We start from the raw sequence: 62250 nt of genomic DNA, 5'->3' as shown, positions 1-62250 counted from the left end.
ACAATCCCCTGCCCTGGGGAGCTGCTGTCCATCAAGTGAAAAAATACAATTTACTCCGACTGCACTCCATTTACTTCTCACTGTCTGCCTTTCCTTCATAGGCTGCTTCACAGCATACATCTCCTCGCCCATGTGGCTGGTTAGGACAGTTTTTTGAGCTCTTATCAACAGACTGAAAATGTTTCTCAGTGCAGCTACAAAGTTTGCAAGAACATATTAACAGACAGCTCTTTTAACACATATTACTTATTTATTTAACCATTGTTCCCCACTTGTCTGGTAGGAACTAGATATTTTCATTTGCTGGCACATATCAGTTGGCTTGATTTTGTTCATAAATGTGATTTGACCTCTGCTTCTTTGTATCATCCTAACAAAGAAGTCATGTGAAATGACATTTTCCAGTGGATACACAACTATCCTTTCAATTTTTGCTTTTTGTTTAGAACTCATAATCCCTGTGACAGCCGTATATGCATCCATGCATATATTTTGAGATATGGCTTGGGCAGCTGACTACAAATCATGTCACTTCAGAAATTAGCTACATAGGCTTCGCCCTTTGCTGTTCAGTAATGACACCAGCTACTTCTGGAATAGTCTTTGAGGAACTGAAGGCTGCAGTGGCTGTATCTAGAATCCATAGAAAATTGACTCTAAGACATGATTTAAGGAGAAGAGTGTTCTTAGAAGAAATTTCATAGAAGTTTTTGAAGATTAAAAAGAATCTTCATTTAAAATTTAAAAACTAGTCAAGAACTTCAGTATGAGCCATAATGTGGCTAAATGCTAGATGCTGCCATGTCTAACTTAAGGCTTGCAGAACTAGAGATCTAAGCTTCCTTTCCTCACAGAAACAAAGGAGGCTGAGGTCTGCAGGTAAACGTGCAGACAGCTCACTGGGAAGTACCTGTCACGCTGTCGTTATTGCCACCTGCTGTCTGTGTTTCCCTCTCCCAGCAAGTCCCAGATAAAGATGCAAAGAGTCTTAGCAGCTCTTGAAGAAGCTGTTAAGGCTGTTAAGAAGCTGCACAAGTTGCAGCCCAGTATATTGAGGAAAAACAAAATGAGTGTTGGCTTATAACAATTTTGTAAATTGTGGTGGTTTTCTGTAGTCTGACCAGTAACATCCAAGATGATGCTGGACAAGCTAAGGATAAGAATCACAGTGGCTGAGAAGTCAGCACCAAATATTAGGCTTCTCAGGATGGAGATCAGAAAAGCTTCATGCTGACAAGTGAGTGGGGAACCAACCCCACTGACAGCATGGAGCATAAAGTCTTCGACTCAAATCCCTTTGATAAATGGCTGAGTTAGGGCTTGGGGAAAGAGCTGGACTGAGTCCATGCGAGGATCTTCTTCTCTCAAAAAATTAAGCAAAGCTCCATTTGCTTTTAAAGTTCAACTGCTTTAAGTTGTGTCTTTCACTGAATGAAGATGGGTCAAAAAGCAGACCCAAATGTGGGAGAAGGCACCGGCCAGTTTGAATCCCACCTTACCAAAACATAACAGAAACCATAGTTAAAAGCACATTATGGGTCCTTCCTCTCCCTGGACCAGTTAGCCTTGATTTTTTTTGTGCACAGGAGAACAGAGTAAATGGGAGAGAGAGAACTTCTGTCCCTATATCCTATTGCCTGCAGCGGTTAGGGGACAGCCCACAGATTATATTTTTTTTTAATGGATGTTGCTGTAGTTTAAGAGTGTAACTATCTCCGTATTTTTTGAGATCCTGGACCCTGACATTGTATATTATCTGCCACTAATTGCAAAAAAGGACTCTAAATAAACTTAAATGAAACAATTCTATGGTTAGGCCAGGGATTCAAAAAATATGTCTTCTGGGCTGAGAGAAAAAAATGCTGAGGAAGCTTACAGGTCATTTAGGGAAAGATCTCAGCAATTTTGGAGTTTAGTGCTTCAGCCCTGGATACATCCTCCTTAGCAACAGAAAAATACTGGTCAACAGAAGCTGTTTATTGCTGCCCACCTCTGCACAGTGGATTTGTGTTAGCATTCCCCTGATTGCTGCAGACAAAATCCTCTAGATTAGTCTAAATGATGATCTAAACTAACCTGACCAATTTTTTCAGAGGGGGATTCTCCATTGGCAAAAGGAGGAGTGGAGCAGCCAGCACTGATAAAATAGAGACAGCAATGTGTCCCATCAGCACAACTAGATTTAGGGGAAGACATGTCTCCGTGATTTTACTACAGTCACTTTAATAAAAATGTGAAAATAACTGATCAATAACTGTGGGTGTAAGAGCATTTCCCATTATCTAGAAAACTGGATTATTTTATGAGTAAGATCAACAATTCAGTAAAATAATGACTTAATTATAGTAACTTGCCTAAAAGGTTTAATGTGAAGAGTAGAAATATTTATGAATAAATGAGGTCTTATGGAAAAGAAAAAAAATCTGCCATGACGCTGAAACCCATCAGATTGTTCCGAGACATGGTGGAAGCCTCAGCTGAAATGGCAGATTCCAATGACACAAGATATTTGCTGCGCAAGAAATTAGCAATCCTCTAGTGGCAGAGTGTCAGATGAAGGGATCTGATTTGTTGAGTCTTCTCTGTCTGATCTCACCTGTTCCATTGTAGTCTTTTGAGTAGACTGTCCTGAGAGTAAGCTGCACACCCAAATCAGAAATAAAGACCCTACTAAGATGGTAATAATTTGGTATCTTTTCAAACTAAGGACATGATGAATTTTCTTTCCTTCTCGTTGTCTTCGTATTAAAACTAGCTTGACATGGACAAGGCATAGCAGGGGTAAATTTCGGATAAAATAGTAAAAGTAGGTTTTCACTTTGAAAGACATGATTTGTGAGATGATTATACGTCTGACAAGATGTATGGCCTTGTTTTTACCCCAGTGACTAGAAGGCTTCTTGCTTAATTTTATTTGCAAACAGCTGCAAGACTCAGCATGTGAAGAGAGGAATGCCACGGATGAATATTCTGGGCTGGCTGCCCAAAACTTGTTATGATCATTATACATCTCTCACACGGTATCTGACAGTTTTCTCATCTTCATACGTGATTCTTTGTGTAAAACGAGAGCTGAAAGGGCTATCTATAATTATACAACTCCAAGGTAAATAATAAAAAGTCAACAACAAAATTAGAAACTGATAGAAACATGAAATTACTTCTGGTTTCCTAATGCACTGAGTAGTGCTATAATAATCAAGCTAGCAAAATTCTGAAAATAAATCCAGTGGTCAGCAATTCTTAAAATATGAAGCCAAGAGAAAACATGAAACTTGTGCAGTCTCACTTCAGAAGTTATCTGAAGTCTGGTCTCTCCACATGGAGTACATTACCTCATTAACATTGCTAAACACATTCCACTTGGGCATATTATTTGCAAAGAAAAAAATTTTTTAGATTTTGTGTTCTTTGCAATAACTTGCATAGTGTTTTTAAATGCTCCATTTTTAAGGCTTCTTCGTTGATTACATTGTTGATATTTATGCTACTTCTTTCAGTGTTTCTGCTGCTGCCTGCACAGTGAAGGCTGCAATGGAAATCTGCCTCTTTACTTCTTCCCAGGCTTCATGTTGTTCAGCTTTGTTTTTAATGTCAAACATGGCATCATAGATCCCTGGGAATGATTCTCCTGCATACTTGTTATGGCTGCTTGGAGCAAAGATAACATGTCTGTAGGGAAGTTGAAGAGAAAAAAATAAAAATATTCTGCATTAGGAAAATAAAACATATCATTTTTCTGAATAAAACTAATTTGTTTCTATATCATGTTAAATTCCTGACACTGAAGATTTAAATAAATAAGATTATTGCAGCAGTAGTACCTATAATCTATGAAGCGAGAAAATAACATAAACTAAGCTATTCCATGTGAATTCCAGAACTTTACAGGAAAAGACTTGAGATAAAGCTGACTAAGGTACTTTCATTTCCCTCATTTTAGATGAAATGAAAAGATAAAAAAAAGCCAGCTTCTTTTCTCACAGATATACACAATCTCCAACAGATACAGGCCTGCTCTGCGGTAGGAAAGTTGAAAAGTCTCTTGTTAAAGCATCAATACATTTTTAATCAGAAGCTACGAGGGATATAAGGACTGTAGATCTTGAGTTCTCTTTCTACAGTTATTTTTTAGTGGAACTTCTTAGTGGAAAGAGTACTGTTCTGAATTATGCAGACTGGTAGAAGGACCAAAAAGCTAGACTTGGCTTGGCTATTCTACCTCTCAAACAAGATTTACTTCTTGAACTGGATGAGAGAACTACTGAATTCACTTCACTGCTGTTGACGTCCTGTCCTCTACACTGTATTTGCTGGCATGACTGTTCTGCTATAATCAATCAAATTGTAGATATTTCAATTATATCGTATTTCACTTTCAAAACATAATAACTTCCTAAAGATCCTTTACACTGAAACGACTTGAACTGAGTCCAGGAACAAACTTTTTTAGATCTGTTTAGAAGCCCACAGAAATCTATGGAAGTGGGTTTACTGATCTAAATAGGTTTCCAACAAGACTTTTCCTCATTCTGCATAGTGTATCTCCCTGAAGTTTTCCCTAATGTTGTCTTCCCTTTTCAATCTTATTTTTCCTGTTTAATCTACTTTTATCATGTTGAATAAAATCATTACAATTCCATTTAGAAACCTGGAGGAATTCTCATAGGGTACTCAAGGCAGAAAGTGAAAAATAAGCCTTTCTTACCTATAGAATGGCCTGCCAGGTAATCCCAGAGGATCGATGAAAGCCCTTTCTAGAAACATGAGCTGATCGTTTAGTGATCTGACAGCAAGTAGGCTAAAAAGAAAACAGAGGAATATGTTAGCTACAAAGTGTTTGGCCCACTGTCACCCCATGCCCCAGAGTACACACCTCAGGATTTCTGATGGACAGTGGATTCAAGATGTTTAACTTAAACTATAGGCCACAAGACAGCCCAAGTCAGATAACTTGCACAGCATTATTATGCTGAACTGTACTGTGAGGCAGTCTGGCTTATAAGGTGAAAGTCTCTTAAAGCTGTTTTTAAAGGCCAAGGAATAGTGTTAAAGAAGTCAGAGACTTTCAGTCATTTTGTCTCGTGTTGCATCTTATTCCTTTACCTTGTTTTCATTAGGTCACTCAGGCAGACCATTCTCTTCTTTTGTACTACTGTCTCCTAAAGACCCTATTTTCCACAAAGCCAACCAGCTGCAAATTACTTCAATAAAATCATCTGGTTTTATGTAAAACCACAACATCTGAGAAACAGGAACCCTGTGATGTTAGAATCATCTTTTGAATCATCCAAGAATTGTGTTTTTCTGATGGCAGACTGTAAATTCCCTAGAGCAGAGACCATCTGTGTCTGTGTGCTTTGAATAGCTCTGAGCATACTACTGATGCTTAACAAATAAAAGAACTGTGAAGAAGATTATACTGAATATATGTGGGTTTGGTAGTTTACATCCAAAGTAACTTATTGTAACACTTCGAAAGCACTCACCAAGAAAAAATGGTAAAATTTGTATCACTGCAAGCCTAGAGTAACCCTACTACCCTCAATGAAACTATTTCAAGTTTACATGAGTGTAAATGGAAACTGACACTGGTTCATTGAATTAAAGCATAGATTTAGGTCATTCATCAATGAAACCATTTTTGAAAATGTCACATACGTGTCATATGTCATGTGTTCTATTTTACAGAAGAAATTGTTGTTCACTCATTTATCTTGAAAGTTGCTGCCATTAAAAAGATGGCTTTTATTCTCACTTAGTCTTCCATAAGGGTAAGCATATGGCTAAATTAGATTCTTCACAAGAGATGTAACATACACATATGTATATATAAAAGGAAATTTAATTTCTCGTTCTGGCCTCAGCCTGCAAAGAATAAATTAAGAATTAAGTAAAGTGCAAATAGACCTTTTGGCATAGGTGGTGCAAAGAATTTTGGGAAATCTCACCAAAAAACTTGCCACAACTACGATCATAGTACATAGATTTTTTTTTCTTTTTTTCATTAAGTGGTACCAGTATCTTGAAAACTAGAGTACTGGCAAACAAAGATGACAAGTCTTTGTTCTGTAATGATAATTCTGTGACAAAATCCTAGGATGTGTCTCTATTTGGAGGTAGTTACACACCCGAGCTGGCTCTGCTCATGCTAACCCACATTCTAGTCACATCCACTATCAGCTGGCACTGCTCCTCAACTAAAACCTGTCAAGAACTGACACTAATTACCTTGGGCACTTTCTGAAGCTCACAAGTCTAGATTCCCAAGTTCTGCAGTGTCTCTGATGTCCACTAATTCAACATTTCTAGACTTTGTTTCCTAGAGTAACCAGAACCTTGAAGACAAGAACCTGTAAGACTTATAATGAAACAAATGACTAACAGGCATTTGTCACCAAGGTTATTCAGGGGATTAAATGCAAGTGGAGACTATGCCCTCTGAGCCCAGAGGCATACTTGACTAAAAGAGAAAAAAGAGTTAAACTTACTTATTGATATCTGTTTGTTGAAGTCTCTCGTGAAAGCTAGCAGCAATTTCTGTAAAATTCTTCACAGCTGAAAAGAGAGCATCTGGAGGGAGCAGGAAGGAAGCATTTAACTTCAAATTCTGAAGAATTCATTTAACAAAGCAAATTCTTCAAATTAAAGCTTTATCTTTCACTATGATCATGATCTGTCAATTCTCTCTGAACAAAAATCAGATGACTCCATATTCCTACATTAAAAACTATGTAATTCTGTGTGAAAACTTGTCTCAAAGACAAGAGAAATCAGGGGGGTGTGGGGTGTGTGAATATCGCTTACTGTTTGCTACTCAAAGAATGTACAGAAATACCAAAAACTAGAGCACGTATTGCCAGAACAAGACTCTTTGGGTAAGTTGGGTTTTTTTTAAATCCCCAAACCTTATGTTTTATTCGTATGTCCCTCTACACATGCAGAGTTTTGAAAAACACAGGGAGTATGTGTATATTTGTGTGTGCGTGCTCACACATACCCAATGTTGGTCATTAACAGAATCATAGAATGATATGGGGCTGGAAGGGACCTCTGGAGATCATCTAGTCCAAACTCCTGCCAAAGCAGGTCCATCCAGACCAGGTTGCACAGGAACATATCCAGGCGGGTTTTGAATGTCTCCAGAGAAGGAGACTCCACCACCTCTTTGGGCAGCCTATTCCATTGCTCTGCCACCCTCAAAGTAAAGAAGTTCCTCCCCATGTTTAGATAGAACAGCAGCCAAATCCTAAACTGAATATTATATAATGTTGCCAATAAAATAAAGGCTTCTCAGGCAGAGGGCATACTGTGAATCCCTATACCATGAAATAATATTTCACATGCCAGGACAAGATCCCTATTGTGGCACAGGGATGAACCACTCCTGCCTCACCAAGCCCCGAGACAAACCTCTCATGATGCTTGCACTTGCCACCGTGTGCTCACAAACTGAAACAAGAGAAGTTTAGACTGGAGATAAGGAGAATACTTCTCATCCTGAGGACAGACAAGCACTGTCGTCCAGAGAGCTTCTGTAGTCTCTGTCTTTGGATGTTTTCAACACCAGACGGGACAAAGCTGTGAGCAACCTGGTCTGACCTCAGAGCTGACACTGCTTTGGGCAAGTTGTCCTAGAGACCTCCTGAGATTCCTTCTAACTTGTATTATCCTATGATCAGCGTTTGACAGAGAATTATACACCACCATTAGCTGCAAAGCAATGCGATTTTTTTTCAGGGACCAAGACAAAGATATTTTGTTGCCAAGATCAATGGACCATGTACAGGTCAAAGAACAAGTGACTTTAAGTGTTAGCTCTACTTGGCAATGGCACAGTCTCTATACAGACGAACTAGTGACAAAATACTCAAATTTCAAATTATTAGAGGGTGTGGCTCTTGTTTTATTTACTGTGAATACAGCACAAGGTAAATACCAGCGCAAGACTAAGACATACATTAACATAAAGCACTGCTAGCATTAACAGAGGAAGAGTGTGGTGAAAGACTGTACGTACCAAAGGATACATTGTATGTGGCCAGTTCCTCTTCATGATTCCTTGACAAATTATAGATGATGTGAGCATAGTTGCTCACAGCTGCTGCATAATCTCTACAGTCAAAAGGAAGCACAACGGAGTTGGCCAATTCAAAGACCAGCCCTCCCCGTACCTGAGCTACTGTCAGATGATTCTTGAAAGTGGGATCATAAAACCTCTCCACAATTTCATAGGTTTCATAGACACTGTGGTAAACTGGATAGCTGCTATATTTTTCTACATTCTGAAACAAACAAACCCAAATAAAACCATTATTCAGCTGGGGATACTTCAGATTTGCTTGAACACCTTTGCTCTGGGATTCAAGGCACTGTAAAGTTGAGTGTTCAGGTCACACTAATCCTACGTAGCCACTACAGACAGCGAAATGAGAAGAAATGCTCAGTGGTGACTTTCTTAGACATCAACCTATAAGGAGACAAACAGTCATTTGGAGATGCCTCTCTCTGCTGACCAGGATTTCAACAGTCATTTCTGTTTGATTCTTTGGATATGCCTTTTCAGAGGAAAAGACCACATTGAATAGATTGCTCTTTGAACATTTCTCAGTTACTCTTATCACACAGTATGCTCCAGAGTCAAACCCATACTTTCCATAAAACATGAACCATTTTGAGTTCAAAGCTTCATAAGGTAATAGAAATCATTCAAAAGTTATCATAAGCCTTCATCAACCATAGGTAATTTTAAGAACATCCATTTACCCTGTGCAAAGTTCCTTTTCTCTGGCTGACACCAAGTTGACCATTCCTATTTATTAAATACTTGTTTTCTAGTAGCACGCAGAATTCTAGTAACAAACTGGGACCCTAACACACTAAACTGAACTATTCCAGGAAGCTGGCACTCTAAATGGCCCATTTACAGGGGATATTAGTCAGGCAGTTACAGGGGGATACAAAATTACAAAGACACAGACTTACCCAATTTTTACTGTATCGTGCTCTTCCTGAAGCAATGCCAAGACGTTGAAAAAAGACTTCAAAGTCATTGCCAGAACCCAGTTTATTTATTCTTTTAACAAGAAAGAGGAAAGTGCCTTGAGTGACAATACTTGAAGTATAATTTTAGCTTGCTTCCAAGTACTGTGGTAATTATTTATTCTGCAGTTGCAGTCACTAGTCTTTGCCTGGTATGCTCTTTCCATCAATATACCATGAATTATCTGTGACCCCTACGTTACATGCACCACATCAATTTAACTCTCAGAGGACCGGATTCATCATTCTCAAAGAGGGCAGAGAAATCAAACTCTCAAGAACAGAATTTAACTCACTGTCTTTAATCATTGAGAAGACCCAACGACCTTCCTCTTACTGAACTTCCACTATCTGAAGCTCTCAACTCAGAGGAAACACAACAGTACTAGCTTGGCTCCGTAGAACAGAATCAGTCTTTGAGCTTCTATAGAGAAACCCTAGTAATTTTGAAGGACAGTGTTGTAAAAACCTGTCTGATGTGTTCCCCAGTCACCCAAACTCAGAGGCTTTCCAGGAAACTGGAAGTGAGTGAGAGGGAACGCTGCCATGTGCTTGCCGCTGGCTTGTGCATACAACCCTTATTTGTCTAAATCTCTATAAACTACATAAACACTTTTCATATATAAAGCTTCCTGTTCATTCTACAAAGGCAGGTTCACAAAACTATAGTATGCTAGTGTATCAGCTGCAATCAATAAAACTCTGAAATTTATACCAGCTGAGAATCACATCATAACTTTTAGGAGCTCAGTTTTTCAAGTAGATATTTCTTTAAAACCCACACTTTACAGTTTATAGTAACTTTTGGTATATTGTTTATTTTCTTTTGTCACTGACCTGGGGACGTCTTCGTATTCTCTTGATGGATTTTTTTTATACCAGCTCTCATAAAGAGATTTTCCCTCAAAACCCTCATCAGGACTTGGTATCTAGAAAAAATTTATTGTGAAAAAACACACAGGACACAATTTTAAATGCTGCCAAGCAACAAATCTACAATCTGTCATCATGTAAAGCCTATGGCTTAGGGCAATTAATAAGTCACAGTCTTAAGTCCCTTAACCTTCCTGCATTTCCATTTGAACATTTCAAATGCATAGCATTTTCCAAAGGAATAGTTTATTTGCTTAAAATAGGTAATTTAAAATGGAAGAAAACACAGGGAAAGGAAAACATTTCAAGCCAATATTTACATTCTGATATTTCTTTATGAGATTTTCAGCTATTTAATTTAAATATTCAACCCCTCACAAAACCATTTACATTGGCAAGAAATTTCAAATAATTTTGTCTTGGGTAAACTCAAAGCTGTTTCTACCTTTTTTAGTTCACAAAAATTATTTTCATGGACGCAGCAGTAGCCTTAGAAGGGCAAAGTGTATAGTGCTTGGTGTTTATGTCACCAGAGCTGCTACAGCAGTATGCATATCACAGTCATTCTTATCACTCTGACTACTTTCCAGATTACTGAGAAGGTTAAACACTGGGTATTTTTTCATCGTTCCTTTTTATTGGTGGGTTGGTGAGGTTTTATTACCTTAAATTTATTAAAGATTATTAATATCTGGTCTATTATTAGTATCTGTATCTATTATTACTATCTATATGTACTAATAATCCACAATAGGAATCAAAATAAAAATAATATATTTAGGGTTTTCGTCATGAAGCTAATTGTTCATAGAACAGCGTTAATAGCATTAATGTTTGTTGCCAAAGATTAACTCTGGATGGGGTCACACAGGACCCATTTCCTGATCAGCATTCTCTTCAGACATCAGCCACCAACAAACTGTGGTTACATGCATTCTTCAGCCTTTGTCACTGCTTCCCAGTTCCAGGACGGGTTACACAATAATGTTTACTGGTATTTAGGCCAACATTCGGTGCCCAAACTGAGACTCTGCTGACCTGATTTTCTGACTGTTCTGAATACCTGCACTTAGCACACGTTGCCATGGGAACTGCAGGTGATCAGCTCCTCTGCAGTTCAGGACAGAAATATCTTTATTTGCTCACCTAATTTTAACAGAGTTAAATTTTATTTGTTGTCTTTCAATTGCCAGAAAATGATTATTCTGAATTACATTTCCTTTACTAATGCCAGCTTCCAAGAGATAACAAATTAACAACCCTGGAAGACAGATGGCTGAATATATATAGCAGATGAAGACATATAAAGTAGATTCATAGAATATATACAGTAGCTGAATGTATATTTTATGTAAGTATATAAAATACAAACACAGAAGACTAATTAAATGTTCATGCTTTAAAACAGATGAAGAGAAATAAACCCCCCAGAAATAAAAAGCCTTTTAGTACCAGTCTCTAAGACACACTCTCAAAGGAAGGAACATCTTACATCTAAGACGGTGGGACTATTTCCTGAGAAAGGTCCCTACCTTTTAATTTTGTGTACCACACAAATATGTGTGAGAACATCAGGTTGAGAGCCAATGAAACACATCGATCAAGCCTGTCACATCATGCTAAAAACAACACAGCAGCTAGCCTAATTTCTTCCCCTGCCTAAAGGGAATCCGACTCTCCTACTACCATGGGCACTGGTAGTATTTGGACTAGGCAGGCAGGTTTGTGGTAGTTTCTGTCCACTGGCTCACAAAGGTTTTTTATTCTTTTGTTCTTAGAAAGAATATTTTAACAGGAGTGGAAAAATCTCCTAATCCTGAATAACTAATAATTTAAAGGTATAAACTTGAAATCCCTTTGCCACTCCTGGGAAAAAGCTCCAGTTACTTAGCTATTGACCTACAAGGGGTGCTGCAGTCAGAAAAGAAAGAAACATCTGACACCATATTTTATACACAGAACCCCGTCCGGTAAGTGAGCACTGAACATGCTGGCTAGAAATTTCAAGTGATGTTACCTCTTTAGTCAGATTATACACCAGCCTGTACATCAGTGGTGTGCAATCCACTCGTAGCGTGTAGTTTCCTGAAAAACAGGAAGAACTCTTTATTCGAAGAAGCAAGTTCTATTCAGGTGAAGCTTCGTGTCATTATTTGTTAATAAGAAAGGGACTAGAGAGCTACACTTTCTACAAGGAACAAGCTGATTCTCCTTGTACAAGAGCTCTCCTGGGATCTTGTGAGTGCATTTGTATTGCTGAAGATGAATTACAGCCCGGCTTTTGAAGCAGTGTTTAAGAGCCTTTCTTATGTCCCTATGCTTACTACGGACACTAGAAGAGGAGAAGCTGACTCTACAGACTTGCTGTAGAACTGCTGACAAGGGGACAACACTTCTTTTCCCTCCTCATGATTTCCCAAATAGCGTAGCTACTGTAATGGACTTCTTCCCTGAAGCAACAAGAATATTTGAAGGACACTTTATGAATATGGATCACAGTTTTTCCTCGTATCTACTCCTGAACTAATGCAACAACATTATCACATTGAAGCCTTTATGGATCTTCAAGGTGAAATGCCTCCCAGTCGCCTGGATATACCATCACTATTCCTGTAAAACACACTATGTACCTTCGATGGAGGAATCTGCATTGATATAAGCCACTCCTCGTGCTTGCAATATTTTGGCATTTTCCTATGAGAAGAAAAAAGAGAAAGAAAATGCTGATGAATGTTTTTTTCCTGAGAACTATTTTCCCATCCACAGATGTAACAGCTGTTTCAGGGAAAGAAACCATACACTGCAAGGAGCCATATATTCTTGGTAGTTCAAAAGGAAATTTAAGAGAGTGTGTGTGTAAGGAGGAGAGAGGAAGGGGGGGAAGAAGTGATGCTTTCTGGTACAGGTTTCTCAAAGATCTGCCCCTGTGAAAGTTTCTCTTTGAACACAATGGGTTTACCTCAGCCCACTCTGTTGATCCGAACAGGCCAAATTCCTCTGCATCCCAGCTTGCAAATATCACTGTTCTCCTTGGCTTCCATCCTGCAATAAAAGACCATGAAAATTGTATTACAGAAGTAAAGACTGTTTGTTACATGGCAACTAACAGGAAAACAAATAATTTTCCAGGGGCTCATCTTTTATCCTGATCTGTCAGGAAATAGATGTGTTTTAGGAACTCTAACACTAACTTCTTCTCTAATCCAATCTAATCTAATCTAATCTAATTGCTGCAAAATTAACAAGCCATAATCTCACCTCTACTTCAATATTGTGCCAAATAATGTATTCTTTTTAATCTCATCTTTAAATGCAAGAAAATTTTCTAAAATTTAAAACTCTGAAAAGGGAAAAACGTTGTGCACGTTGAAAGGTGGCTTTTTACTCTTTTTGCTCTGTTCAGTTTAGCACACATTGTATACCAGCATGTACTTTGACAGAAAGGGTTTGGTATCTTTTCTTATCTATTAGTTAATTTCTTTGACCTGTCTCCCAAATGTCAGATTTCAAAACCTAAGGAATTCCCTGTAACTTTTGATAGATCACCTTCAAAACAAAGATCTCTTTCACCTGAAGTTCTGCATTTGATTTAAACCCAGGCCAAATGGAACAGGCTCTATTGTTCATGTAATTTTGCCTGAAGTTTTCTTTGAGGCTACTGGAACCTTTTTATCTTTTGCTCCCTCTTTTTTTTTTTTTTTTTTTTTTTTTTTTTTTTTTTTTTTTTTTTTTTTTTTTTTTTTTTTTTTTTTTTTTGTTTTTTTTTTTTTGGTTTTTTTTGGTTTTTCCTTCCAGCTTGCATTCCAAATGCAGTTTCCCCTATTATCCAATAACTGGGAGGGAATGGAAAGAAAACTAAATGTCAATATATTTTAAGTGTAATGGGTAGGCAAAGAAAGCTCCTCTAGCACAGTATCTGAGTTATGTCAGAGCTTCTTTCCATGGGATGTCAGAAAGGGAGACAGCGTTTGCTCTGACAGCAGCAGAACCTTGGTGCACTTGGCATTTGTTCCTATTCTAATATAACTAGGTGTGAGGTATTTTTAACCATTACCTCCTACTGTGTTTGCACAGCTCATTCTCTGCGTTACACAGACATGCTTTACATATTCTTGGGTCTGTCTCCAAACCGCAGTCAAATGCTGAGAAGGTTCTCGATGTTGCCTTGATGAAGCCCTGCTCAGTCCCCCACTGCAGCAACTGAAACATCCAGTCTGACCAGCCTCAAACACAAAGTAATCAATTGTACTTAAATGTCGCATTTATTTCAGTATCCCCCATTTTGTGTTTTGTTTTCACTGAATTTCTGAATTTCTAGAGTTGGAAGGGACCATAGAGATCATCTAGTCCAACTCCCCTGCTGAAGCAGGATTGCCTAGAGCTAGAGCATGTTACTCCTTTCAGTGTACTTTCTCTTGAGTAGAAGCACCTCACATATACCAAGGTTGTAACTGGAACTAATTAACAGCTGCAGAGCAGTGTGTTTATTCAAGAGATCAGAGATACAGGTGTTTAATTTTAAGCATATGCTTAAATCCCAGAGAAATCAATGGGCACCGCAGAGAGCAGTGATTTTGGTGTGCTTTGTTCTTTCATTACATTACCTGTCCTTTTCAGTTTTCCAAAGCTCCTCACAATCTCATGAACCACAGCCGCCCCACTCTGAGGATCAATGCCACCAAATACCCAGGAGTCGCGGTGGCCTCCCAAGATGACATATCTGTCTAGAGAAATTAATTATGGAGGTTTACTTAGAAAAAACTTTCCTGCCATAGAAATGTTAATTGGAAGTAATTTCTAATTTTCCATGCAGCTATCAGGCAACAAAGCTTAATAGTTTATAATATACATGATACAAAGTTAAAAGACATTTTAAATCTCCAAAGACATTTTTTTCTGTATTTTAAGCCAGTGCTAAAGAATTTTTCAAACACAATAACTTGATCTCATAAAACTTAAAACCTCTTAAATTCCATGTTACTTCTATTATTAGAAATATTGCAGCTTTCCTCTAAAGATAACAGAATCTTTTCATGTTTTACAGCAGTGTGTTTCATGCTAAAGCTGATCCACTAATTATATTTGTAGAGCATGCCAACTCTCAACATTAAGGTGTGCTGAATGCAGTATTTCTCTGAATATATATATATATGTAGTCAATCATAAAAAGGGTTGTCCAAATCATGACAAAGATGTGATTTATAAGATCAAAGTCAGATTAGTTCTCTGTGCTACCATAATATTTCTGTTTCAGGTAACAGGCAAGCGCTGCAGTTAGAAGTTAAATGATGTTATCATCATCCTAAGGAGGTCTATATATCTGGGTTTTTAGACTGTAAAGTCACACTGGTTACAAGAGGCTGTAAAACAGACAAAACATCAGCAGTGATGGGTATGATGTCTTCAGACAGAATGCGAAGTCCGTTCCTAGGTTAGCAGGGAAGAATATTCACTTAAGAATACTCTTTCAATTTCAAAGTTACTTGCCTGAAGACAAATACTTCTCTTGGTTATGACTCCCCCTTGAAAATCAGCATTTCCAGTGAAAATGCTGACATACCCTGAACCACACGAAAGCTGGTGCAATAAATATTTCAACACCTATGATCATGTAGTGCAATATTTCAGAGATAACTATATTCATCATTTTCCCCTTGTAACTATGAAGTGCATGTAGAGGTCACTGGACGCTCACATTACTCTGAAGACAAATGACTTTACCTGGTTCCACTGTGCCTCTGATGGTACCAATCACATTGTAAATCCTTCTTACTTCGTTGTTGCTATGAATGTACATTTTCACCTTTCTAGCATATTAGAAAGAAAATACAAAGAGAAAGTCCACCAGATGAGAAAACAAAGCATCTTAACACCTTTCAAAAGTGTACAATATAAATTGCAAGGAAAGCATTTTGGCCAAATTTACCCTCCATTAAACCAAAGTAAATCTGAAAAGATTTCAGTGTAGTTTTTTCTGGACTTATACTTGTGCAACTGAGAACAGCATTTAGCCCTTGAAAGCTATGTATTGTTATTGATGTCAATAAGATTTATATGGATAACAGGCTCAGAACTCCAAATTCAAAGATTTTTTGCTAGCAGCTAGTTTTTACATTTGGACAAGTGAAGGAAAAATGAAAACCATCTAAAGTTAAAAAAGTAAATAGTTCTAATCATCTAGAGGCTGGTGCTAATTAGAACTAACTCCAGCACAGTCAGTATTGATGTGGCAACTCAGGCAGCAGAAAATCAGACAACCTGAGTTGCATCAAGAGACTTTATTTGTTTATCTACAACACAGCTGGACGTGCAGCAACTCAGCCTCAAGGGTTGTCTGTATATTCTTCAGAAAGAATTTTTCATGTGGATTGACTAAGATATAGGGAAAAGGTCAAACGGTTCACATGAAATCTGTACAATAGCTCAGTCAATATTACAGTACCTGGACTTTAGGCCTAAACTGTAATTACTAAATCAGTTTAAAAACAATCTGAAGCAATAGAAATGACACTGTAGGTAAAGCTTTTATTTTCTGGAAAACTTGACTTGTAGGCTAATACTGTTTTATATAAGACCAGAAGCTGGAACTACGTGAATTTTAAAAAGACAACAAACAAATTCACTTCTTAAAAAAATAATCAGTCTCATCAAACAGTTTATCAAAGATTAGATGCTTTTCAAATGAAACTGGTTCAAGACTACCTGGAAACTAAAGCAATTTTGTCCTATCCATCCAATCAGGATGTAAATCTACTGAAGTTTTGCACTGAGCGCATTTCAGCCCAGGAAATGGTCATAATAAAAGGAATGATGCAAATAACCCCAACTACTCTACCTTTGGTCAAATTCTATTGCTTGACCTGTTTTTCTCTGATACCAAGCATGCTTTCTTTATGAAACAAAACTGACCTTGTAGAATAATTTGCTGTGAAACCAGGACCCACGTTGTAAGATACATTCAAATTTCCTTTCCAGCTACTATGCGGCGGTGCTGGTCCTCCCATATTACTATTATGAAAAAAACCCAAAACATTATTAGTTGCAGACATCTTACAATAGCACCAAACACAAATAAGGAACCAGGAATCATACATTGTTAGGTCCCATGCACACCAGTGATGGCCTTTGTCTAGACAATTTATACTACAAGTTTCCACACGAGAATAATCTGTCTTTTAGTTACGCTAATACTAGCAAATTAACATAGAGGAATAATCCTGGGCGTTGAGATCAGTTGGAATGGCCTACAGCTATCCTCTTGGCCTCCTAAATTTTTGCATGCAAAATGGTCCCTAGAACTTTCTGCTGCCTTAAACTGCATTTGCTTTTGAATTAGCAGAGAGTAACTTGGGCCATTCTAACAGTTTAACAGCACAGGCAATTGTCTTCCAGTGGCTGTCCATGGACACTGCTTGATCTGGTACCATAGACAGAGTTACGTGTTTCAAAGTTGTCTAAAACTGAAGAAACATGATCAATCCAAGTCACCTTTTCTTTTTCCATTGTCAAAGGCAAGATGTTTTTTCTCATTTAACGCAACTGGAAATGCAGTAATTCAGTGGATCACAACTACCCATACTTATTCACCTATTCTAAAGGATTTATGTTTTTGACATGAATTTATGAGGAACAAAAATATTTAGAAGTATGCTGCATGTTCTGGTTCTTATTAGGCAAAATATATTTATTGTAAATAAAAGTATGTCCTTTACTGTAAATGCATACTTTAGTCAAGCTTTATTCCGCAGAACACTTCAGCATGTGTTCAAGTCCTCAGTATATTTTTTATGAAAAAATACAATAGCAGGAATAACTAGAAGTTATGATTTCTCAAGACAAAAGTGAAAAGAAGACCCCAGTATTTTTTAAAGGATTTAACTTTCATTCATAATTATTAAAACCAAGTTCCAGAATTATTTACAATTGAAGAGAAGAGAAATACCTAGCTACATCATATTTACATATATTAATCTGCTCTACCACTACTAGTTGGCAGTGGAAAAAGAGAGGTTTTTTAACTTATACCTTTTTCATTATGAGCAGTTATCCTCATAACAATGATCACCATAAAGTTTTAAAGAAAAGACCATTTGGAGATATATTAGTCCATAAAAGTTTGGGAGGAAATAGGAAAAACACTAGAACAGTGTTAACGAATATCAGGTATGCAAAGACACTAAAGATGGTAAAATTCTGCCTCAAAAATAGCTCACTTCAATACTTCAGAGGAAACCTACACGGAGAACCAAGACAAAATTAATTTTTATTTTTTTTATTCAATATTCAAACAGAGGCATTAAATAGAGCAGAATGATTGCTCAGGTGATTTAGATGTAAAATTCCTACATAATTACACACCCAAGATTATGTTCACTTATTGCCCTAAACAGTTGTGTGTGGTGCTGGTGCTAACCCTGGCATTTCCAGCTCTGTACCTCTACAGTTGATACAGATGATTACTGCTACATATTTAGGGGAATGATACACTTTGCAAGTCAATCACATCTTATTTTTTTCAGATAATTTATTTAGTTTATTAAGATAACTATGAATTTTAACGTTGTTTTCTGGCAAGCTGGTAGCCTATCATCATGTCACTTGCATGTTTTGAAAGCACATTTACTTACACATAGTAAAACTTACACATATTAATTCCCCTATAATAGTTCAGAGTTGCCTCAATATCCTTAGGTTAATTCACTATTAATTTCTAATTTATGCAACATAATACACCTAATGAGAGAAAGCACACGCCTTCATTTAACAGAGGACAACAGAAATACTGTTCTACCAAACACACATGGCAACTATTTCCCTGAACAAATGAATGCCTTAATTTATGGTCTTTTTCATAAGACAGGTATCACGCCGTCCTCAAAATTTTTTCCCTTTATTTAAACTGAGGGGCACTTTATAACTTCAGTATCTTGACTGATCATGATATGTTGCAAACGATCCTGATATGACATGATTACAAACAATATCTGATATGTCGTAATCGATAACTTCTACAGAGAACCTAATGACAGGCGTACACTATTTCAACAGCTACAGTAGAAACACAGTGCGAAAGTCTTCTCCCTTTCTTTTCACACCTTTCAAAAAACAGTCTGCTTAAAGTTCCTCCTGTGTCCCATACACTCACCGCAGCAATGACTCAGCATCATGATAGCCAATGGGATGAACTGGAATTTTTGGGAGACCTACACCACTGGCTTTGTCTAATCGGTAAGCGTATTCTGAAAGTAAAACACAGATATTTTCATATTTACAACTCTCAGAAGGAATCTGTACAGTTCATAGCACAATCCTAACACTGGAGTCAGGGATAATCATTTCACTTTCCTAAAAGTTGGGCTGACACTTCCTCAGTGATTTCATTCTTTATGCTTTATCAACATGTTTTCAGAGAAACACTAAAAAAGTTCTCCGAGAGTGCCTGCAGTCATGCTTTTAGAGCTGGCTGGAAATTTTAAAAGTTTGCTAATTTTTTGCATTGAAATGCTTTTAGGTAAAAATACATCTCTCTAGTATTAGCTAAAAAATACTTCTCTCTGAAGTGGTGGAGTCTCCGTCTCTGGACAGCTTTAGCTGTCAAATACTTGTGGGTATATCTGTGAAGTTAAGCACCCCAGCACTGCACTGTGTGACTCCCTTAACATCCCCTCACTTTCTCTCATGCACCATTTGCCAAAATGGCCAACTGATGCGAAGCCCAAAGCTGCCTCTTTTGAACAACAGAAAGACCAAGAAAAAATGAGTTTGGTTCTAAGGGAAAGAATATCCCCATTACCTTCCCCTCCCTTCCTGAAACCAGACCCTCAGAGCATGACTTTTCGTGTCACTCACCTTTTGCAGGATAACCTGGTGTCAGAGGATCCCCGGCCCCGTTCAGGTTTAATACATTTCCACGCTGAGCTCCTCCACCTGGAAGGTTCCAGCCGTTTGGATAGGGATCTACTCCTGAGGCGCAGTAGTCAGCAGGGTCAGAGTATAGAATAAGTCCCTTGGCACCTGCCAATTCAGCATTCTTCACCTGCAAAGCACACCTCTGGTCCCTATTCAGTTCTTTATGGCTTGACACAAGAGTTTGAGGGGCAAAAGAAAGTAGTATAAATTTCAGTGATTATTCCTCCAGGCCTTTTACATTGCTTGGGCTAAGTAAAGAGCCTGTAACTGTCTCATATCATAGAATTTCCTGAAAATGTATATGCAGATATCAGGTTCCATAGGAAAGAAGAGGTTTGGTGTTGCTCTGAATTTTAGTCAGGAGACAACTGCATTAAAATGAAAAGCATCCTTCACAGTATTACTACATAACCCGAGTTTGTATTCTGTCATCCAGATCAATACAATCAACTGACTAATTAAAATGAAAAGCATCCTTCACAGTATTAGTACATAACCCAAGTTTGTATTCTGTCATCCAGAATGTATGCACCCTGAAATGTATGCATCATGGATGGAAAAAACTGTATCACATTCATGCAATCTTATCTTTCATTAGTCATGTATTTACCTGATTTACCTAAACGATTTCCTAACATATCTCAGGCTTCAGACTACACAGAAACATTATTATTGGAGAGCTTGAAACTGTCTTTGGCTGTGAACAAGCCTAACTCCAAAGAGGCTACTTCACTAGGCTTAGGTTTATTGCAGCAGAAGGATGGACCTGCATATCATTTTGATTTAAAAAAGTGTTCTCATGCAACTTTATTATTGTATAATCCTGTTTGGTGGAGAGTGAGGGAGAGAAAATATATGTCATTGTGACATCCCAATCTGTTTTGCTACTAGATAAGACAGTGATGTATAGTGACTGAGTGACAACTAATCCTCAACAGTATTAAATATGGGTATTTAAATTCAGAAATACCATAGCTTTTTTCAGAAAATACAGCACTTGCCTTAATCCTCTATTCTATTCTTGCACACCATTAGGAAGTTGGAAAATCACAGTATGGTTCTCCAGATTTTATACAGGCTACCTAATTCTTCAATACATAAACAGTCATTAGAAATGAATTAATATATCATCCTTTGTGTCAACAAGGGCATGTAATTTCTAAACCACAGGACAACTGCCCCTCTAGATATTACTAACTCTGAGGTGTTTCTATTTAATTTTAATAGAAGATTCTTAGACAGCAATACCTTCTTCAATTTTTAAGTTTTCTCCATTCAGAGAGTATAGAATCATAGAATCATCTACGTTGGAAGGGGCCTTTAAGATCATCTAGTCCAACCATTAACCTAACTCTGACAAAAGACCCCATCACTAAACCATGTTCCCCAGCATCATGTCAACCTGGCTTTTGAACACCTCCAGGGATGGTGCCTCAACCACTTACCTGGGCAGCCCATTCCAATGCTTGGTAACCCTTTCAGGGTAAAATTTTTTCCTAATATCCAGTCTGAACCTCCCCTGGTGCAACATGAGGCCATTTCCTCTCATCCTATCACCTGTGACTTGGGAGAAGAGACCGACCCCCACCTCTCTACACCCTCCATTCAGGTAGTTGTCGAGTGACAATGTCTCCCCTCAGCCTCCTTTTCTCCAGGCTGAACAACCCCAGCTCCCTCAGCCTCTCCTCATAAGACTTGTGCTCCAGACCCCTCACCAGCATCATTGGCCTTCTCTGGACCTGCTCCAGCACCTCAATGTCTTTTTTGTGGTAAGGGGCCAGTATCTTTAAGAATGGTAAATCACGGAATCACGGAATTGTCAGAGTTGGAAGGGACCTCTAGAGATCATCTGGTCCAACTCCCCTGCTAAAGCAGGATTGCCTAGAGCACATTACTCAGGACTGCATCCAGGCAGGTCTTGAAGATCTCCAGAGAAGGGGACTCCACGCCCTCCCTGGGCAGCCTGTTCCAGGGCTCCGTCACCCTCACCATAAAAAAGTTTTTTCTCATATTTGAATGGAACTTTCTGTGTTCCAGATAATTTAGTGAAAATACAGAACATTTTCCAATTTATTTACTTTTATCCTACAGATATATTAAATGCATATTAAATATATATTTTATGTCTTCTAAGAGAGAATAATCTTTGAGCACAGCTCTATGAAAAACTCACGATAAAATCTCCAGAACGCTTTAGTGTTTCAGTCTCTTGAAATTAACTGAAGGACAGCACAAGTAACATTTTTATATAAAGGCATTACCTTATTTCCTCTGAAGATCTTCCCATATCTGGCAATAACAATCTTTCCAGTACAGTTAATTCCCATTTCACGTTCCAGCGTAAAGAAGTCCTCAGTGCGGCCATAATTGACATACACTAACTCACCCTGATAGAAAGAGGTAGAATTTGAAACAAGGATGTCAATGATCATGTCAAAAGGAGGATGAGATCTAGTAAGAGAATACGCTGGGAACAATATGCTCTGGGACTGGCTCTGGTGTGAATTCTTTCATCATGAGACAATTAGGTAGGTAAGTGACTTCTGATGAATTTAGACTCCTACCATCCAAAGCTGACAGAGTTTGTCCTCGATGGAGAGTTAAGATAGGACTTCTGAATCAGAAAAACTTAAGAGTAAATGCTCAGAGCTCATTTACTTGTCTTTGTAGTCTGTTTAAGCTGAAGTTAGTCTTGGACAGCTGGAGGTATTTTGGACCCAGACACCACAGTAAATAGAGTCTTTTTTCAGATTGCTTTAGATTCTTGTGTAGAATATCTATATTTGTAAACTATTGTATTTTTTCTGACAGAATCACAGAATGATATGGGGTTGGAAGGGACCTCTGGAGATCACCTAGTCCAACCCCCCTGCCAAAGCACGCCCACCCAGAGCAGGCTGCACAGGACCACGTCCAGGCAGGTTTTGAATGTCTCCAGAGAAGGAGACTCCACCACCTCTCTGAGCAACTCATTCCAGTGCTCTGCCACCCACAAAGTAAAGAAGATCTTCCTCATGTTTAGATGGAACTTCCTATGTTCAAGTTTGTGCCCATTACCTCTTGTCCTGACATATACAAAAATGTTAATTTCATTAGTTTGGCTTACATAATTGCAGAGCTGTAATTATAGCAATTACTAGCAACCTGCTGGGTTCTCACATTCAGTGCCCTTGTTCTATAACAAAGTGCAAACCAAGTTAACATGAGAGTAACATTTTATGGTGAAAACCTGTCCACACTACAGGGATTTTTATAATAATGTCTTTGATTAAGTAGATGCCATGACATAAAGAAAACAACAGCTCTGATCTTTAGAAGAAGCTCTCATAACTATGATATAAAGTATATAATCTGTATTCGTAGCATTTTTCCTGGTGTCACAGAATAATTAGTGTTTATTCAATCTCTAGATATCTGAAATTACATTAAGAAGTACTTATTTGAAGATTCTGGCAATATTCAATATATTGCATAGTAAATCAGGCTTTCTTAATTTTTTTAGCATCTCTGAAAATTCTTCATCTTTAACCTTCATTAACAGGACTAAGAACTATATTGATGTAGTAAACTTCTTATCAGAGAATTGTGACCATTTTGTATCATAATTTACTAGTGATGTGATGAAATCCCTCGTGTTTGTAGAACTATTGCAAAATAAAAGCTTTGAGAATGTAGTGTGGACTAATAAAATTTCTTGTCTAGCCTCTTTTAGCATAGTTAGAGACCTCAAGCACACCTCTTACTTCTGACCATCATTAACTAGATGGGAGTACTTTTGCAGTCACTTAGAAAGGAAGGGAAGAGCAGAATTTTATCATTATTTATGATATTAACGTTCCAAACTACTGTTGATAGAATGTGACTTCACTACTTTGTCTGCTTTCTGCTAAATATTTCTGTTAAAAGAAGTTCCTGCTCAAAGTTTAACTTTTTTCATCCGACTGTTTACTGGCATTTAGTTAAAACACACCACACAGAAGAAACATACATTTTCTGATAATCTGTATAACACACCAGAATATATTCCATCTTCCATCTACTGAGAACCTGAAATGAGCGGGAACTACTTCTAAATCTCTGCAGGATCTCACTCTAGCAGGCAAGTAGCTCCTATCCCACTCTGACAGTATTTAACCTTCAAAACACAATCACTGCCATTTATTCTTAAAAAGTAGCTGCAGGAAAAAGTAAGAGTGCTTGCAAAGCTGAACTGTATTTCTGCATCTCCCTGATTAGAGCACTCACCCAGAATATGTGAGAGCTGCGTTCTGGGCCTCTCAAGAACTTTGATCCATTTCCACCACTTTCCGGGAAGCTGCCTACTCGTAAGACTACAGTCAGCCTGTGATGCAGGTACTTTATAGCCTTCTCCCTTGAACTTGGAGCTTTATGCAGGATTTGTTCACAAAATTAATGAGCAGAAAGAGAAACTGTACTTGGCGAGTTCCAAATATCTCTCTCCACAGCTTAGTTCTGGTTTTTAATAGAGAGGTTTTTAACATAAAATACATTAAAAGGCCTGGGAGAACTCAGAAGGGCCCTGAGCCCACTGAGTATTCCCACTGCTGAGTTACATAAATGCTCCCTGTTTGCAGTACTGGTGCAGGCAACTTCTCACTGGAGAATGTTATTGCCAACAGCACTAGCTAGGAACCTGGAGTTTTTATCAAAGCAGTATGAAATAAGGTGAATATAAGCATCATATTTTGAAAAGACAATCTGTCTTTTATTTATTGGGGTTTTTTCAGAAACAATGTTCTTATATTTAATTAAAACAAAATCATCTTCTGAAGAGGAAGCTGCAGCTTTTAAAATTTGTTTTTATTATTTCCCATATCCCATCACTTACTCTAGCTCTCCAGAAAACAAATAAAGCGGTGAAGTTATTCTGTCTTTCTTTGGGGATATTATGTTACGATACAGAGTCAGAATCCATGCATTTTACCTTAGATTATGTTCTAAAATTCCCATTGCAATTCTTTAAATACTCAAAGCTGTCATATCCTAGGGTACACCCTATCTTCCTGGTTCTCCAGCTTCCTTCGAGTATCTGAGGCAAATACAGGATACCTTTTGTCTTCTGGACTTGCACAGCTCATTAACAAGCTTCAGGAAGTACATGACTCTAGTAATGGGCTGTGCTTAAAAACATTGTTGGCAGGTTTCAAGGTCAGATCCAACTTTAAAGCAGAGACAGGACCAGATGACCTCCAGAGGGCCCTGCCAACCTACGTTATTTTATGTATAGAATGTATAGACAGGAAAGATACTGAGAACAACAAAGAAATTTTCTAATCTTATGAAATATTAATTGAAACCACTAGCGATCACAGGATAGAAAACTCCTGTTACACAGGCCAGCTTTATAAAAGAAAACCTGTCAGCTGGTACAAGATAGAAAGGATTAGTGTTAAGCTTAGATTACAGCAACATTTTAACTGCCAGCTAGAAATGCTGGCAAAAGCCATTTTCAAGCACACAGTACACTGTGCAGTTATGCCTGTCAGTGTGAGCCTTGGGCAATGAAAATTAGATTGTTCATTTGGCTACAGAAATGTAAGTCTTATTTGTTAGTCAAGATGGGAAACAACGGTGAATAGTCACGGAAATATCTGGAGAAGCTTATAGCAGCTGACAACATTATAGATGTATGACCATATTTTTTAAGAAAAAGGTAAAAATAAAATCCAGTTCTGACTCAAACGAGAAAAAAAAATAATAGATGTATGACTGCTCAATTTGAACATTGCTCCATTGCAATTTGATCATTGCTTCATTGCAAAACTCCCAAGAATATCAGAGCTAGGACATCTTTCCTACTAATGTCAGGTTTTGAACTAAAGCCTAAGACCCAGGAATTTCACATTATCCTGTATCGCTCTATGCTATTCTGTGCTATATTTACTACACTACATTATCGTATTCCATCTTTTCTGTTTCTGTGTCTATATGCATTTCTTCTTCTGTTCTTACCTCTATTTCTGTTTCCATTTCTACTTCTATTTCTTTTACTATTCTGCTATGTTACCTCAGGCATTCCTTGGGCTGAAAATGCACTGTAGGGTGGCACCACATTTTTAACAGCCTCATATCCTGGAGGAGGAGGTTCAGATAACGATGTGTTGAAAATCTAGTGGGAAAGAAAAAAGGAAAAAAAGTAAATCAGGCAATCTGGAAAAGAAGTACTGTCTATTCAGGCACATTTCACATGCATTTGCAGTTTAAAGGACTCTAGTTTAGAAGTCTAAGTGAGTAGTGGCGAAAACTTTCACAAGCATCAAGCATCATTTTCAGCATGCAGGTTCAATGTGTGATCTTGCAAATCCCACCTCCACTCTTCACACAGAACACCACTTAAATGAATACAAGGTCCCTTAAGGTGGTCTCAGTGCAGCAGAAAAGAGCAGGTCAGATCATAATGCTAAAAAGCGCTTGTGTTCAGCTCATCCCTGGAGCTTCTCCGAGCACTAGAGCTTCTCTGTAATGAACTGATGTTTCTTGTGATAGTACATCTCAAGGACTAAGCTCTACTCTTCAAAAAAATTAATTTACCACAATTATCAATACCGTATAATGAATCAATGAAAATAATGATGCTGATCACAGTAAAGACCATCTTTCTAAATAACAGAACAATTTTAGAACAATTTAATTACATAAAGTAATTATCTTACATAATTCTCCTTTAATCCATACATGTCAGTATGCTGTAAGAATCTGGGTAATTATTAGTATTGCTAGTACCTAAAGAAACAAAGATTCAAAATATAAGAGCAAATTGGAGCCCCTCATTTCCATAGCTTTGGATCAGGACCAAACCATTAACAGAGCAGAGGACAGCTTTCCTTCCCAGGTTTCGCTGGTGTGTGAAGGTGATTTTGTTCTCTAGTTGCAAAAACTGGTGTTTTCTGTACCTCATTTCCATGCTCATCAGTTATGGTGATGTAGTTGGGCTTCGTGTCATCAGGGTAAGAGAGCAAGACATCATAATGAACCAACTGAACAGAATCCAAACCAAACTCCTTCCACTCAGCTTGGACTTGCTGTGCCAGATGCAGATTCTCCTTTGTTCCTGCTAGGTGAGGAAGCTGTGTGAAATTGCTAGAGAAAAAGAAACGAGTCAGGATCAGGCATTGCAGCTCATAATCAGAACTCCTCTTAGCCTGGCTGGAAATATACCCCTTAAAGATGATCAGATGTACTCAGGCTAAATAAGGACCTAGACTCCTCTGTGTCTGTGCTTTTGCCTGTCTTACATGTAAGTTGAGGTAACGGGTTTCAGTCTGGCCTGAAACCACAGGTGTTTGCATCTTCCTCACAGTGTGGCTTAGCAAGAAAGGCCTGATGACATCAGCTGTGGGGTCTTGTCCTTGCTTTACTCCTTGTCTTCTGGGTGACCTTAGCCCAATCACTCCTATGCATAACGAGAATGACCTTACTTGTGAAGCGATAAAAGAATTGAGTACAACTATCTTTGTGTATTCAATTTAGAAATGTGCATAATTAGTCTGATTGTTACTTTTAATTAATGGGATATTCTCTTTGGCTCCCAATGTTTTAATTAATTTTGGCACAAATACTGATTTTTCTAAAAATCTCTGAATATGTCTTGTTGGGAAACAAAAGAGACTGAGTTCACAGTGTCTTACAAACAAGGAACACAAAAACTCGACAGCTTGTGACTTCAGAGAAAAAAAACATCCAGTGTGAATAACAGTGAAAGATACCATAAATAGTGAGCAACCCATTGTCTGAAAAGAAAAATGGACCAGACCATTGAGAAAGCCCAGTGGTAAAGTGAAATGAAGAAATTCCCAGTTGAATGAGGTTGTCTTCATGATGTCCTCATCTTGTCAGATGACCATGCCATCAACATGCCATAGAAGCATGTGTCACATCAGATGATGTTAATGAAGGAAATTTGATCTTCAATAAGGAAGGGGCTAAGAGTCCCTGCTACAGGGACTACCCTTTTCTGGATGACATACTGAACCAAGAGCACAGTTATGTGTTATTGTTAGAGCCAGTGGCCATTTTTTTGTGAGTTAGGAATTAAGTCTTGTGTTTCAATAATATTTTCCTGTATTATATTCTCTTTTAACTGAATATTGTGTCTTTGTTCATTTCTGCTTCTAATCTGTTGATTGCCTGTACTGGTAGTTCTGAGCAGTGACTAAGTACCTGCCATATTTCACCACAGAACTGGCAGCAGGACAGTAAACGAGGTACAATGTTTCCTGTTGGCACACAGACAGGGAATTAAGAAAGCAGAAAGGAGTTCTTGTACAGGGCTGTTTAACAACAGCTGACTTTTTAGGAGCCAAAACACAGGTTAAGACCGTAAAAAATCCCAAGTCTTCAGTTTTCAGTGTTTATATAGTCGAGGTCATGGCTGTTATGCAGTAAAGAGAACGTATTTTCCAGCTAATTTATTTGTAATAGTTTGTGGCAAGCGCACTTAAATGAGTGGGACTGCCACAATCTTATAAAGCAAAAATGGCTTTTTAGTCATTTAGTTTTGTAGCAGGATACAACTTCATGCTATTTAATCAGGTTGGGAATTTAAGGCAAACCTGAATTTGTTGATTACTCCTAAAATAACTGATACTCTAACACTCTCTTTACACAAGAAGTAATTTTCTATCAATAAACCATGACTTCTGGTCTATTACTGCCTGGAATAACAACTGTCAGCTCTTAACATATACCACACTCTCCTAGAGAGAAACAATCTGTTTACAAGATCCCTAAAATAAACAAATAATAGTTTATTGGCTTCCTTGTAGTTAAAGCTTCTAAATTACAGAAATTAAGAAATTAATTAGAGTAATTAAACTGTAACAGAAAAAAAAAAAAAAATCTATATTGTCTCCTTCCACTGTTTGAATTTTCAGAAACAAATGCTAGCAGCTTTGCTTTTAGGATTTAATAAAAGAAATAAGAGTAAATTTAAAATCAACTAATTTGAGTACTAAAGGATAGATGAGATGAAAAAATTATTGGTAAAAACCCATGGTGTTAAGAAAGACTCTAAAGCTTTAAGACTATTAGATTTATTATGAGTTGTGTAATGTACCATCAGCCGACTAGCTGATATCTACTATGCCTGTACTAGCTCTTCACTGTGCAGACAGAAAGAGCCTGGAAACATATCTTTCTGCATGAAAGTGAGTACAAGGTCAGAATCGTGACAGATTAACACATAAATCTGGACACAACATGACAAAGTGTGAAGAGAGAGTAGCAATAAAGTATTAAGGCCTATGCTGTAGGAAAAACCAAAGGCTTGAAGACTTGTGTGATTTTCTTCTCTTTTACATTGCTGCACTCTGCTATTTTCCATTTAATCTCTCCTGATTTAAATTAATTCATACAGCCTAATTTGAGGTGAATGTTTTTTCCATAAAAATCAGTGTAAGAGAAACATTGTTGTAGACAGAAAAAGGACACACGAGAAAGGCTGAACTTCCACAATGTACAAGCGCTCACAAAGGGCTGAGCAACAGCTTGGCCAATTTTTAATTGCTTTAACTACTGAGATATCAATCAAAACTACTGTTTTGTCAATCACAGCTCACTGTGATTGAGATAAAAAAGCTCACTTGAGATAAAATCTATGGCAGAGAACCTGCACACCCTCCCCTGTCTGGTGACATCCTTGCGCTGGTTCCTGCTTGGATTTTATTTTATTTCTTTATTATTCTAGACATTGCTTACTAAAGAAACCGCTTGATGTTTTCAGCTTTCATTTCACCCATAAACGCTGCCTTCATCTCCTCATGAGGACTCACAGATGTCTTCTTTTCTGTGGGTTTTGCAAACCAGCCTGCACAACACACCGAAATACAACAGTGAGAACACCAGAGCAATATTCCCAGACACGCACCTTTTCTCTTTGGCATCACCACAAGATTCTCACCGTGTCTTTTGCAACTGTGTTTACCTCAGTGCAGACAAGCAGCCACAAACTAATAAATGCAGGCTGCATGGTGATGGCAGTAGCAGACCCCCCTCCCAGCAGTAAGAGAACTTATTTACCAAGGTAGATATTGAGGGGAATAAAATACTACATTTATTCATCACAGTTATTTTACTGTTCATGCCCAGGAGACTTATCTGCCTTTAGTACCAGCACATCACTGGGTGGTCCTGCTTTGGCAGGGGAGTTGGACTAGATGATCTCTATGGTCCCTTCCAACTCTAAAATTCAGTGAAATTCAGTGAAATCACGCTGTCAGTCCTATCAGTCAGCTCAGTATTAAGGCAGAGCTTTACAAAACAGACAGCCTTTGTATGGAACAGATGCCTTGTAACTCCTTTCTCACACTTTGGTCTGTCTGGGTCTTATTCTGGAATTCTTCCCTCACCGTGCAGGCGTTACCAGAGTGAGTGATGAGAGGAACACCTGGCCAGAAAGAAAAGTGTTTCTGACATTTGGGAGTATTTTATTTTAAAGTCAGAGATTGGACACGCTGGGGGCAAACACAGCAGCAGGTAGATGGGCAGTGCAGACCAGAGAACTGGCGGGGAGCAGAGCGGGTGACGGGCTGGCACCGGTCCCTGGCACAGGGAAAGGCTCTTTCCACATGAGAGAGCGATTCAGCCAGGGCTTCCCGATGGCGCGAACCCCAAGTACATACCAAAAGGCATTTCAAAATAAAACTGCCTCCTTTGTTTTCCTTCCTACCTTCAATTGACCCTGACCCAGCTGCGAACCAAAGAGGGGGGGAAATCTCTTGTGGCAGCGACCGACAGGCTGCCTCCTTGGGCCGAGGTAGGATATTAAATTAAAGACTATTTCACCCGCTCCTCCAGCCCCGTGTTTATCCTCCCGCCTTTCTGCTTTGGGCCGCTGCGGCCTCAAGGCAGCGGGGTCCGTCCCCTCCTCACAAAATCAGCGCCTCTTCTGGCCGTAACTACTTCATTTAGAAGGAAATCGACAAACCAGCCAAAAAAGACTCTCTCGGCCGCAGACCCCTTCTCCTGCGGAGGAGCCAGGAATCCCAGGAGGGGTCTGTGCCTGGCCCGGCCCGGTCTGAGGGGTCGGGAGGGTGGGAGGTGTCGGCGGCGCCCAGCACGGACGCACCTCAGGCAACCCCGGCACAAAGCCCCGGGCGCTGGGAGCCCGCCCGCTCCTCACCCCCCACCCGGCCCTTCCTCCGCCCGGCTCCGAGCCCCCTCCTCCAGGAGGTGGCCCGGAGAGCTTTCCCCCCCGGCACCATCCCAAGTGAGGGTGCAGTCTGCACTGTACCGATGAGGAACCCGAGGAGGAAGAGCCCCGCCGCTGCTCCCAGGACGATAGCCCAGAAGCGGACCCTGGCTGCCTTGGAGCCGGCCGGCTCCGTGGTGGCGCCGAGCAACGTCCACATGGCTGACGGGCCGCTCCGCGCCGCTCCCCGGCACCGCCGTCCCCTCCGGCCGAAGTCCCGCCGCGGCCCGGCCCGCCCCGGGGGCGGCAGTGGGAGGGCGGACGCCGGGTGTTGGTCGCGGCCCCGTCCTCAGTTCCCGCCTCAGCCCGGCGCCGCCCGGGGAGGCTCCGGTCCCCTCCACCGCCCCGGGGCGAGGCCCTCTCGCCGCCGCTGGTGATGTCGGAGCCCGCCCGGGTGCCGCCCTCTCGCTGAGCTCCGTCAGTCGGTCCCGGCGTGCCCACCTTCCCGCTGCCTTCCCCCTCACTCTCTCCCTGCTTGTCCCAGACGCCCTGCCACCCCATATTTGTTTTAAATTGCTACAGAGTGCGGGGAGGAGGTGCAGTGGTGGTTTCCAGGCCTGGCTCACCCTGGCTGTTCCACACAGAGAGGTGCCATGCCCTCCTCCACAGGGCACACACCAGAGCTGGCATCGCCAGCAGGGCAAACGTGAGGGGAAATAAAAGGTAAAAGCCATTATTTTAAGGGAATTATTCTAAGAAATACCATACCCCAATATCCAATAGTGTCTGAAAAGTGCTAAAGACTCTTCAGAGAGGTGTGTGCCCCTGTGGAGGTGGGTTGACTACCTCACATCTCTGTGTGCCATGTTTCTTTCCAGCTTACACAGGTACAACCCCAAAGAGCGTGGGTTCATCCCAGCTGCTGGCTTGAGGATAAGTCTGAAACTTTGTACACTCTTGACTTTGCCAAAGTCTCTTCACAGAATCACAGAATTATATGGGGTTGGAAGGCACCTCTAGAGATCATCTAGTCCAACCTCCCGGCCAAAGCAGGTCCACCTAGAGCAGGTTGCACAGGAACATGTTGTGAGAAATGTCCAGCTGGGTTTTGAATGTCTCCAGAGAAGGGGATACCACCACCTCTCTGGGCAGCCCATTCCAGTGCTCTACCACCCTCAAAGTAAAGTTCATCCTCAATGTTTAGATGGAACTTCTTATGTTCAAGTTTGTGCCCATTTCCTCTTGTCCTGTCACTGGGCACCACTGAAAAAAGACTGGCCCCATCCTCTTGACACCCACCCTTTAAGTATTTATAGGTGTTGATCAGATGCCCCCTCAGTCTTCTCTTCCTTCAACCTCTCCTCATAAGAGAGTAGTTCCCTGTTCTTGAATGGGGGAGCTGAGAGCTGGACACAGTACTCCAGATGGGGCCTCACCAGGGCAGAGTAGAGGGAAAGGATAACCTCTCTCGACCTGCTGGTCACACTTTTCCTGATGCACCCCAGGATGCCATTGGCCTTCTTGGCCACAAGGGCACATTGCTGGCTCGTGGTCATCCTATTGTCCACCAGGACTCTCAGGTCTTTTTCTGCAGAAGTGGTCTCCAGCAGGTCAGCCCCAAACCTGTATTGGTACATGGGGTTATTCCTTCCCAGCACCTTACCCTTGCCCTTGTTGAATTTCATCAGGAGATGAAATTCCTTTTCCACCTCTTTTCCACCTCTTAAAATCCCCACTGAACAGTTTTGGAAAAAACTCTCCATTCAGTTGGGTCATTGCATTTGGGATGAGGCTGTACCTTTAGGTCCATGAACAGAGGGAAGCTTTGCACGCAGAGGTGACTTCCTGGAGTCTGTATGGATTTTCATCCTCAGAACCCCAGCTAAGGTGCCAGCTGGGGAGACAGCTGATGTTTAGGACATAAAGTCTGTAGTTATGTTGTGTCCATGTCCACATATAGTATGTGCAGCCTGTTCTCAACAGCAAGTGCATGCACTCTACAGGACTGCTCCTATTGCACTACACTTGCTTATGCAGACAAAACCTAAGTCTAGGATGAATTCCAGACACTAGACTTCGACTGACCTCATCCACAGAGCACTGGGAAATCTTAGTGCAAGACCAGTAGATGGGCTCTGGAAAGCAGAAGTGTTGGTTGCAAAGAGCCATACACCAATGACACAGCAGTAGTATGCTTCAAAATTTTATAAAAAACAAAAACCTCCAAATGACCAGATAGATACTAAAAAAAAAAGCCAGTATTTGTGATATTAATCTTGTCTCCTGCTTCACAGTATCCTATGCAGTCTGGCCCTATTATACAAATGCCCTGCTTTTGGTGATACTCTCAGCAGGATACTCTACCACGTTGTCAAGTCAAACCCAGATGCCTACCAAGTTGTCCTCAGCATGTTGGCTGTTGTAGATACCATTCTGGAATGGCCAGCTCTCCCCTATAATATACAGGGAACCTGAGTTTGGAATTGAGCACAGTGAAAGGTTATACCCCTACCCAGCCTTCTGCTTTCCTTACCAATTCTGTACCTAGAGGGGCATAATGTGCCCATGTTTGTTACTCCACCACTGCTTATTGATGGAAGCATAACTCCATGCAATGCTTAAGTTAAATGGGCTGAAGAATGGAACATGTCTTCTGGTATTTCTAAAAAGATTAATATGGCTGGGACACCTTTGGGCATAGGAACTTGGAAGAACTCCTGGATCAGCTAATTTCTGTTTGAAGCACTTGGAAATTGACGCACCATTGGACTAGGTGCTGTGTAAAAGCATATCTTATCTCTTGATTAATATTTCAGAGGGATTTAATAAATCCCAGTGGCTTATGGCCACACTTATTCAAGTAAAATATGACAGAAAGGGAACAGTGAGGAAACTGAGGTGGGAATATTGTCAAAAGTTTGGTGCTGTTCAGTACTCTGAAACTAATTGACCTGCCCACACCACTTAGAAGCTCTGAATTACTGCTTTGAGACATTTTATATATAGTCTTCCAGTGTGCCTGCAGCTTGGACAGGACATTATGACCCTTAAATACAAAATAGCAGCAGCCAAAGGGCATAGGAAAGCTTTATTCAAGAACAAATTACATGATGATAAATGCATAAAATGTTATACTTGTTCCTACACAGAATCGTATAGGTCATTTTGCAAGCAAAGGCATTTCACTAAACCAAAAATGTTCAATAAACCAAAAGTATGAAAAGTTAATGCTTCTTCTCTTGCTACGCTTTAGTGGAAAATCTTCTACTAATCACAGTATTTGAAGCTATTTTTCTTGTCTCACATCTCTAGATGTGAGGAATGCATGAAAAAAATATTTTTCCAATTCATCCACCTGAAGAAACAAATTCTCTGGTTTTTTAGATGCAATTCTTAGGCAATGTTTTGGTTAGGATTACCCTTTTGTATGCAATTTATCAAGACACAGTTATCCTTAGGTCCAACTGAAGCTGATTTAATATGACTATTTTAGGTAGGATCTGTACTTGCAAGGTGTTGAGGAACCTAGCTGTATGTTAAGGTGCTGTTCCAACACAGATACAATAAGATCAACTTCTGTGGTAGCTTCATAGAATTATATAATTGTCTAGGTTAGAAAGGACCTTTCAGATCATCTAGTCCAACCATCAACCTAACACTGACAAAACCATCACTAAACCACATCTCTAAGCACTACATCTACCCATCTTTTAAATACCACCAGGGATGGTGACTCCATCACTTCCCCGGGCAACCCATTCCAATGCTTAATAACCCTTTCAGTGTAAAAATTTTTCCTTATATCCATTCTAAACCTCCCCTGGTGCAACTTGAGGCTATTTGCTCTTGTTACTTGGGAGAAGAGACCAACCCTCACCTCTCTACACCCTCCTTTCAGGTAGTTGTAGACAGTAATAAGGTCTCCCTTCAGCCTCCTTTTCTCCAGACTGAACAACCCCAGCTCCCTCAGCCTCTCCTCATAAGACTTGTTCTCCAGACCCCTCACCAGCTTCCTTGCCCTTCTCTGGACACACTCCAGCACCTCAATGTCTTTCTTGTAGTGAGGGACCCATAACTGGACACAGTACTCGAGGTGGGGCCTCACCAGTGCCGAGTACAGGGGGACAATCACTTCCTGAGTCCTACTCACCACACTGTTCCTGATACAGGCCAGGCTGCTGTTGGCCTCCTTGGCCAGCTGGGCACACTGATGGCTCATATTCGGCTGGCTGTGAACCAATACCCATAGGTCCTTTTCTGCTGAGCAGCTTTCCTGCAGAATTAATACCTTATTCTTTGCTAGTCTTTCAGCATGTGAAAATGTTGTCACATTAATTTGCTGTAAATTAGGCTTGCAAATAAGGCTTACAATATTTCAGGGGGGAGGGGGAGGGAAGGAGGTTCCTGATGTGCCTGCTTCATGCTGTCATGCATGCTGTGAGTTTACTCAGCTTTGGGATTTGGGGAAGGGTGGGGAAAAGTCTCAGTGACAGGTCTTGCAGTGGTGCTTCATTCCTCTGAGACACAAAGTTAGCTTGATAAGTAATTGGGACAGGACCTTCCAAACTCTTTCGGTTAGAGGATAAAGCAAAGGTGAAATCAGTTGTATCACTTACAACCCACTGGAGAAACAGCCAGTTTAGTGTGTAGATAGCACTTCTGTAGTGTCTGAGGACAGCTTTTCTAGCTTGTCAAACAGAGGTGTGTTTGCTTATAGATGCCAGTTTTGGTTACAGTTTTAACTGTGAAGGAATGACCCCACCTGCAGTACTGTGTCCAGCTTTGGAGCCCTCAACACAGGAAGGACATGGATCTGGTGGAACAGGTCCAGCAGAGGGCCATGAAGATGATCAGAGGGATGGAGGACCTGCCCTATGAGGAGGTTCAGCCTGGAGAAGAGAAAGCTCCGGGGAGACCTCATAGCAGCCTTCCAATATCTGAAGGGAGCGACAGGAGAGCCGGAGAGGGACTCTTTGTCAGGAAGTGTAGTGACAGGACAAGGGGTAACAGTTTTAAGTTGGAAGAGGGGAGATTTAGATTAGATATTAGAAAGAAATTCTTTACAGTGAGGGTGGTGAGACACTGGAACAGGTTGCCCAGGGAAGTTGTGGATGCCCCATCCCTGGAAGTGTTCAAGGCCAGGCTGGATGGGGCTTTGAGCAACCTGCTCTAGTGGGAGGTGTCCCTGCCCATGGCAGGGGGGTTGGAACTCAGTGATCTTTAAGGTCTCTTTCAACACAAACCATTATGTGATTCTATGAGTGTGTGCTCAAATGCAGGGAGTTCTGCTGTGGAATCAGTGACAGGCTGGCTGAGAGCTTATGTGCCAAAGTTTGAGGGGCGGCCAGCAAGGGGACATCATGTGGTTTATCTTCTACTGACTGCTCTCTCAAGGTGAGAAAATGGATGAAGTCTTCTTTAAACAACTAGAAGAAGTCTCACGATTACAGGTCCTTCAGCATGGGAGTGAACAGGCTGCCAAAAGATGTGGCGTATAAATTTTTAGAGCTTTTCAAAAAACCTGAACAAAGCCCTGTGCAACGTGATCTAACTTGGAGGTTAGCTCTGTTTTGGGCAGGAGCTGGTTTGAATTGACCTCCCTGGGTACCTTCTCACATTTTTCCATGAATCTGTGATTTTAATGGAGAATTGCTTGTGGATTAATATGCAGTCTGCTTTGTAAATGTTAAAGTCTGTGTTTCTCTGTTAGAAATTTGTGATACAGATAGCGAAATGAAAAGAGTTGCCTAGCTCCCAAGGGTTACGTAGGATTAAATCATTTATTTTGAAAAAAAGTAAAGAAATTCATGAGTTTCAAGACTATTATGCTATAGAACCACTCACTAATTAAATTTGAAGTGTTTCTGATAGAAGTTATTGTTACATGCTTCATGAGTGAATTAAATTAGATGTAATGTTGTAAAGTGTCAATAGAAGAGCAGGAAATGAAACCTAGAAGACTTTTCACCTGAAAAACTTTTCTTACACTTTATTTTAACTTCATATTTTCAAACTCACGCAAATAATAAATAGGTTTATAACTTGTGTTTTCCTTTCCCTTACTATGTACTGGTCTTGTGTATTTCAATAGAAATTACATAAATAAAACTTTCTCAGGGGCCTAGAAATCACGCTGCTTTTGATTTTCACATCACTGCAGTGATTCTGAAACACCCCATTCTGCAAGGTGCCACATATGCTTATGTACTGGAAACAAAAGTTGAGATATCTTTCTCCCTATGGGTCTCTGAATAAAGAACTCAGAATACTGCCTCTGAGCCTACATGAAGCACTGAGCAATGATAAAAGTAAATGTAAATAGCAGCTCCCCGATGTTAATTTTTGGTAGTCAAGTTTATTAGCTTTCCATGTTGGGTTTGTGCCTTGTCCATACGTTGTGAAGTATTTAAATTGCTGTGGTAACATTCCTTCAGCTGAGGCTGTGTTGACTATCAAAAAAAGCAGCAGTGGCAGGGATGCTTTCCTACTCATTTTGTCCTCCTCCTCATTTTGTCCTCCTCCTCTCTTCTGACTTCCTTTCTTTATACTCTTTCCTCCTCTCCCAGCTCTTAAAATGCTGCAAGGGAAAACATTCTTATGCCGTAATGTAAATGGTAATGAGTTGGCCATAGTAACTACCTGCTCAGGTGTGCTTTTCTGTTAACTCCCTTCTGTCTTGAACGGTGACATTAGTTACTCTGTCAGAAATAATTATGCTTCCATCTTCTGGGGCTTGCTAATGAAATGCTGGAACACTTTAGCTTCTACAGAAGTCATAGAGGTGACTATTCATCTATTTGCAGAAGGGAGTCTGGTTATTCAAATAGTACAGCATTTTGAGGTAGTGCATTGTAAAAGAAGGAAGAGGAAAATACTGTGAATTAGTATAAAGGCCTCTAAGGATCTGTGCTACACATGGAAAGACCTGAGGTATTTCTGAATTGTAATAGAGATTGTCTCAGCCCCCGTGTTGCAAGATGCAGGAGGATAAAGCTAAGTAAAAGTGCCTGCACTGATTTAACAGCTTGCCATACTAAATGAGGGAACTTTTGCTATTTACTCCTGCTGTTGGCTTCACAAGTCACTTCTCTCCCAATTGTGATGTTCACTGGAAGGCTCACAGAATGAACTAATGAATCATGAACTGATTCATTCGGCTTCATCAGTATGGCACAGTGTTTACTTCTCTCAACTTCAGTTTGCTGCTGGTCTATGGTGTTGAATTGGCCCGTGGAGCAGTCAGACAAGCTGCAGACATGGCAAAAGGTGACCCAGGGAGTATCTGCCTGTTTTGTGGCAACAGAATATTAAATCAGGTCAAGCTGCCCTGTGTTAGTGTCACCATGAGAACATAAATGGCCTGTTATTACTGCAGGATTAACCCCATGATGGCTGAACTGCCTTGAATCTTCCTGTGCACTGACAACAAGATTTTACAGAAAGGCATTTTCTTCTGCAGCTGTTTTCAGCTTTTGCCTTCCTAGGGCATTGATTTTTCACATATAGCAGGCACAAATTCTAATGGTAGTTCTAGCAAAGACTGGGATGCCAATGTGGAAAACAAGGAGAATGGAGCAGAATTAATGATGTATACATGGAAATCCTCTTGGATGTTACGGTATAGCTGCTATCAAATTATGTGCCTTTCTCCTCTGAGAAATCAATAAACTGCAAGTTCATCATGTTTCAACTGCCTTAAGATGAGCATCCAGATCATTTTTGCTTTCCTCATAGCTTCACTGGAGTGCTCCGAAGCCTGATAACATCCTGGTTTTCACATGCTACAGGGAGCAAAGCATAAGAGGGATTTTTTCTGTGCTTACCTACACAGACTTAAATTTTATTGCCTTGCCTATAAAATAGCCCTGATGGTGATTCACAGTTAGTCAATATGTATTCTTTGAATTCTATGGAATAGTTGTGTTGCTGTTGTTATTACTGTTATGTATCTTAGAATTGTAGAATGGTTAGAGTTGGAAAGGACCTTAAAGATTATTGAGTTCCAACCCCCCTGCCATGGGCAGGGACACCTCCCACCAGACCAAGTTGCTCAAAGCCCCATCCAGCCTGGCCTTGAACACTTCCAGGGATGGGGCATCCACAGCTTCTCTGACCTGTTCCAGTGTCTCACCACCCTCAGAGTAAAGAATTTCTTTCTAATATATAATCTAAATCTTCCCTCTTTTAGTTTAAAACCATTACCCCTTGTCCTTTCACTATACTTCCTGACAAAGAGTCCCTCCCCATCTCTCCTATAGGCCCCCTTTAAGTATTGGATAGCGGCTATAAGGTCCCCCTGGAACCTTCTCTTCCACAGGCTGAACAACCCCAACTGTCTCAGCCTGTCCTCATAAGAGAGGTGCTCCAGCCCTCGGATCATCTTTGAGGCCCTCCTCTGGACTTGCTCTGGCAGGTCCACGTCCTTCCTGTGCTGAGGGCTCCAGAGCTGGACACAGTACTGCAGCTGGGGTCTCACCAGAGCAGAGTAGAGGGACAGAATCACCTCTCTCGACCTGCTGGCCGTACTTCTTTTGATGCAGCCCAGGATGCAGTTGGCTTTCTGGGCTGCCAGGACACTGCTGGCTCAAGTTGAGCTTCTCATCCACCAACACCCCTAAGTCCTTCTCCTCAGGGCTGTTCTCAATCCATTCTCAACCCAGCCTGTATTTGTGCCTGGGATTGCCGTGACCCACATGCAGGACCTTGCACTTGGCCTTGTTGAAATTCATGAGGTTGGCATGGGCCCATCTCTCAAGGTTGCCAAGGTCCCTCTGGATGGCGTCTCTTCTCTCTAGAGTGTCAACCACAGAACACAACTTGGTGTCGTTGCCAAACTTGCTGAGGGTGCACTCAGTCCCACTGTCTTTTGGCACTTTTGTCTGCTCCTACCTGTTTGTTAAGATCTTTGATTGCCGTTTGAAGAGGTTTAGTATACGTAGTCAGAAGCAGGGATCCATTTCAATTCTGTGAGCAAGACATAGCAGCTTTAAATTTTAAAAACAAGTTAAAAATAGGCACCACTGTTATGGACATTTGTGTTTGTGTTTGTTGTGTGATTGCATCGTAATGCAAAATATGAAGGTTATTTTTTAATAGTTTCCTGTTGTGAATTTCCTTTTCTCAGAAATGAGAGGCTAATAATTCTCTGTGGGATTTTTTGTGGTCAGATGTAAGAAATAAATATTTGCTCCAGAAGTTTGCAATGTCTGTTTCAATTTTTGTCCTATTCAAGATAATTCTGTGGTTGAAGATTTCATACTCTTTTATTTTTTTTTATTTCTTTTAGTATATGGAAGAATTAGAATACTTGGCCTTAGGTAGCACTATTTCTTCTGGGTAGTTTGAAACACTTTATTCAGGGTACTTCTTTTAATCCTCGTTGAATCTGAAGTACAGAGCCTTTCTGACTTGTCTGAGGTCACTGTAGTAGACAGGAAGGTCTCTGATTTCTCAGCCCTGTGTCCTGACCACAAGACTACAATTACTTCCCTGAATCCAAAGCCTGTCATATTACTTAAGTCCACACTTGACTTTCAGATGATGAGCTGACTAGTTCTTGGTCTTTGCAACTGCTGTTACTGAAAGGCAAGTTGTTTTGACAAAGATGGTTATGCAGCGTGTGCATGTAGAAGCAAATCCTACCAGGGGAAGTTCCACTTACTGTATCGTGATTTCTGCTGTCAGTAAAAAGTGGGGAGGTTCCCCCCGCCCCCACCATTTGTCTGCATATTTCAAGCAATGTCTTTACTTGAAAGATATCACCGAGGCTCAAATGAACTGTTCCCCAAACAGACAGTTCTTCACTGATTTTCAGTACTGTATACAAATCTGTAGCGTTGACCTGAATCGTGGCAGTCTTATTCTCCAGTCTCTTTAAATAGAAACTGCACTGGTGTGAAATTGGAATGATACACAAGTAAATCAGACTCCTGAACTTTGTGTGATCACCATGCAAAGGACAAATTGAAGTACACTCAACCTCCTGATAAAAAAGCAATTGAGAGAGCAATAAAAGGATATGCAGCAGTAGAAAAAAAAAATATGAGCAAAGGACAGAGTTCAGATTAAAGACAGAAGCTGAAGAAAGACAAGGCAAGAAATAAACAATGCTTTAAAATAACTCTTGTGAAAGTCCTGCAGTGTAAGGGGAAAAATGCTTTCTCCTGCCCTGACCTCTAAAGAGAAGTCATCAGTTCTCTGAAACTCTATGTGAAAAGGAAGTGCTAACATCTGTTTCCCCATGTTCAGTCAGTGAATTTGATATTGGTTTAAGAATGAAATTCACTTCAAGAATTCAGTCACGTTGGCTGTCCTACCCAGGAGTGTAAGGAAAGCTCATTTCTGCTAAGATTTTTCATGTTGAAAATGTATCATTCTAGCAAAGCTTGAAACAAGCACTAAACTAAATTGATTGAAATGAGACTTGGTCAGATTGCAGGGTGAATGAAATTGGATTTGTTGTGTCTACTTCTTCCCTCAGTCACTACGAGGTTAATTACTTCAGTTATAAATGCCTTTGCTTCTTCTTTGTTAAGTGATACCTTAATAATTCCAACACCTCTGTGGTTCAATTAGAATTACATTTACCTCTCAACCTTCAAGTATGAGGTCAATGAAATTACTGACTCTGATGAGACCTGCCATGTCTACTTCTTTGTTTCTTTCACCTTCAAGTATGAGGTCAATGAAATTACTGGCTCTGATGAGACCTGCCATGTCTACTTCGTTTCTTTTTATGTGAATGGCAGGCACAAGAGGGCAGGTCCCATTCATGTCTGGGTCTGTTTTCGTTGCTGAATATCATTATCACACAGAAAAATATCTCCTCACACATGCTTCAACTGCTACGTGAGAAGTGCAAAGCAAGCGCATTTCCTGCACCTCCATAATAGAAGACTGAAGTGAAAGGCTGTATGGCAGGAGGTACATGTGGGATTCAGTTGAGTATGTCCTGCCTGAATCTCACTGGTGACACAGAATTCGGTTCTGTCAAAGTGTTTAGTGTTACAGCACTTAACTCTCAAATTCTTGCCTTTCAGTGGCTGCTGACAGTCAGTGAAATGGATTTAGACTTTAGGTTTTGTTGCTAAAAGACTACTAAAACAAACTCGTTGATCAGAACTTACAGGATCTTTCGTGGATGCTAGGAAGGAACTGCAAAGCTTGGCTGTATTCTGCATCTGAAACTGTAAATATGATTATCTGAATAAAATTACATTAGTTTATTGTAGAACGTATGTGACATTTCATATGCTATATTATTAACTAACCTACCACCTCAGATGGGACTGGTGCTATGCATATGTAGGGATGCCTATCAAAGGTGGTACTGTAACCATACATACCTGACTGAAGGTTTTATGTGAGTATTCTACCAAAAAGTGTAATCTTTTCTTCCTCACCTGAAGAGCTTAAATAAAGACAGTCTGACTTATTATAGCATTTCATTGAGTCCTTGGAGAAATTGTGTTCTACATTCTAAACCCACAGGGTGAATCCTTTAGACAGTCCTGTAGAGGGAGTTTAAAAAAGAAATGTTGCCAATAGCAACTTGTTCTTCTGTTGGAACAATCCAAAGTTATTTGAAAAGACGACACAGAAATAGGGAGGCTGAGGAGATTCAGTGGAAAGTTTGTGTATAGGTATTTTGAAAATATAAATGAAACAGCCTTAAATTGCATCAGACATCACTACCAATCAACACCATCTGTTATTATCTAACAATATTGTCTAGATTCTACAGCATCTATGGTGTGTTGTTACAGGGGTGGTGGGGGTGGCAGTGTTTGTAGGGTTGGTGTTCTACTAGGCAAAGGGTGAGGGCCATAAGAATCTCTTGCTCTTCTATATGCAACTACTTTAAGTCTATGAGTAAGTTACATGATGGACAGTGAAGGAGAACACAACAACTGAAGATTTCACAGAATAGCAGAATAGTAGGGGTTGGAAGGGACCTCTGAGGATCACCTAGTCCAACCCCCCTGCCAAAGCAGGTTCACCCAGAGCAGGCTGAACAGATGGGTTTTGATTATCTCCAGAGAAGAAGACTCTCTGGGCAGCCTGTTCCAGGGCTCTGGCACCCTCAAAGTAAAAAAGATTTTCCTCATGTTCAGACCAATCTTCCTGTGTTCCAGCTTGTGCCTGTTGCCCCTTATCCTGTCACCAGGCACCGCTGAGAAGAGCCTGATCCTATCCTCTTGACACCTGCACTTTAGATATTTATAAGCATTGATGCAATCCCCTCTCAGTCTTCTCTTCTCCAGGCCAAACAGTCCCAGGACTCTCAGCCTTACCTCGTTTCTGGAAGCAAAAATGTAAAAGAGAAGAATTAAATTTCTGAGAACGTGCATATGTAAGTAATGAATCTTGGAATATGTTATACATGTTTCTAACCCTGAAACAAAAGAAAATGACCAAAATACACACACGTTCTTTAAAAACGCTGTTAAGAAAGCTTGATTGAGAGATGGAAATAATTCCTTATTTTCCTGTACTATTTAAATTTAGCCACCAGATGGCAACCACAGACTGCCCACCGACCTGAGCAGATTCGACTCCTATTTATTTAACTTCTGTGACCCAGGACCGTTGTCCGGCAGAGCTGCTTTGCTTTCAAGGAAGTCAGCAAAAAGAAAATACAACTGTAAAATGGACATCACAGATTTGGTTCTTCTAATTTCGACTTATACTTGATTTATATAAGTGCAGCTACAGCATTTACCATTTGGCAAAGTGAGGAATCAGGCCCACTGAATTCATATGTGTGCAAAGATGTGACTATGTAATGCATAGGCAATTACATGCCTGTGTAATTTAAATCTGTAGAGTAAATTAATTCTTTGAGAGTTACGTTCTTCTCGCAGCTCTTTTTCTGGTCTGGTTAGGTAAGGTCAGGTCAGGTCCTCAACTTATTGAAAAGGACAATGGTGCACATTCAATCAAGTTATATTGGCCTAAGCTAGTGAAAACAATAGTCCTAGTTTTACAGCAGCTGGTGTCATGCAGGCTACCAGCTACACTGACACTCGTTAAATCTCAAAAGTTCAATGTGAGAGATTCTGTTCAACTTTCTTCACTCCCATTCACTCTTTCCTTCCTTCTTATGCCTTCTTTCATCCCCCATGACCCTTATTGAGTGGGAAATACAGCAGTCCTATTGCTTACTTGGAGTATTCCTCCTATGGAGAGACTGCTAGGATCATTGTTTCTGCCTAGCCTTCCACTTTTAACTAATGTTAAAAAATATACCTCTGTTCTTCCACTCTGACATCATCAGGAACATGAAAGTTGAAGTCTCATCTATCTTTCTTGAAAGCAGATGCCTAAATTCTTCAGTCAGAGAGATGATTGTCAGCATTTTGCAGAGGTGGAGTTCTGCTGGAATGGATCCTGTGCAAATTGTCATGGACCTTCTTAGACAAGGGCTTACAGTCCAAATAGTGTGGGGGAGCTAACAACAAGATGAGTAGGGACACATCCAAGATCACAGAAGGAACATACAAAGACCCAGCATTTTAATGCTCTTGCTGTTCCAATGGAGAATTTGGGTTGACAGCCTGGGAGGCTGCATAACAGAGATGTGCACGAAACGAAATGAGGCCTAGTGACTAAATAACATTTGTTTCTTTCCAGAAGAAATCTCGATATTAGTGGAGTTTCTCTGTACTTCCTGGATGCAAAGAAGGGCAGCAAATGACTCTCTAAATCTAATTGGACTTCTTGGTCAGTATTGAGAATACTGATCTAAAAGAATTGTGGGATTTTTATTTGGTCCTTTAAATACCTTTTCTCCTTAAAAGAAAAAACAAACAAACAAAAACAAAACCAAAAAAGAGACCTTCAAAGGAAGTTCAAATCCAAAAGAAAAACTTGAATGGGTGAGTGATGACAAGAAAGGTTTCTAGAACTTGCCCAAAAATGCTTCATAATGTGCAATGGTGCAGGATATGGTGAGGGAGGTGTCTTTTGTCTATGGAAAAAAAAAAAAATCAAAACTTTTTGCATTATTAGGAATTTATGATGTGGCAATGATTGGGGAATCTTGCACTTGCGTCGGCTGAGGAAGTGACAAGCCAAGTAACTTTCTTCAGTCACCATGTCATGTGGACAAACAAAGGGAAGGTTACCTCCTTGCTGCCGAATGACTTTTCTATAGACAAATCTAATCACTCTCCAGCATGACATCCTGGCCCTCAGCAAGCTCCTGGCTCAGCAGGCTCTAATGCCACTCTGAGGTTACTCCAGGTTGATGGAGTAACCATATATATGCATGACTTATACAAGTCAGGTATAAGCTTAAATGGAAAATCGTATTTGAGTACTGAGACGTGTGTCTTTAACAGGGTCCTATTGGACTGAAAATCTGTGCTGAAGTGTGGTGCCATAGGCTCATCTCTTGCTCCGTTTACCCGATGGAAAGGTGCAACATGGTGGTGGGTTGCAGCTCAGCTAGTTGTAGCCAACACATTAAACCAGATAGCAGGAAGGAAGCTGTGATAATGTCCCTTGATGTACTAAGGAGGGAGCATGAAATGAGAGCCCCTTGCAGGGATCCCTCATACTTATGCCCCCTCTCTTACATGTTGGCTGGAGGAGAGTACAAGAGTACAGGTGGATTGAGAACTGGCTGAATGACAGAGCTCAGAGGGTTGTGATCAGTTGCGCAGAGTCCAGTTGGAGGCCTGTAACTAGTGGCTGTCCCCAAGGGTCAGTACTGGATCCGGTTTTGTTCAACATATTCATCTATGACCTGGACAAGGGGACAGAATGTATCCCCAGCAAGTTTGCTGGTGACAAAAAACTGAGAGGAGTGACTAACACACTAGAAGGCTGTGCTGCCATTCAGCAAGCAAGACTTGTACAGCCTGGAGAGTTGTGCGGTGAGGAAGCAAATGAAGTTCAACAAGGGCTAATGTAGGGTGCTACACCTGGAGAGGAATAACCCCATGCATAAGTACAGGTTAGGGGCTGACCTGCAGCTCTGCAAAGTAGGACCTGCGATTCCTGGTGGACAACAAATTGAGCCAGCCATGAGCCAGCAAAGTGCCCTTGTGGCCGAGAAGGCCGATGGTCTCCTTGGGTGCATTAAAAAGAGTGTGGCCAGCAGGTCTAGAGAGATTATCCTTCACCTCTACTTTGCTCTGGCCACATCTGGAGTACTATGTCCAGTTCCGGGCTCCCCACTTCAAGAAAGACAAGGAACTACTGGAGGGAGTCCAATGGAGGGCTACAAAGATGATCAAGGGACTGGAGCACCTCTCTTTTGGGGAAAGAATGAGAGACCTGGGTCTGTTTAGCCTGGAGAAGAGAAGTCTGAGAGGTGATCTCATCAATGCTTATAAATATCTAAAGGGTGGGTGTCAAGAGGATGGGGCCAAACTCTTTTCAGTGGTGTCCAGTGACAGGATAAGGGGCAACAGGCACAAACTGGATCACATGGAATTCTGTCTGAACATAAGGAAAAACGTCCTTCCTGTGAGGGTGTCAGAGCCCTGGAACAGGCTGCCGAGAGAGGTTGTGCAGTGTCTGCCTCTGGAGATACTCAAAGCCCTCCTGGATGTGATCCTGTGCAACCTGCTCTAGGTGATCCTTCTTTTGGAGGGTGGTTGGACTAGATGATCTCTAGAGGTCCCTTCCAACCCCTGCTATCCTGTCATTCTGCCGTTCTGTGAGACTGAAGCAGGGGGAAGTCTTTGTTCTGTAAGCAGCTATTTCAGTTTCTCATCCTTGGTTTTGATCTGAGGACTGGTCTTCAAAAGGGACATGGCTTTGAAGTTGATTCTTAAGTATCTGCTTGTCTCAGTTCTACCTTAAACAGCAGCCTACACATTTGTAACGCTGCATGGATGAGAAATCACAGGCCCACTTCTTTCCTTCCCACGTATTTCATTTGCTGGTAGCTTTTCTGAAAGGCATCACCATTGACTGCTTCCTGACCTACTTTATTTCACATGTGTGGACCGGGAAGGATTTCAGCAGTTACTGTTCATTCTCTTCTGGATAGAGAAGCTGGCAATAATATTTTTATTTTAATCTTAGAATAAAAGAATGTTATTCATGTCCTAAAGCAAGGTCATCATTTTCCTTGACTTTAGCTAATGTGAAAGAACATGCTTATTAGAGCTTTTTCTTTGAATAGTACCTGCAGACCTTTGCCAAAATAAAAAGATGCTTCATCCTTATACCGTCAGGGGGTTTTGAGTGCAACATGGACACCTGGAACTGTTGGTGCCTTTCTGTTTCTAGTCTTAAAGATCAGGTGGTCTGTCTTGAATAGCTAGGCTACTGTTCATTTCTAGTAAAGCTTTCGAATCTTCCTAATGTCTTTAAAAAAAAAAAAAATTAAAAAGTTATTTTATACAGCTAAGAGTATAAAACTGACCCTCGCTGCTGTGAAACAATATCAAAAAAATGTTTTTATTCAATTTAGTATTGCACTAGAGCAGTGCAACCTGACTTCCTAGAATATATATTGTAAAATTTATAGATCTCTCATAGCTGCGATATTATAGACTTCTTCACTTTCAGCAGACAGATACATAGGAAAGAAGGAACATGTTATATTGCTATTACTTAAAAGGGACACAGGCTATAGAGTGCTGCAGGAACTGTAAATTACTTGCCAGAGTTCTCTTTGCTGCAAAACCAGAGTTATATTATTCTTTGAAAATGCATTTGCAGTGGTGCTGTCTAAGGAATATTTACATTATGAAAGTTTCTTGAGGTTGCTAACTGCTTTGTGTGGGATTGGGAGATATTTTTGTTATGTTAGATGATGAAGTACTCTTGCAAACTTCTTTATCTGGTATTTTTCGGGTCAGTTGGGTTACTTCATCATTTTGTGAATGGAGTCATTAGAAAGGACAATGCTGTGGTGCTTAGCCAGCTACTCACTTTTAACAGGAGAAATGTTTGTAAAGCTTGGTTTGATTGTTGGTCCTTGCCTTGATCCTACTGCTTCAGGAACTGGGTTGTGCAAGGACTGTACTCTTGGACCTTTTTGATGTGTTCTGTGCTGCCTGGCAACAGAAGAGCTCGGTGGTTATTTTTACCAGATGTTATACATGAGGAAATTCCATCTTGCATATTTGTTTTTTTAGAATAGAAACATCTTGAACTTTTATTATTATTACAGAAGATATCTGTTTATATTCCAGTGAGCCATGTTGGTGCTACTCCTCAGATCACATGAAAATGCCTCTGTCTTTACATCCCCATCAACTATATCCTTTACAATATATGCTCTTATATCTTTGCCTGCTTCTCATATGCCACATTGGAATGCATGTTTGGGGGGGGAGAGAGTGTTATCTAACAACTGCAATAGAAACCTGGGTTAACACTTTCAAAACTGGCTTGTCATTGCAAGAATTCCATTTGAGACAAAGCATAGGACCATATCTTTTTGTTGTTGTAGTTCATTTGATTTTGCAGACAGGCATGAGAATCTACTTCTGGAAAATCAGTCTCTCTGAGTTGTGTGAAGATTTGCATTTGAGATCCTGTCTTTACTCTGCCTCTGACTTGCTATGTCAACTGGAAAATGATCCCCTGAGTTATTCTGGGGACTCACTCTTCTTCAGAATAAAACATACTCAATTTTATTCAATATTCAGTTTCATTCACATAAGCGTATAAGATAGTCCTCCAATTAAAATTGTGAAACAGGTCTTGTTTTTGCACTCATTTGTACTCTTAAACTATGTAGAGGACAGTAGAGCAAAGGGAGAAAGTGACCAAGCTAGAAAAAAAAAAAAGACTTCTGCAATTATAGAGACAACATAGCAATTGTACCTACAAAATTCTTATTGAAAGGAAAGAGGCTGAAAATTAGGCAGGCATAGCTGAAAGGGTTGGTTGAACAGCCTAGACGAACAACAGATTGACTAATCAGATTCACTGCCTTGAATTTCACCCCCAAATAATTTGGAGGGTAGTTATGTTAAAGGACTGCAGTGTTTTCTGTGTGTGATATCATAAAGAAAGCATTGCAGTGTTCTTGGCCAATGGTCTGGAGGATGTGGATGATGCTGTGAGGTTACAAATGAGCATTGTAATCACATTAGGTCAAGGAATATTGTGCTGTTGCCTATACCTGTTTTCTAACTAATATGTGTGTTAGGTTTCTAACATACCCTAGGATACTATGCCCCATAGATTCCTCTGTGTATGAAATGTAAGAGAAATATGCAGAAGGGGAGGAGTCTCAAATCAGAATATTGCCCACTATGCTGTGACATGGCATCCCTTCCTGCTACTACAGTCTACCCTATCCCACGTCCTCAACTGTCTCACTCAGGCAACCAGTCTCCCTCTTCCTTCACCCTTTTTTTTTCCTCTTTCTACCCATCATTCAACAATATACATCAACGTGACTTGGTTGTCTCTGCGGATTGTTGACAGGTACTCAGACATCAGTCTCTTTTATAAATGAGATCCTATTCTATTATAGGTCAGCAAATCTACCTAGGATCAGGAATTGCTTTCCAGTTGCTTTGTGCTTCTGTAAAAGTCACTGCCATAAAACTTCACATCAGGAGGATGAGAACTTGCTCCCTTCGTGGCCAAAATTTGTGCCATGGTATCTATAAGAGCTTTGAATAGTCTTGCTCATTTTTCAAATGATTCAGGGAAAAAAAAACAAAGCCAAAAAATATTTGACTTTTAATTCTGTCTATATTCATGTGCTATCCTTGTCCCCATAGTGTCTGAACTCCTTTTAGTTAGAAATCAGACTAAAACCTGATGTCTGTGTGGCTCCCTTTGTCTGTAAATTTTCTCTCCTTGGAGGAGTTTACAGTTGTGTATCCTATCCACAGGACCATTAGGGCAGCAACAGTGTTCCTGGATTTAATCTTTCTTCACACACCGCCTTGGTAATGTCTATTAGTGTTGTAGCATTGGTGCATTAAAACATTTTTTCTTTTTTTTTTTTTTGTGTGTGCTAGCATTCTTGTCTGGATCTCGTCCTTTAAATGTAACAGGCAATTGTGAAATGATAAACCTGTCCTCAAAACTGCTGCTTTTTATAGCTTCCATAGAAACTTTCTGTTGACCTTTGGACATGCGTTCTGATGTCATGCTTTCACAATACTTTTAATGATAATTTCCAGAGAAGTGATATTCAGATAAAACCTCTTTGAAATGCAATATTTTCAAGTGAGGGTGTGAAGACAGATGATGCTTAGTCTAAATCATCTACCGTTTATTTGACATGAGTTGGTTACATGGTTAGATGTTTGGCTTCTTGCATCCTGTTCGAGTAGTGTTTATGGACTTGAGTCTTGCTTTTATTAAAGTCAGTGACAAATCTCAAACTGTAATGAGAGTGAAGTTACACCTCTTTGGTTAGGGCTTATTTTAGGATAGTTGCCAAAGCCCACAGACAATATGAAAAAATCTTAACATGGTGTGGTCTAATGCCACAGTATATATTTAGGTTTTAAATTTTGTTATATGCACCACATGCATAAATTTTCTGGGGTGGTTTTTCAATAATAACGGTGAAACAGCTTGTTTCATTTAGAATGAAACTTCCCTCTGCAGTGTTTGTAGTCTGCAAATTGCAGTTCTTGTGTTAGGATGAGAGCCAAAAAGTGAAGCTAGTAAGGAACAAATGAGCAATTCATTTTTTAACAGCAATACTGCTTCAAATGTAGAATTGCATAATTGGAGTGAAATCAGTTTGCTTTTGACAAACTAAAAAACTGGGATTTTTTTTGTGGGATTAGAGCTCTACATTAGGAAATTCACATTTTCCTGTAAATCATAGTCTGGGTGGGGTTATCCTGCCCATTACTAAGGTTGACTGGGATGTTTTTTCTAAGTTAGATAAGAGTTTAATTAGATTTGATAGATTTTTTGAAGAGCAGGACTAATGGCCTTTACTCTCCAGGATTAATGCGTGTGTCTCATGAGCAGTTCAAGTTTGAAGACCTTGTCACAAAGTCTCCATTATGATTAAAGCTGTCACTAACTGAAAGCCAGGTCAATCTCAAAAAGATTTTCAAATATAATGTATCGTGCTGCCAACATCCTTTTCTTGCAGGATATTTATACTTGTCATTACAGAAGCTGTCTGAAGTGAATAGCAGTAGTGATATCAGTCCCTTGTGAACTTTGCAAAGATGTGGTACTTGCCTCTTAAAAAAGGGGTAGCAAGAGTGGTAAGAAGTTCTTACTGGGTTGAGTTTGTTTTTTAATTAGTGTTTTTTCTTCTCTGGGCAGTGGGGCACACTGGCTGGTAAGAATTCAGGGACAGTGAAATGCCCGTGTTACCATGTATAATGAAAAGAGCTTTTTTCTGCCAAAATAGGTGGAAAAATATCATTCAACTTCCCTAAGAGGACCAGACTCTGGATTTACTTGTTGTCTGTATTTTGCTTTCTTCTGTTATTTTCTATTTTTTTGCCTCAAGTGTCACACTAAACAACTGCCTTTTTATGCCTCTTTTTAAGTAGTTTCTCTTTGCTATTCAGCATAATTTCTACAAAAAAATAAGTAGAAATTAAGGACTGACTCAGTGCTTAAATTTTACGCCATTTCAACCAGCATCTTCGTTCTGTAGCATTTTTCTCTCAGTAGTCTAACTAAATGTATTATTTTTTGTTTACAATTTTTTAAGCCTGCCTTGGTGTCAGCTGGTTGGGCTATATTTCTGTAATCCTCAAGTGCCATCATCCGTCCTCATGCATCTCTAGCGGTCAGCTGCGCACATTGACTCAGCAGTGCCAGGAGACAATAAATGATGATGATTTTCTTCATGAGAGACCAAGTATCTGAGATCTGTTTTCACTCACAGTTTTAAACGAGTGCAGTTCTTTCTGCAGCAATGTCTGTCACTGAAGGGCATGTCTAGGACTTTACTGCCAGCTTATTTAAAGCAAGCTGTATAATTCAAAGCAGGAATCCTGAGGCCTGGCCATCCCTTCCTGAGCTTAAAATGTGAGTAAGAGAAAGACTTCAAAACAAGCAGACTCTCTGCGGCGCATTTGACTGGTGGCATCAGACACAGTGGGTACAAAAACAGCACCAGTATGAAAGCTGTGAGCTTATAAAATCATAGAATGGTTTAGGGTTAGAAGAGACCTTGAAGATCATCTAGTTCCAACCTCAGCACTTACAGAAGTGCAGAGAGCAGAGCTGATGATGTATTTAGATAAACCCAAGAAAGAAATGCTTATTGGACTTGAGTATGAATGCGTGATACGCTTTGTGCTCTTTCTGTTACTGGAATGCCAAGGATGATGTCTTGGTCTTTCTGTTCTTATGGGAAAGATAATCCATCGTTGACATTGTCCTTTTTCCCTCTCAGTGTGGCAAAAGGAGAAGGCATCATACCCTTAGTGCATGAATATCTTGGTGAATCTCCATCCACAATGACAAACTGGTGGTGGAGTCAACATTGTCGGTGAGGGTTACAGGGCTTTTGGAGCATGGTGCAGAAATCTTGCTTACACAGAAAGTCACCCCACTTGCTGCACCTTCACTGTCCACTAAGTATGTCTTGCACAGCTGCTGTTAGAGCTATTTTGTGCCGGGCCCCTTCCACATGATGGGTCTAGGACTGACATCATCCAGGACTGAAAACAGCACTGACAAACTTATTAACTCTTCTATCCTGAAGCATCCAGGCTCACTGCAAAAGGCACGATAGTCACTTGAGCTCAGAAGCCCCCATCCCTGGTACCTGCTGCAAAATGGCAAACCTGTAAAAATGCATGAAATAGTTATTTTTCTCTTAACGTTGCTCTTGGAGTTGGTCAGAAGGAACCTTTCAAATTCTTCCAGGCTTTATTTGGAGGAGGTTCCCAGTTCCCTCTTCAATGTACCCATAAAATGAGCAAGCTCCTGTCATCAGGCTGTCTTTTCCTCCCCTAAGGTTTGTATGGTGTTTTTACAGGATTTTGGACACCTTGTGAATGTACAACTTGGAATACTTGTCAGTTTTGCTGACAGTACTTCCACAAACTGTATGTGTGCCTGTGTATTTCCTTATCTGGTCTTCAAAATAATACTTGGGCCTGTCAGCATATCCTTCTGCAGTTCTGCAGAAAGCCAATTAACCCCTCTGCACCCCTTTAAAAGCAGCCAGAAATAATTTCCTAATGCTCACTGAAGTGCAACTGCTTTAGTCCTGTATCTTAAAATAACATTTCTAAACCCCTGTAGTTAATAACTTCCTTAGAAAGAAACCTTCCTCTAATCAAAATAGCATTACTGGAGATTTGCAAAGGCATGTACCCTTTATTTTCTCTCTGGAGCCCTAAAAAATGTAAGGCTTTTTTCCCCTGGATATACCACCTTACAGCTAATGAAGCCCTTGGGTATTCCGGGGTGGGAAAGCTAAGCAGGTTCATATTCTAAAGCTTTTCTCTATAGCTCGAGCTAAACATAGTATTTATTTCCTTACCCCTTAAGAACATTGACTTCAGTGCAGACTTTCACTCGGGTTTTTCATTTTGCATAGGTTCCTGTGTAATTCAAAGGCCTTCTCATGATTTTAGTTTATTTTTTATAAATAATACAAAATACGATGATATTTGTGTACTATATGTATGTTCTACTGTTGTGTACTTATTGGGAAAAGATAACCTATTGTTCTATGTTTTTAATTAATAAAACAGCAATAAAAAGAAACTTTCTAAGTTGGTTGTTCAGAGCTACACACTTGTATCTAAATAAAGAGGTCTTAAGGATTAGTTACCTTATTCTTTTTCTTCAGTATAATATTTGCTAGGACTTTCTTAAGCAACAAATCTAAAATTTCCTCCTTATTTCTCATTTTTTCCTCAAAATCTAAAATCTCGGTTTGTTAACTGAAGCCGTCCAAGGGGAGCCATGCTAGGAGAGGAAGAAGCATAAAACATCCAAAGAAGATTAAAATAACTTTGCTGAACACTGCTGGTAACTTGGCTTGGTCACCAGCTCTCAGCCTAAAGCATTCCAAAATTTGTTCTGATGTTTCATTCACTTGGGTATTTTACAAAGTGGGGAACTTGAGGCTTTTTTCAGTTTGTCTTTTGGCACTCTAAGTGAACTGGTAATTTATGCAGCTGCCTATCTGAAGTATGTCACCACCCAAAGGTCTTCAGACATCCTAAGCCCACATCTGAAAATGAATGAATATCTGTATTGTCTCCATTGTATCTAACATTTTTCACGTCAAGGAAATATGCCTGGTAAATTAACAACAGGCCAGTTGTACTAAATAGACACTATTCCAAGTTATTATCTCCTTAGTTGCTTCAGCTGCCTGTCCACTAGCTCACAAACAAAACTGTGTGATACCATTTTCATACCTTCAGAGTATGCTGCTGAGATGCTCCAAAATCTAAGAATTCTTCTTAGCATGAAGGAATCTTTATATTGAATTCAGAGAAAGTATTAGACTGCTGCGTCATTGAACTTATCTGAGATATTCCTGGCTTCTTGTTTGCTGCAATATATAGCCATCTAAAGCAGTTAATCTTTACAAGAGGCAGAGATTAATCAGGCAAATCAAAAGAAAGTGGAAAATCACAAGTATGATGAGGTGCATCTGCAAAATGAGGATGTTACATCAATGTTAATTAAATAATGATTTTTAAAAGGCACATAAGCAATAATTTTAAGAAATGCAACATGTTTTTTCTTACCTTTAACTACTGCTATGTTTGTGTATCTCTCTCTCATTGGCCATGCCTATCATCTAACATGTGGCAAACACTGTTAGTTTTTTTCCTTTATATATTGTTTGAAGCAGAAAGTAATATATGAAAGGAGGACAGAAAGAGGAAAATTCTTATAAAGAAAAAAAAGAAAATGCTTTTCTTTCAAAAGATTAGAAAAAGACATAATTTTTGCAAGAGTTTCTTTGTTGAAATCATCATTTTCCAATTTTTTTTTTTTTCACAAAATCCTTTTTGCCTGCTTGAAACTGAAAATATTCCTGAAACAAAGTCACTATTTTTAGATAAGCATTTGGGAAAAAAAGAAGAGGAATAGAAACTTTTTCAAGCAGAGGAGGGAAGGGAATCCTATTGTAAAAACTTTTAACTGATTATTGTTTTAGTCTAGACAGCAGTTTCCAGAAGCGAGGACTTGTATGTTTTCCTGAGCCTAATTCAGAGCACCCTGAAGTCTATTAAGAGCCGTGGCAGAATGGTGGGAATAGGTGAAATGGGGTATAAAATCTGAAACTTGATTGAATGCCTTTGAAGAATTTCAAGTGATTTTCACTACAGTATAAATTGTAACACTGAATCTTGAATTAACTTTAAGGCTGTATAATTCTTCAGTGTAGACTTATTCCACATAGCATCTCGCCTTCGGGGGTGAGTTTTAAGTTGCGTGTTACGACAAAATATTAAGCAACTCTGGGTCAGTGATTTCCTAAACCAGAATTCATTGCAGCCAGTGCATGAAGCCTGAAGTACTACCATGTGCTGGTCCTGCTATTACACTCTTCTGTTCACGGCTGTTGGAGATAAAATTCTGGACTACAAGGACCTTTGAGTTGACCTGCTACAGTTATTCTTAGGCAGTCTAATTAATTCACTCATGAATGAAAAACAAGAAGAGACTACCCAGAGTGAGGGTGTAATCTCCTTTTTGGAGGTTTTTAAGGGCAGGTGACATAAATTTATGTGGTCTTTGAGGGGAGAAAGACTAAGCAGGGAGATGGGCTCTATCCTTCAACTCTACTTCATGATTACAATGTCAAAAGTCAGGGAAATGTGCCAGGAAAAGGGAAGAACATGCTATTAGGAAAGAGAATGATCTATTTTTTTCCAGTCGCTTCTGCCAGTGACCTACATGAATAATCCAGCCACTAGGGATCATGTGATAATGACAATGCCACTGTGTATTGCATTTGTGTCAGAGACGTCCACTGCTCAAGGCCTTTCTCCTATTAGAAAACAGGGGAGATGTGTTTCCAGGTGAGCTGATAATGCTCTGTCAGGCAGGCAAGCTTCATCACTCACTGAAAAAGCAATAATATATTGATAGTTCAGGAAACATCTCCTGTAGAGCTGCTTGCCCTGGAAAATCAATCCTTGACTAATTGGTGCATTTTGTAGAAGCAGAATCTACAATAAGTCTTAAATGACTTGCATTTCACGTTCTGTATTTTCTTCTGGGTACCGTGTTTTTTTATAGAGGATGCTGAAATATGTGTTCCAAGTTCACCGTTTAGTGTTAAAAAATTGCACTAATGCCCTTTTCTTAGATCTTCAATGAATTCAGATCTAAGTTTCCCAGATCATCTCAAGAGTTGGGAAGAAAATGGAACTTAATTAGGTAAACTTCCACTGTACTTCCACCACACCATTAGGAGCAGAGTAATGCAGATTACTTCCAGTGGTGAAAAGAGAAGCTGAACAATTAGTATAATTTTAAAATTGTATATGGACTGAAACATTTTAATAAGCTGTGTAAGATACTGCAGAATACTTCCTTTTCTGTAGTGGAGCATTCTTCTGCCCTTCAGCAAAAATATGTTTCACTGATGTTGATAGAGATGGTGGCTGATTGTACTTCACAGTCATCACTCAAGGGTCTAGAGCGAATGGTTATGTTAAGGAAATAAGTCACCAAGTGAACTAGAAAAATATAATATTACTGCAGCCTTGCTCTTTTCCCAGAACTGATTCGGATGAATCTTGGCAGCTTGGGATTTTCATATCAGAAAAGTCCATAAACAGTTATTTAATTTTCTATCTGTATTCTCTCTCATAAGACTTTCAGTAGAGATATATTTGAATCTCGTGCAGCAAAAAATCCAGCAAGGAAGATAAGAAATAAAATGGGCATAATCAAAATTCTGTGGCCTGACACTAATAAAGAGTGCTAAAATCCACTTATCACACAACCTCTCCTAGATTTGGTATCTGTGTAGCAAAATAGAGTCGTTAGCTGCAGCTCCATAGCTATCTTTTTTTACTCAATCAATGGAAATGGTCTAGAAAGAAAAAACAGCATATATTGAAGAGGCTGCAATTGCATTTCAGAGGCATAGAAAATCCATGACTTAAACATCAAACAATGAATCTTCAACTGAAATGCTTCTTTGTATTATCTGAAAATGTTAAAGTTGGAAGTACATCAAAAGTCATAGGCAGATGTTTAAGTGCCTTCTGAAGTGGATAAGGCTGCCTGAAAAACCTCTCTGAACTCAACTTAAAGGGAAGACTGGATCATAGAAAATAGGGTTGCAAAGGAGCACAGATGAAGAAAAAGACAGTAAACATGAAGGTATACATGAAGTAGGTGTACATGAAATGGATTTAATTTCTGAAAGGTGTCTGTCAAACAAATCCTTAAAATCTTCTATGGTGAACATTCCACCAGCTTTGATCGACAACTTATTCCTGTGTTTCATTGTCCTTATCACCAGGAAGCTTTTCTTTTCCAACGTTGAACAAAATCTCTACTACTTAATTTAAAACACTAATACTGGCTATACTCATGGTAGGCATAGAGAGGACTTTATTCCCTTTATTTTTTTATGGCTACCTCTTGCATATTTGAAAAGTCAATCCATACCTCCCTAGTCTTCCCTCTCTAAAGAAAACAGCTCAGTTTTTTACTTTCTTCTTGTAAATGTTGGTTGTCTTTTTACTAGCCCTGTTCCCTGAACTTTCTGCAGTTGATCCATATCCTTCCTGGATTGCCATGTGGAAAATTAAGTGACGTTACATACCAGACATGTAAAGAGGCGTCCTGGAAGAGATACAAATGGTAGACAATAGTCTTTCGTCTGACAGAATGGAATGCTCCCAGATTCATGCATTTGGAAAACTGAAATGCAGGCATAGGTGAAGCTGTGTTAATCAGTCAAACCAACTGTCATTTAACTTCATCAAAATCTGATGCCCCGGATAGGGTTATCAGGCATTCCCAGATGATATATCAATTTCATTATGAATTCAATGTATCTGGAGTCGGGTTCAGTTGTGCCACACCCTTGAGAAGCTAAGACTTCTGTGCTTTAGAAGGTATGATGTAGCTGTCGTTTCTTTTGAACAAGCTGTTAGCATCAATCAGCTGGACTACTGTGCTTTGGTGAGCCTGACTGAGGTAGCCATTCTAACATACACATATCCCAGAAGGAGTGATTTGTGATATACCAATTTTATCATTGGTTCCCTTATATTCATTGATTCCCACACATTTAATATTTATTTAATATCATAGGGTTCTGCTGGAAAGTAAAAGCTTTATCCCCATAGAAACACCTGGGATTTGCTTGTAAGTTCACAGAAAAAAGATTTCTTGATATGATGTTGTGCTTGAGAAATATCATTAAGTCAAAAACCAATGTTTATTTGACAAGACAGAAGAGTTAGAACTATGTCTATTAACCTTTCTATACTAGAATCTTTTACTGTATGAATAATATTAAAGTACATAATATTAAAAAGTTAAGTCAAACTTAACTAAACCGTTACTTTTCATGTAAAATAGCTATAGAAGACAGTTAAAGACAAATTTTGTCCAAAACAGAAGGAGTAATAACATTCAGTAGCTAGCATAACCTCTGTGAAGAAAATTTGGTGTATATGATGCAAACTGAGGTGGAGAAAGGAGAGGTTGGAACTGAGGTTGAAAGGGAGAATCAATCTAAGTTTAGAAATATGGAGGGTGGGCTAGAAGACTGCTGGAAAGATGCTTGCTGTGAGCCAGGAAACTGCCTTTGTTTGTCTCCATCCCTTGTGTTTAAGAGGGTTCAGATGCTTATAAACCACCAGCAGCATCAAACATGGCTGTCACCTACATTCTTCACAATTTCTTTTTCTACCTGAATTAGAAGAAGCCAATTTAGCTTTTCTTTCTGGTCAGGAAGGTAACCTGAAGAATCAAAAAGATATACTGTGAGCTACTACCTACCTATAATAACATGGAACAAATAGTGGAATAACTTCATACAATCCAAAGACCATTATAATTTTTTTACCATAAAAAGCAGGGGAAAAAAAAGGCATTTAGTTGAATGCTTTTGTTAGAACAATAAATGCAAAATGTCTAGGCAGGATGAAACACAGTTAGAAAAGTCTTTTCTGGAGTGGTAAGAAAGCTTAGACAGAGGGCCATTTGGCCAGAGGTCTGGATGTCCCAGCTTACATAAAAAAATATAAGGATAACTTATTTTTTTTAGTTCAGCATTGTAGCACAAATAAATGGTTAGGTGTGAAGGCGTATCTTAATGGCCAAGCTAAGTCACCCAAGTCTAATAAAACTGAAGATTTTGCTCTCAGAAAACAGATTGGTCTAGAAATGATGCAAGTCCTGGATGTGCAGTAGAAATACAACTAGCTAAAGCGTGCCAAAAGCTAAATATTGAGGCAAGAATCAGTTGTCTCTGATCTGATGGTGGACCTGTGGAGATCGGTGCTACAGGCATACCAAGGGCTGTAAAGCTAAACTGACAATAAAACAATTTATGGATAGTCAGCTGGACTTGAAATCTAAAGGATGCCAAGGACAGGAGCCAGCAATGTGTCCTTGCAGCAAAGAAGGCTAATAGTGTCCTGGGCTGCATTAGACAAAGTATTGCCAGCAGGTCTGGGGAAGTGATCCTTCCCCTTCATTCGACAATGCTGAGGCCACACCTGGAGTGCTGTGTCCAGTTCTGGGCTCATTAGTACAAGAGACACATAGACATACTGGATAGAGTCCAGCCATGATGGGACTGGAGCATCTCTCCTATGACCAAAGGTTGAGAGAGCTGGGACTGTTCAGCCTAGAGAAGGCTCAGTGAGATCTTATCAATGTCTGTAAATACCTGAAGGGAAGGTACAAAGAAATGGAACCAGGCTCTTTTAAGTGGTGCCCAGTGGACAAGGGGCAATGGATGCAAACTGAAACACAGGAGGTTCCCTCTGAACATCAGGAAACACATTTTTACTGTAAGGGTGACTAAGCACTGGAACAGGTTGTCCAGAGAGGTTATGAGGTCTCCATACTTGGAGATAGTCAGAAACTCTTTGCACTTGGTCCTGGGCAACAAGGTCTAGGTGACCCTGCTTGAGCAGGAATGTTGGAGCAGATGATCTCCAGAGGGCCCTCCCAACCTCAAACATTCTGTGCTTTTGTGCTTCTGTGACACTCAGAAAGTAAGGAGTTTGCTATGGTGCTAAACATGAAAATGGCAGAAGGTGAAAGCTGATCATAAGTACAGTTCTATGTGCAGGGAAAAGAAGATTCTATCCCGGGTCATACCATTATTGAACTATTCAGACACAGGGAAATCAGATAATGCCAAAATGAAGAGAAGCAGTTCTATTAAGTGCTGGCAGTGTAAAAATCCCTGTTTATAAAAAGGTTCATTATAAACGCAAGACTGGTTAGCAGAGGGCATCACATATATCCGAAGAAAATCTCTTTCCTGGATTGAAAAATAACCTGGTTAAATGGATAGATTTGGAAATGCAAGGAATTCATTAGGTCTGCAGCTGAAGACTACTATTCAGTTTTTGAAATGCTAAAAGAAAGTGGCAAACTCCTGGGGAAACTCTTGGAAAAGGCATTCTGAAAAAATGTGAGAAGGGGGTGTTCAGAGCAGAACTGCTCTAAATCAAGTTCGTGATCCAGGAACATGCAGTGATCCAAAAGTGGGATATGACTGCTCTCAAATCCAAGAAAGAAGTTTGGGTCATGGAAAACCTGACCTGCATTTTAGCATGGCTAATAACTTGAGAGTCACTCCTATGGCAAGCATCTGCAAATCTGATCTGCTGAAGTTGCTTTCTTAAAATCTGGCACAGGTTGAAGCAATGGTTTGTAGGCAATTGGCTTTCAGGAACTACTCTACTTCAGGGGAAGGTCATTATTAGAACCTCTACATTCTGTAAGTTTTCTGCAGCAAAATCAAAAAAGCAATCAAGATGTAGAAGTGATGAAACAGTGAGAAGTCATAGTTTTCTGGATAGGGGAAAAATTGTTTACAGAATACAGATTTTGTGAAAAAAACTATACATCTGTTGAACACTGGTAGAGAGGAAAATAAGAAGGGGGAGAGAATGAAGGTGAAGTTCTAAAGGTCTGCATGGAATCAGGTTTATGCAATGCCATATGATTAACTGAGGGAAAACAAAGGTTATCAGAATTTCTTTTGGGGAATTATAGTTTTGACTCAAGGATCTGTGTCAATGCTTCTGGTCCAACATAATGGTGATACTGGCTATCCCAAATCATTAAGAAAACTCACTATTTTATTGGAAGGAATGAGGAATTATATTTCACTGAAGAAAATACCATAAGACTTCAGTGAGGTTTTAGTCCATTGCTCTGGTTAAGACAGAGGATAGGAACATCAGACTGCCCAGAATTAGATGAAGTAATTTTAAACACTTCTTGACTGCAAAATGGAATGGAAGATGTAGCAAGTCATCCAGATGTGTGACACACAATATTAAAATTGAGCATTAGAAAGTATAAGAAGACGTCAAAGGTGTTGGACAATGATTGTTTTCATAGCAAATTAACTTAGAGATTAATTTGGGGCTGTACCTCTGTCTGATCTGAGGCTTTGTAGAAGTACTCTGTGGTGAGCTGTTGGCCTTTTGGCCTCTTCTAGATCTACTAAAATCAGTAGGTCTGAAAGGCAGAGGTCTGACTTATCTGATCTCCTGTGTATGCACAATTTTATTGCAAGCTCTTCAGAAATCAGTGGAATAGTTGAATGCACTTTGACTCAACACAGCACAGATCACTAAAGCCAGCACTTCACTGCTAAAAGTGGAAAGGTTAATCCACATGTCATGTTTCCCCAAGATGTTTATTCTAGAACAGTATAAAACTTTTGGAAAACAAAAGCAAAAACAAACTGGTGTATTTGTAGATTGATGGTATGTGGAGTTGAAAGCTGACAACATGAACTAGAATCCAAAAAAATAAAATCGGGTCCAGAGTCAGGAGGAAGAAGGAAGATACTTTTGCTAGCAATTTAAGACTTAAGGCTGCATGGAGCACAGCTTTCCATAAGCTTACAATATTGGAATTTCACAGCTCTCCTACTAAAGGTTTGGACGTTTTCAAGCTTTTTTTCTTGTTGGCAGTTTTGTTGTTGTTCCTACACTGCTGCATGGACTGAGCAAATCACTGCAGCAACTGACCTGATTGTTGTGTAGCATTTTCAGGTTTGAAGTCAGTGCCCACTGTTTCTGTTCTGGGCTAGAGGTGTTTTAAAAACCTTTTCATGTTAGGCAGTGCAAGTGCTATTAATTTTAGGGCAAGTCTTGATGCAGGAATATAAATTATTAAACAAAGAAATGACTTGCAACATTAAAAGTTTA

At 39.8% G+C, this 62250-nt stretch overlaps 1 protein-coding gene across 1 annotated transcript; it reads right to left on the bottom strand.

Annotated features, from left to right (window-relative positions):
* Nucleotides 1-2084: 2084 nt before the first annotated feature.
* Nucleotides 2085-31267, bottom strand: LOC106897600 (putative N-acetylated-alpha-linked acidic dipeptidase). The gene is made up of 19 exons (XM_014958355.1): nt 31076-31267; nt 29542-29650; nt 26739-26925; nt 25853-25954; nt 22086-22211; nt 19765-19951; nt 19061-19154; nt 16825-16923; nt 15637-15722; nt 14520-14639; nt 12875-12957; nt 12546-12609; nt 11933-12000; nt 9880-9971; nt 8986-9076; nt 8021-8285; nt 6492-6573; nt 4709-4801; nt 2085-3672 (listed from the first exon to the last, which is right to left on the bottom strand). Exons 1-19 carry the CDS (start codon nt 31191-31193, stop codon nt 3483-3485), a joined length of 2256 nt encoding a protein of 751 aa, XP_014813841.1. The 5' UTR covers nt 31194-31267; the 3' UTR covers nt 2085-3482.
* Nucleotides 31268-62250: the final 30983 nt, after the last annotated feature.

The sequence above is a fragment of the Calidris pugnax genome, unplaced genomic scaffold, assembly GCF_001431845.1.
Source record: "Calidris pugnax isolate Ruff unplaced genomic scaffold, ASM143184v1 scaffold252, whole genome shotgun sequence".
NCBI classification, from domain to species: Eukaryota; Metazoa; Chordata; class Aves; order Charadriiformes; family Scolopacidae; genus Calidris; species Calidris pugnax.
The sequence above is the reverse complement of the archived record's forward strand: the minus strand, read 5'-3'. Positions and strand labels throughout refer to the sequence as shown.

Bases quoted from the DNA above. Each gene is read 5' to 3' on its own strand.
- LOC106897600 (XM_014958355.1), bottom strand. From the start codon at position 31,193: ATGTGGACGTTGCTCGGCGCCACCACGGAGCCGGCCGGCTCCAAGGCA. The intron at 16,924-19,060 runs GTGAGTGTATGG...TTTTCATAATAG, and splicing joins GATGCTGAGTCATTGCTGCG to TAATATGGGAGGACCAGCAC. The intron at 8,286-8,985 runs GTAAGTCTGTGT...TGTTTGTTTCAG, and splicing joins CACGATACAGTAAAAATTGG to AATGTAGAAAAATATAGCAG.